General features: G+C 30.7%; 6 protein-coding genes across 14 annotated transcripts; 3 read left to right on the plus strand and 3 right to left on the minus strand.

The window, feature by feature from the left end:
• The first annotated feature begins 4,364 nt into the window (after window positions 1-4,364).
• LOC110625085 (protein GDAP2 homolog) lies at window positions 4,365-17,037 on the plus strand. 6 transcript variants are annotated; one of them, XM_043954334.1, is made up of 16 exons: window positions 4,366-4,524; window positions 4,625-5,112; window positions 5,211-5,539; window positions 8,215-8,292; window positions 8,612-8,667; window positions 9,238-9,357; window positions 9,471-9,541; window positions 10,868-10,961; window positions 11,140-11,343; window positions 14,335-14,586; window positions 14,951-15,059; window positions 15,312-15,379; window positions 16,261-16,330; window positions 16,407-16,481; window positions 16,569-16,660; window positions 16,753-17,037. In XM_043954334.1, the coding sequence occupies exons 3-16, from the start codon at window positions 5,219-5,221 to the stop codon at window positions 16,826-16,828; spliced, it is 1,686 nt and encodes a 561-aa protein (XP_043810269.1). In that variant the 5' UTR covers window positions 4,366-4,524; window positions 4,625-5,112; window positions 5,211-5,218; the 3' UTR covers window positions 16,829-17,037. The 6 variants fall into 6 exon arrangements, 5 of the variants coding, with proteins under 5 accessions (XP_021626329.1, XP_043810269.1, XP_021626305.1 ...); XM_021770613.2 differs by having other exon boundaries at window positions 4,625-4,799; XR_006350061.1 differs by having other exon boundaries at window positions 4,625-5,539; window positions 16,212-16,330; window positions 16,753-16,803.
• A 1,029-nt stretch (window positions 17,038-18,066) lies between these two features.
• On the minus strand, window positions 18,067-19,528 carry LOC110614922. The gene is made up of 2 exons (XM_021756615.2): window positions 18,895-19,528; window positions 18,067-18,724 (listed from the first exon to the last, which is right to left on the minus strand). The coding sequence occupies exons 1-2, from the start codon at window positions 19,123-19,125 to the stop codon at window positions 18,329-18,331; spliced, it is 627 nt and encodes a 208-aa protein (XP_021612307.1). The 5' UTR covers window positions 19,126-19,528; the 3' UTR covers window positions 18,067-18,328.
• Window positions 19,529-22,747: 3,219 nt separating this feature from the next.
• LOC110601308 (clp protease adapter protein ClpF, chloroplastic) lies at window positions 22,748-26,862 on the plus strand. 4 transcript variants are annotated; one of them, XM_021738411.2, is made up of 10 exons: window positions 22,748-22,892; window positions 23,297-23,689; window positions 23,807-23,866; window positions 24,103-24,197; window positions 24,392-24,564; window positions 25,252-25,364; window positions 25,939-25,984; window positions 26,142-26,182; window positions 26,269-26,451; window positions 26,556-26,862. In XM_021738411.2, the coding sequence occupies exons 2-9, from the start codon at window positions 23,354-23,356 to the stop codon at window positions 26,410-26,412; spliced, it is 1,008 nt and encodes a 335-aa protein (XP_021594103.1). In that variant the 5' UTR covers window positions 22,748-22,892; window positions 23,297-23,353; the 3' UTR covers window positions 26,413-26,451; window positions 26,556-26,862. The 4 variants fall into 4 exon arrangements, with proteins under 4 accessions (XP_021594103.1, XP_021594132.1, XP_021594095.1 ...); XM_021738403.2 differs by having other exon boundaries at window positions 22,795-22,954; XM_021738419.2 differs by having other exon boundaries at window positions 22,795-22,954; window positions 26,564-26,862.
• A 559-nt stretch (window positions 26,863-27,421) lies between these two features.
• On the plus strand, window positions 27,422-30,088 carry LOC110625115 (putative pentatricopeptide repeat-containing protein At1g69350, mitochondrial). Its single transcript, XM_021770659.2, has one exon. It carries the CDS (start codon window positions 27,682-27,684, stop codon window positions 30,082-30,084), a length of 2,403 nt encoding a protein of 800 aa, XP_021626351.1. The 5' UTR covers window positions 27,422-27,681; the 3' UTR covers window positions 30,085-30,088.
• Window positions 29,839-32,781, minus strand: LOC110625124 (pentatricopeptide repeat-containing protein At2g03380, mitochondrial). Its single transcript, XM_021770669.2, has one exon. It carries the CDS (start codon window positions 32,739-32,741, stop codon window positions 30,609-30,611), a length of 2,133 nt encoding a protein of 710 aa, XP_021626361.1. The 5' UTR covers window positions 32,742-32,781; the 3' UTR covers window positions 29,839-30,608.
• A 3,479-nt stretch (window positions 32,782-36,260) lies between these two features.
• LOC110625108 lies at window positions 36,261-43,919 on the minus strand. Its single transcript, XM_021770647.2, has 4 exons — window positions 43,412-43,919; window positions 40,089-40,321; window positions 39,084-39,900; window positions 36,261-38,683 (listed from the first exon to the last, which is right to left on the minus strand). Exons 2-4 carry the CDS (start codon window positions 40,317-40,319, stop codon window positions 36,486-36,488), a joined length of 3,246 nt encoding a protein of 1,081 aa, XP_021626339.1. The 5' UTR covers window positions 40,320-40,321; window positions 43,412-43,919; the 3' UTR covers window positions 36,261-36,485.
• Between the last annotated feature and the right edge of the window lie 28,006 nt (window positions 43,920-71,925).

The raw sequence follows: 71,925 nt of genomic DNA on the forward strand, positions 1-71,925 counted from the left end.
GAGCGTCAATCTCCATGAACACGCCCAGCACCTGTCAAGAAAAAGCAGCAAACAAAGATTAAGAAGAGAATAAAAATAAAAATACGCCCAAGAAAAGCAAGATGACTCACCATGAGGAGCATCTCTCTTAGGCTATCTCTCAGGTCCTCTTGAGACTGCGAACGGAAGGCCACCTGCTGTTTGGTAGAGCAGGCCAGATTTCTGGCGAGAGCAAGGAAGCGCCTGTCAAAAAGTTGGAGACCCCCCAAAACATCTTCTCGCATAGCATCTCGGCCATAGAAGCCGTCGTGGATGCGAGAGTCACCTGGACAGCGTTGAGGAGCTTGTTGTTGGGAGCCGAGTTCAGCTGCTCCACAATTTGCTTTCCTTTGTCTGTGGAGCAAGGAAGAGCAGTCTATGGAGACCCTGCCACGCGTGCCTTCTTGACAGCCCGGCCCTCAGGGGAGGCCTCAGAAGTTTGGGCTCGCTTGGCAGCAACCCCACCGATTACGACGGCAGCAGCAGCCTGACGGGATTGAATTGCCAGAGGAGCGACCTCAATCCCCCTTTGAGCCACTCTCAGTGGAATCATTGATGGTGATGGGCTCCTAGGAGGCTGGATTGGAGGTGGACTTAGGCTTCGAAGCTGCTAGAGACTTGGAGGAGCCCGGAGCTTTTCCCTGAGTAGAGGCCCTGGAGGCTGCAGACCGAGAGCCTTTAGCCATAGGCACCAAAGCCCGGGAAGAAGCAGGAGCAGTAGTCTGACCTGCCATAGTGGGAGAGACTGCATGAAAAACTTCAGCCTCACATCCGCAACTGACTGGCCGGCCTTGAAGGCCTCTAGAGTGGCCTTCATGCTCTCCCTGGACATGGTGAAGTTCTTGGGGGGGTCTGATCTTGTCCATCGGCACGGAAGAAGCTGAAAAAATAAAAACAATCCAAGTTAAGGCCAAACACAATGAAAGGAAAAAAGAAAAAAAAAGGGGGAGGGGGAGGAAGAAAAAAAGATAGGGAAACAGTCATTAATGAGTACCAGCTTCCTGGCAGTCCCGGAGACTAGACACAAATATGCACTTCTCGACATCATACTTCCTTTGAACAGAGGTCAATCGAAGAAGGCAGATTTGGTCCACCAGGAGCAGCCGAGAAAGGTCGTTACAGTCCTGGGGAACCTCCCTCCATGAGAGATCAACATCCCAGTCGATCCTAGAGCTCTTCTTTAACTCTACCACCACAAAGGCCTCAGCCCAGCCCTTTATTGAGTCTTTATACCCCATGAAGATGGATAACCCTCCCTAGGGAGCAAAGTAGTAAAACCCGTGATTTGCCCGAACCAAACGAAAAAGGTAGAAAATAGAATGACAGAAGAGGCAAAACCCCAACACAGACTTATTAATTTGAAGAAACACATGAAGAGGATAGAATTCAGAGACAACATGTGAAGGGTCACTCTGAAGTGACGAAAAACCTCGATAAAGAAGGGGGAGAAGGGAAAGGTTAACCCAAATTCGTGTTGCTTGACGTAGAAGATCAAACTGTGACCTTGCTGGGGGTCTATCATACCTGTCGGCAGAGGAACAAGAAGAACAATTCTCTCATTGCGAAAAGGAGCCATAATCCTATAGATGGAGGTGTCTATGTAGTCGAAGAGAAGAAATTAGAAAGAGTGGAAGAGGTGACCGTGGACCTTAGACCTACAACATCGGGGATTCTAACAGTGGCAATCAGGAAAGTGAAGACATACCTTAGGAAAAATTTTGGAGAGAGGGGAAGGACAGATTAGAGGAAGTAAAGCAAGAAGAAGATTCTAGAGAGAAAATGAAAGCACGAATTTGAAATGGGTAAAGTCAGAGAAGAGAAGTTTTGATAGAAGCCTCCTTAGGGTCGCGCGATTATAATTGAGACCTAGGGATTTAATCCCTTATTAATCATGGAATAACTAATGAGGAGGTAAAGGGGCACTTGATGACCGTTGGGCCACTGGCACCCAAGCTGAGGTCTAGCCCTGGAAGAAGAATTAGGTCTAAAACCCATCAGAGCCCACTACATAAACTGACCAATCAGCACACCACCCAACCCGCGGTTGAAGCAAGCTGGGCTCACCGAGGGCTCGAGCTCATCAGAGAGAAACCCAGCTTATCTGATGTGACAGTGAGTAGGAGAGCAAGCCCAGCTATACCACGGCCCTATCAGCACGGGCACCAGAGGAGAATTAAATAGCCGCCTGACGAGGATGGGCAAGCATGTACACCCGCACGTACAGCTCTGTGTGACAACGACAGGTGGCACTGTAGCAGGATGTCGGTTATACATCACTAGAGGACAAAGAAAAAAGAAATAAAAAAGGGAAGCACTACCCATCCATGCTAAGTTTTCTCATACACACAAAAACCCCATCTCTTTCTAGATCTCAAATCATCACTACTCATGAAAAAAAAAATCTAGATAGCGTAGTTTTCGATTCTTTCCTCTCTTTAATAGGATGAGACTTTACGAAAAATTACTGTTAGAGAAACAATTTAGTAGATCTCCATTACACGTATAATTGCGAGATTTCTTATCTACCAGTCAGTGCTAGTCAGATTTTCAGGAGATTTGATAACCAACCTTACAGTATGAAACAGAGATCAAGGCACACATTTTTACATAACTACTATTGAGTTTTAAAAAATTCATTACACTCACATTTTTCTTTAATTTACTGATTCGAGTGTCATAATGGTTGGCATAAATGTCAACCACCTCACATTCTTTTTTTTTAAATTGACTAATTATAATACAATTTCATTTCAGTCTCATCAGGGTTATCTCTTATTATTATTTCTCATATGACTTTTCCTCTTTTATATTTTTATAAAATGTTACTTATAATTATCTTTTAATTTTATAGTCTATCTTACTTATTATTTCAACTCGTAAATTGTATAATAAATTAATTCTTATAATTTTTATATTAAACAATGTTATATATCTGTCCCGTAAAAATTAATTTTACATCTGAAATTAGAAAGAGATAGTTTTACTATTACATTTATTTATTTATTTATTTTTCCAAGTAAGCATATTTTATAAGTTCCAAGTTCAATGGTAAAAAGAATTAATGATTATAAAATTAAATTGTTAAAATGACAAAAACATGATTCAACTTTACAATATATATAATTAAATTAAAAACTATAAAAAATAAAAATAAAGATTTAAAATCTAAAAAATCCAAATTCAAGATAATAAAAAAAATAATTGTTCATCCATCTTCATTTTAAATTCAAAATTTGAAAATCATATTTTTTTCATATTATATTAGATATTTTATACATTTTTTTCAAAAAAAATCAGATTTTTTCATGCTAATTAAAGAAATAATAATTCTAAATATTATATAACTGATAACATATTTCTTAAAACAAACATGCGTCAGCAGTTTGTAAACATAGTTATGAATTATATTTCTTTCACGAGAAAATTCTTTAGAATTGCAATATTATCCACTCTTTTCTACTATTAATCTTTTATTTGAAAAAAAATATATAAAAATTTAATTTAATTAATTTTTTTTATCGATTCTTTTGATTGGAATGAAAAAAAATTAAATTTTTTAATTAAAAAATTTTCATTTTAGAAAAATAATATCTTATGTAATTTTTCAAGTTATACAAATATTTATTGTTATATATTTATAAGTAAAAGAATTTTATCTTAATTAATTAAAATATTTATGTAGTTTTAAAATTATATTAAAAAATATTTTTATTTTTATTTTATTAATTAAAAAAAATATCCGTTAATTTCTATTAAATTTGTTTTAAATAATTAAAATGTTAATATAATTTTAGAATTATATTAAAATGTATTATATTCTTATTGTGTTAATTAAGAATAATATTTTTTTTAATTTTTATTTTTTTGATAAGTCAGACAGAAAATAATGATAACTTTTAATAATAAAATATTATTTTTATAATTTTTAAAATTATTTATTATTTTTATGTATTTTTAAAATATTTTTATTTTAATTAAAATACTAATTTTAAATTAAAAAAATATAATATAAAGTTAAAACTTATTTCATCCTTAAATAAAAGTACGTGAACTGAATTAATAAAAAAAATTAAATTGAAGTTAATCGATCCTTGAATAGAAATTAATGAATATTTTTTAATTAATAAAATAAAAATATTTTAATATTTTAATATAATTTTAAAATTAAGAGATATTCTAATTTATTAGGACAAAGTACAGAGATAAAGTATTTTAGCTAATTAGAGCAAATTATTCAAAAGAAAAAAAGTGGTCTAAAATGGAAATAATAGAAAAAAGGAGGGCGGTTTTTGATATTTTGATTGGATCGGACCCAAAATGGCCAACGAACATTTTTAACGGGAAATGCATTTTCTTTTCTTGCCAAAAAGAAAAGATGGCTATGAGCTTGGCAAATTGCAAACTCCTCGACCTCGAGCCAGCGATGAAAATTCTCATAACCCAATTAATTAAATAAAAAATATATAAAACCCCATTTTCAGTTACTATACTTTGACAAATTTTCAGGTATGTTCTTCTATTCTCAGATTTATTTGGTTCTTCGAATTTCATTATTCGCCCGCTCAATTCCACCTCCTTCATTCTTCTTGCGAAATTTCATTTTCAGGGTTTGAAGGGGTTTTCTCTTGCCTGCTTGTTTGATGAGAAATGCTGAGACGAAGAAAATAAAATGAGGATTTTGATTTACCGTGTTTTTTGTTTGCTCTTATTTAGCATAGTTGATATTGGAATATAATTAGAATTGAGGATTTCTGGGTGTTATTGCTATGTCAGTATAATTGGTAATGAGAATTTTGTTCGTTTTGAAATTTTTAATGCTAATTCTTTTCAATAGCTTGGATGATTGAAAGTCGAGTGATGCTTGCTTATGCGAATTTTAATTTATTAGAAAGAAAAGGAATTGTGGGCTTGTTGAGTAATTGGTGGTGAGTATGTGAGCAGGACACTTGTTTTGGCCTTTTTTTTTTCTTTTGGAATTGTGATCGTATATGTGTAAATGATGACTTTGGGTTTGATTCATCTTTTTATTCCTTTATCAGGGGAATTATTTGATTAATGTCCTTTTTTAAAAGAACAAAAACTTTCCACATTCAAGTGGGTGGTGATTGATGATTTGGATTTAAAGTGATTGAACCTAAGGAGTGTTGGCTTAAGCTATCTTAAGAATTAGAAACTCATATTGTTATTGGCAGTTGCAAATATGTACTGGAGTGGGGCTACAACTTCGACAACTGGGGGTGGATCACCCACTGATACTGGGAATTTTGTTGTGACCTTGGATCAAGTTCCACGGTGGACAGATGCAGAGAATAGATTGTCACTTGGTTATGATAATGATGACCCTTCATTTTCCAATTCATATTTCTGTGATCCTTTAACGTCTATTAATGAGGAAGAAAATAGTGGCAATGGGGTGGTGTCAAGGTTTCCAGTTGATCATGAAATCAACTCAACAATATATTTATGGAGGGGAAATCCATGGAATCTTGAGGTGGATGCTGTTGTGAATTCTACAAATGAGGTGAGTTTAAAGCACTTACCTTTTATCAGATTGCTAAATGAGATGCTCAATTTGGAAAGGAATAATGTTTTATTTACTCTTATGCACCCATGTGAAGTGTGGTCATATATCATGTGTAAAGTAAAGTTTGATAAAAAGAACTGTTGCCACTTCTGCAGCTGGAGATATACAATGTAATGATTGAGCATTTCTTGGTGTACTGTGATACAATTATTTGTGCAGTTTCCACGAGAATATCTAAATTTAGAACCTGAAGTTTTAACGTTTTTCTTTTTAATGCTATGCTATACCTCAGTGGGCTTATACATCTAATTTTGAGGTATGTGAACTTTGTAGTTTGGTTCACAACCCATGCTTAAAATTCAACTATTGCTTCATTTTGAAATGATGGATGCGCCTGATTATTTTTATTTGTGATCATTATTTTCCTGCTGCTTGGAGTGGGGCTTTTGAAGTTTAATCGTGGTTTTTGCAAGCATTTAGAAAAGCATTTCACTCTCATCTCAAAGGGAGTACAAGCCATTCATCATGTTGGTGTGACCATCCCTAATACATTCATTCTAGCATGAAGATTCCCAAGTAAAGGGGATTCTAACCAAAAGGTGGGGTTTGAAAAACTTATTGACCAAAGGTAGTGGTTTTTAGCCGGTTGTTATAGGTTATAGAAAGTAAATATCTTAATATAGGAAGTAAATATTGATAGATGGGTCAGTTACTTAATTAAGGATTGTACAATCAGGCTTGATTTTCCTTCCTGTTTAGGTACCGTCTCTCATGCATAAATAGGTTGTAATCTCTATCGTGAAATACAACAAAATATTATTCTTTTACATAGTACCGTCTCTCGTGTTTATTTGGGTTATTCATAAAAGTTAACATTTGGAGACTTAGAACTTTGTTCATTTGGTTTACCAATAATAACATTTGGGTTACCAATAAAGGGTAACATTTGGAGACTTAAGACTCTGTTCATTTGGGTTACTCACAAAGGGTAACATTTAGAGACTTAGGCTTCTATTCCTTTGGATTACCCATAAAGGATAATATTTGGAGATTTAGGGTGATGTTCGTTCATGAGAACTGTTCACGGGTACTTATCATGAGTTTTGTTCTTCTTCTGATCTTTTGTTTATTTTAATTGTTTTGGGTTAGTTGTTATGGCTGAAATTAATTATATATGTAACAAGTTGGGCATAATTAACATTTATGCTCCAACTTGAGGGGGAGTGTTATAGGTTATAGGAAGTAAATATGTTAATATAGAAAATAAATATTGATAGATGGGTCAGTTACTTAATTTTAGAGATTGTATAATTAGGTTTGATTTTCATTCCTGTTTAGATACCGTCTCTCATATATAAATAGGTTGTAATCTCTATTGTGAAATATAACAAAATATTATTACAATCGCGTCTAGCTATTTTTTTAATTAAAAAAATGCTGGTCACAACTCTAAGTAGCGACTATGTATTTTATTTCTTTATTTTTTAAAATATTTAAAGTCAGCCTGGACGCTACTGCTTCCCTCCTAGGCCATGCTGCTGGACGTTACTTTAATTTTTTTTTTTTTTTTGGCTGCTGGACACCGCTTTTAAGTAGCGTCCACCAACACAATGTTTTTGTCTAAAAAACTAAGTAAAATATTAATAACATTAATAATTAATATATTAAATATTAACATATTAATAATGTTACTAATTGAGCCACAAACTCTTGAAATAGTGTTCTATGAATAGTTTAGTAAGACGTTTAGTGCCATTATTTTATCTTCTATAGCTAAAGGTATATACAAATGGATAGGTAATCCTAGCAAAATTTAAAGGATAAATTTTAACACAATTAAAAATAAAAATAATTAAATCAAATAAATAAATAATATAAAATAATTGCAATTCAGTGGTGACCATTTTTATCAATAAAGTATTGTATTTTTGACTCTAGATATTTATCAATAAATTATTATTTTGTTTTCTCTTTATATTTTATTAATAAATTATTATAAAAATATAGTATGAACCGTTATTTTCATATTTTAGCTTTCAGATGTGATCATGACTATAGCTGATTTTTGGTTTTCAAACGTGATTTAAGTAAAGTATTTTAATGTAAAAATATTATATTTTTATTTTAATCATGTTTTATTTTTATAAATAGACTTTGAAATTATATATGTATTAATAATTAAAGCAAAACTAAAATGTAATAAAATAAAATTTAAGTGTAACAAATTAAAGTAAAAAAGAAAAAATATTATTTTTTTATTTTAAATATTTTATTACATTTGAAAAGAAAAAATAATTAAAAAAAAAAAAACAAACAGCTTGGATGCGTCGGTCTAGTGCAATGTTAAACATATTTGACAATCGCGTCTCATTTTTTTTAGAAAAATAGCCGGACATGATTTATATTTGCATTTGGCTAAAAAAACTACCTTTTGGTAAATAAGTTTCCACTCAACACTAAAAGGTGAATAGGTTTTTCAAACCCCACATTTTGGTTAAAGGCCCCATGTGAATAGCATGCTGAAGCCAATAGAAGTTTGAAGTCAGACCTTTTCCCCAACAGAGAATTTTCATTTGTGGAAGTTGATTTGCTTTCTTGGGAATGCTATGACTAATAAGGACTGGCAAGTCATTTATATGATCTGTGATATGCTTTTAAATTGGTGGCTCCAGAATATGGATGAAGCACAGAGCAGTCCTGGTCTGCATGCAGCAGCTGGAACTGGTCTTGCGGAAGAATGTGCGACACTGGTATGCTATTGCTTATTTGTTGGCTGTCATTTCATTTTCTTCCATTTGACATCCAAGGCTGGTGAGGCATAGTCTTTAGGCATTGGTTACAGGCACTTTTTCCAATTCACTCATCATTTTTATATGATCTTTATACACATCAGAGATGACAGGCAATAATGTTTTTAGTAGATAACCTTGATGTGCATGTTTTAAGATGAAGCAAGATATGCCTGATGCTTTTTTGTTGGTAAAGGGGGCTTGTTGAGTTGTTAGGTATTTTATGGAGGCAAAAGTTTCAAGAATGGGATTGATTTGATTTACAATTGCTTTCTGACAGGGTGGTTGTCGGACAGGGATGGCTAAAGTTACCAATGCATATGACCTCCCTGCTAGGTGTGTATATCATCACATATTTATATGTTGGGAATGAAGCAGCACTATATATTGTAACTTCTCCAATCTGCTTGATATTGTAGAGACATTGGGGATGCATCTTATCTTTTATTCTAAAAGTCATGTATTTTTTTATAATGATTTGGCATACTTTTTTTTGTCTTTTTTGGTTACAAACTCTTTTAGTTGGACTAGAGTAGTGGTATCATTTTATTAACATATTTGTGTTATTCACTGAATTGGAATAATTAAGTATATTGGAATGATAGTCCAAGCATTTGAATGAATGCCCAACTGATACTTGATTATTAAGATAATGATGATTTGATGGAATTTGCATGCTACAGATTCATGCTATAGTTAATGACTTGGCAGTCTATCATATAGTCCAAATGTGTATATATTTCACATTCAATCTACATTTTTTCACCAATTTACTTTACTTTTTGCTTCCTGATATTTTACTGTGTTATTTGGTGTAATTTGTTTTGGAGTATTCATTACATTGGAAGAAGTCTTTTCTCTTTCCCCATAAAAGCTAATTTTCCCTTATTATTGTGTTTGTGTCAGGAGAGTTATACATACAGTTGGTCCTAAGTATGCAGTGAAATATCATACTGCAGCGGAGAATGCTTTGAGTCACTGCTACCGTTCTTGCCTCGAGCTTCTTATTGAAAATGGGCTTCAGAGGTTGCTTGGTAGCAGATGCTACATTGTCTCTTTCATTTACTTTGTTTATTGTGCTTTTCCTTTATTGTCGTTGAACATGGAGCTAAGTTCTTCTTGACATACAAAACTTGCAGCATTGCTATGGGCTGTATATATACAGAGGCTAAAGGCTATCCACGCGAATCAGCTGCACATGTGGCTATAAGTGAGATTGTTTTTTCCCTACCCACATATTACAGTTCTTTGTTTAATTGTCCTGTCTAGTTTTGTTAAAATTGTTCTATTCTTTAATTTAATTGTATGATTCAAGTTGATTCCTTGCCCTAGCAATTCAAATTTGTAGGCTGAATAAAAATTATATGTGAATTGAGTGTCAGTCTGTTGAATCAATTAATTCTATCGATTCTTTCCTCATCAAGGAAACTGATTGCTCATTGGACTCAACTGGTTCAAAACTATTTAACATGTTTCTTTCAAGTTCTACTGTGACCTGAGCTTGATTATTAAGACTCCACGAAATGATCTGTGCTGAAATTTTACTATTATTTTTTTAGAAGACTTTTCAAGGTATTGAAAACTAAGGCTTAATGAAACATAGATTTCAAAATTCAAACGTAAAAAAAAAAAGAGTTTACATAGGTTTTTAATCTTTTTTGCATATGGTGATATGATATGAAATATAAATATTGAAAGTTTTATGATATTAATATGAGATGCAGTGTACCTTTCAATCGTTTCTTTAATTTAAATTATTTATGCATTTTATATTTTAGAGTTGGTCATGATGTGTCATGGCCCACATTTATTGTTTCAAAGGAAAATACATTTCCATTTTGCCACAGCTCACTAATATTTGTCAAGTTTCAAGCATTTTATTTTTTTACATGGATATGTATTGTTTTTAATTCATATTGAGAATTATACCAAACCTTATGATTTGATTTCCAAGCTTTGATTTGCAAAATGAGGATTTCAATCATTTAGGTTTTCATTTGACAACTATGACCCTGAAATTTTAGTTTATGCTGCCATATGCCAAAGAAAATGTGTTAGATAGAAATCCTAACTTTGATATTTGCAGAAGAAATAGAGCAGAACACAGAGAAGAGAGAAGATAGAAAGAAACAGAGAGAGGGAAGAAACTGGTATTATTGATTCATTTCTTCAATGCCTCTCACAGGAGCTATTCAGCTCTATTTATTCTCATCTTCCAGCAGCCAGTTAAACAGTTACTACTGCTGAAACTACTCAACTGCTCCTAACCACTTGTCCCTCCATTTCTAAAGCTCACACACTTCACTACTTATTCCTTATTCTCTTCCTATAATATGTGAAAAATATTTTCCCCATTTCTTGAAAAGTTAATTGCCCATCCATTTTTTAGTACAAGAGATGCAAATATTTTTCGATGAAATTAGATATAATGTGCACAAAGTAATGCATCTGTTCACACCATCTATGATCAAAAGCCTGCTTGTCATCGAGTCATTCTCAGCTGTCTGGTTGATCTTTTATTTTCTTTTTTTTTCAGGGACCGTACGGCGTCTTCTTGAGAAGCATAAAGATAAAATATCTGCTGTTGTCTTTTGTACAACCACAACAATTGATACTGAAATATATAAGAGGTATTCCTATACTGGTGTTCTTTTTTATTGCCTTCTGGATACAGATGTATTGTATATTTAAATAAATAAATATGATGCCTTAGTTTGACATGGGCTTTTGTTATTCTCCCTAAGTGGCTATACTTTTGTTAGGATCATTCACATTTAGTCATTATTCCATTTAATATTTACAATGCAGATTGCTTCCACTTTACTTTCCTCGAGACAAACATGAAGAGGAGGTGGCAATTTTAAAGCTTCCAGCCGATGTTGGGGATGAGAATGGTGAGACAATAATAGATGAACGTAAAATCAGAATTAAGCCTTTACCCAAGAAAATTGTTCCCAAACCTCCCCAAGTAGAAGTTGACCCTCCTGTCAGTGATGTTGGCTTGGTACAAAGGTTAGTTACATGAGATGATGCAAAATCAAACATTATTGACTACATTCCATTGCGTACTTTTTTGGTCATTGTTATAAACTTTTCAGAGAAGTTTGCTGCATTTTATTTCTTGTCCCTTTCTAAATTTTTGGACAATGTATTAAATTGTATAAGATTATATATAAGCTAGTACTTAGAATATATAATCTTGTCATTTACTGGTGTAAGAGATGTATTGTATTTCTTTCTATGAGTAGTTCCTTGGGGATTGTTTTATTTACCTGTAGTTTGTATTCATAATATCTTGATCTCCTTTGTCAATATGAATGTCGGGTTTGGATGATTAGATTTGCAAGATGAGAAGAACACCAGGTGGTTGGTTGTGGACATTGGACAACCTCTCCGATATTTAAGTCAGTAGATAGTTTATAGAAAATTTGAGAAAAAAGGTCAAGATAGTACAACGAGAAATACACTTAGAGACGTCCTTATATAACCTCAGTCAGCTAAGTCCTTCTAGGATTAGAATTTCTTGTGGAATCCATCTCAATCATGGATTGTCAGCTAAATCCTTTATTGGTAATGACATGCAGTCCATATAGGATATGATATTTTTTCCTAGCAAGTAATTGTATTGATATAAGATTTTTTGTTCTTCGAGGTCTTACCCTAGCAATCGATATGCTTATTGTCTATGGTCCGAACCAGATCCTTGTTTGAGATTCAAATTGGATTCATGTTTGGGGTCCGAACCAAATCTACGTTTAGGGTTTGGACAAGATCCTGCTCTGAGTATGTAGGGGATCTAGTTAGAGAAACTTTGCCTAGATCAGGTGAGAATTGGTTGTGAAGTTCGAGTATAATGTTGTACTTCAACCCAATAGAGCAAATAGCTGCACTTTTAAGGCCGGATATTGTTTAGGAATCTAGTACAACATTGTACAATTTTAATTCCCTAGATTAAGAAACTATACCTAAACCTCACAACCAATCCTCACACCCGGTCTGAGCAAAGTTTCCTTACCAGATCTCCTACATATTTGAAGTTTATCTTAGATAAGGATCTTATCCAAACCCCAAATGGAGATCCAGTTTGAACACTTGACATGAATCTAGTCTGAACCTTAGACAAGGATCCCGTTTGAATCTCATACAAGAATCCAATCCGGACCGTAGACAACAAAGATATTAGGTCACTAATGTAGGACTGCAAGGAATAAAGAATCTTATATCAATGCAACTATTTATCAGGAAAAGACATCACATCCTACATGGATTGCATGTTTGTACCAACGAAGGACTCTTAGTCTATCTCTATTAAGAAATTTAGGACTGAGATGGATTCTATAAGGATTCCTAGTTCCAGAAAACTTTAGCTAACTGAGATTATATAAAGGCACCTCCAAGTATGTCTCTCATTCTATTATCTTTATCTTTATTCTTGTAGCTCCATAAAGTATAAACTATCTACTGGCCTAGGCATCGGAGAGATTGTTCACAACCAACTATCCTGTATTCTTTCTCATCTTTCAGATCCAAACCTGACTTCCATACCTGCAAAGGAGATCAGGACAGCATTATGTATGTATGTGACAGAGTATGAGGCAAACTGTGCACCTTGGGCACTTTGTAATTGGACTTACAACTTCAGTTTATTTACCATTACCACAAATTTTTTGTCCTTTGAATGAAAGAATCCTTTTTATTCTGTTGTTGTTACTTGTGATATATGTCCTCGAATTCTTATAGAATTGGTTTTCTGAGAAGTTGACACAAGAAACAACCTGAAACACTGTCGAAAGATGAGGTTGAACTGAAGATTGCTGCCCTTACCTTTCCTTGTGATACATGATGCTTTTTTACCTCCTGATGTTTATGTGTGCTTTCTGACTAGAATTTTTGAAAAATTTTGCATCTTGAAGCCAGAAGCAGAGCAAATTTTTTACTTTTTTCGGTTTGGCTTTTGGTCATTTAACTATAAAACAGTAGTAGCTGTGGCGTTCTCAAAAAAAAAAAAAAATGATGTCTAGATTTGGAGGGTGAAATAGTGTCTCATTCAGAGACAAGAAAAATGTTTAGGTTTACTCCCTCCAATTCTTGGATTTTGTTGAGTGAATGAATGGAAGGACTTTTGAAGGAGAATAGTAGTCTCTTTTAACTTTAGAACATATATGGCTAAATATGTTGATTTTTTGGTGTGAGCACCAATGTATATACATGCTATTTTGACATACCTTTTTTTCCATTTTTATTTTTTTTGTATTAATAAATATCAGCTTGCCTAAGGGTTTGCACTTTGCAATGCTTCCGTGCTTTTAAAGATATTATTTTTGCTTGCTAGAAAGAGGTGACTGCGTCAATTAAGAATGAAGTATTGACAAATCCTACCTCTGCATTACCTATGTTATCATCTTATGGAATGTTGTTTTTGTGCTAATTTCTATCAATTTAAGTATCAATATTTCAATTTTGAACCTTTTTCTTTGTTCATATATTCATCTTATGGTTCATAATGGCATTAAAATTCTACTGCCCCATATTCATCTGAAGGTAATCCTTACAGAAACTCAGCATACTTGGATTCATATTTGGATCCAGCTTTCATGTCAGAAGGTATAAAGCTAAAAACGTTGATATTTTGGTGTGAACACCAATATACATACATGCTATTTTGACATACCTTTTTCTTTTCTTTTTCTTTTTTGTATTAATAAATATCAGCTTGCCTAAGGATTTGCAATACTTCCGTGATTTTTAAAGGTCTTATTTTTGCTTACTAGAAAGAGGTTGAATGGGTCAATTTTGTTTTACAAGAATGAAGTACTGACAAATGTTGCCTGGCACCCATGTTATCATCTTATGGCATGTTGTTTTTGTGTTATTTTCTATTAATTTAAGTATCAAATTTTTTCTATGTTTGAACTTTCTCCTTTTTCATATATTCAACTAATGGTTCATAATGGCATTAAAATTCTCTGGCCCATATTCATCTGAAGGCTATTATCCTTACAGAAACTCGTCATACTTGGATTCATATTTGGATCCAGCTTTCATGTCATTAATTAAGGATCCAGATCAGAGGCGCAAGGAGCAATGGGAAAAAACTGCTCAAGCCCAGAGTGGATGGAACTTTGCTAAAATGCTTGGATTTGGTGATCTTGGTGGTCCTCCACTGTCTATTGCTGAAGAATACTCTCTTCACTCCAGATCCCTTGCTAAAGCAAATTCTCTTAATCTTTCTGAACTTGCAGAGATGAAAATTGTGTAAGCATATGCATCTTTGCTTGTTTGTATGGTTGCTTAGATTTTGAAATATTTTATTAATTGTGAAATTTAACTAATTGAGAAATTCTGGTTTTTGTTTTCCTTTTTTTCCTTAATTGATAATTTAATTTTCCCTGGGGACTATTGGTATACATTAATTGACAGCTGTGAATTGCAACTTTAAGTCAGCTCCTCTCTATGAGATTTTGACCTGCTCAATTACTACTTTTGGCCTTATAACCTTTCTGTAAATTTCACATTTCTTTTCTAATGCAAAAGTTATTTGTTTCATGTATTGTTGGGCTGTTCTTGTATAGTATATAGCTATGTTAGCCCATTAGGCCTTCTTTTTTTCATATTTCAGTTATCGTGGTGGGGTAGACAGTGAGGGACGTCCTGTAATGGTTGTTGTGGGAGCACATTTTTTGCTGCGATGTCTTGATCTGGATCGATTTGTTCTTCATGTTGTGAAGGTAATTAGATTACCCATGCTTCATTCTCCCCTTTTAATTAGCTTATGCTGATAGAATACTGGATTATGCAGCAGTTAGTTGATTTATTGGATAGAGGTCCTTGTGCAAATTAATTTTGGAAAACGCTCCCTTCTTTTGGTCTTCTGATATTATTCTTTTTATCTTTGGATAATCCATTTGATGTTCGATGTCTTTTATCAATAATCGGTTGCCAGTTTGTGCTAATATCATGTCTCATTTACTAAATATCAGGAATTTGAGCCCATAATACAGAAGCCTTACACCATTGTATATTTCCATTCTGCAGCATCTTTACAGCTGTAAGTATTGTTGTAAGGTTCACTTGGAAATTTTCTTGAAATTTTATCTTTCTTAATGGATAATTTTCATCTCACTTATTGTTTGTAATTCTTAGTTTCTTACATGATGAAACCAGTATATGAATGTGAAATCTGGTATGTTGGATAAAATTTTTGTTGTTCAAAAATGAGAAATGGGGGGGGGGGAATTGATTTGCTAATATAATAGCAATACAGTGTGTTCTTCATATTTTCAACCACCTTATTCTTCTTAGTCGTCAGTTTCTTTAATTTTGCTGTCCTGTTGGATTTGCAATCAAGTTCAGTTTGTAAGTCCTGGCCTTGTGGGAATTGTAATTTGTATGTCAATCAGATGTCCATATATGTGCATGCTTTTCAAGTATGTCGTGGACTAGAACATTACTATTTTTTATGTTCCTTGTATTTTAAGTAACATAGAAGTATTGTTACTGCCAGCTAGTAGTCTGATAGTTGGGTACTTGCCATGTAGTGGATAAAGGCAATGGTCCATACTCTCTCTTGAACCAAAGATGGATGTATGGATTTGTTATGTATAAGAGAAGAAGATTTAGAAATAAGTCTTGATTGTAATACAGTTGGAGAGGAAGGAATAACAGAAATAACAGAGTAGCAGTTATTCTGTTAGAAGCAGTTACTAAGCTCACTGACTAGAGTAGAGAGACTGATCTGTAACTCATTCAATGGTCAATCAAGAAATACAACTCTCTCTCTCTCTCTCTCTCTCTCTCTCGTTTTCTAATGCCTACTTCTCTTTCTGAATTCTGTCTATTCTCTCTATTCCCTTCCATTTCTTTCTCTCTGTTCATAACAGGTTTGTGAAACTAGGCAGGCTTATTATATACTGTTTCTATGATCAACAGTCAACCAAACTTGGGATGGATGAGAAGATTGCAACAAATACTTGGTCGGAAACACCAGCGGAACCTGCATGTATGCAACAACACTATCTATCTTTGTAATATTTCTCTGTATTTGTAGTTTTGAAATCTTCAACTGCTCTGTGCAGGCAATATATGTTCTCCATCCTTCTTTTCATCTGAGGGCCACAATTTTTGCTCTGCAATTATTTGTTGATGGTGTGGTATGTATAATTTCATTTTGTATAATAAAATGGATAAAACATACAACTGTTTTTACATGACTGAAATTTTTTAAATTTTTCTTTAAGACATGGAAAAAAGTAGTATATGCTGATAAGCTTCTACAGCTGTTCCGACATGTTCCTCGGGAGCAACTGAGCATTCCAGACTTTGTTTTCCAGTTAAGTTTTCTGCTTCTTTTGCTATTAGATGAGTGATAACAATGGAAGTGAAAAAAAAAAATCTAATATTCTGTAAATGTAAATAATGCAGGCATGATTTAGAAGTAAATGGTGGAAAGGGTCTTATTGTGGATCCCAGAACAAAATATGTGTATCATCGACCATAGGGATCACATATTACAGTTAGTTCTATTCGGATGACAATCCAAAGTCCACTTCTTGTGGTTAAGTAGGTGTGTGTGCTGCATTTGGCCTTAGTCTTGTACAAATTGTATCTGAATTTTTTTAATTTTTTATTTAATTTATTGCATTTGTTGAATTGCTGTTAAATGTGTACATTGTTCTTTTTAAAAAATAATTTTGAGTTCTTGAGCCCTGATGTTTGTTTATGGAGATGGAAATAATATGGGTTCTTGTGTAATCCAAGGATGAATCTTGTTATCTCAATTCTTCAAGGTTTTTGATCTTTTACCAAAAAAAACTTTATATGGACGCAAGCATCTCTGGGATATATTTCATTATAATTTAAATCATGCAAGAATGAACTGTAAGTTATGTCTAAAAATATCTTCCATTTGTTTATTAATTAATAATTATAAATTAACAAATTTGAATTGAAATACAACTTAGAAATTGTTGTATTGAATATTGAAAAATCAAAATTAATGAATTAAGGATAACAAAAAAAACATGCTCATCCTATGAGCTAAGATACCAAATTTTTTAAAAGAAAGCCAGTTATGAAGAGCAACTATGCTCTCATTGCTTGACGATTCTTCAACTGTATTAAAATTGAATTAAGAAATCCTGAGTTTAACTTCTTCGATCCCCCCAGCCCTTAACTTGCTTTTCCTAAAAACAGTAACCATCAGTAGTTTTTTTCCAGAAAAATATAAATTTTATGATAAGGTAAAAAAAAGAAAAAAAACCATATGAATCACATGTTCAGTAATATCTTCCCCTTCTTTCTCTAGGTATAGTTTTTCCTTCCTTTCATAATTTCATTAGAAAATTTCAGTGTGGTTGTCATTGACGAGTTCTGGTCATTTGGCCACCACTCTCTCACCCCAATAGTTAGTTTTTTAACTTTAGTTTCTTATATAATACCTTAATGTTTTTGAGGCTTTAGTTTTAATTTACAATTTTAAGTGGAAAATTTGTATGTTGAGTTTGGTTCTTTTGCAACCGAATATGGTAATATTGCACGTTTGTTTGTTGGTCTTTGTTGAATCTCTTTCAACTTGCAACGACGAGATGATGTTCACTCTTCAATTGAATGTCACACTGGATCGACTCCTGCAGATCCTAAGCTTTCTATCCTCACCCACAAAAGGGTGCCACTTTAGTTTATCGTTGTGAGGACAACTACTCTTGGGATCGCACAGCTCGACACTTGGTATTGTCACCTGACCCTTAGAAAGTACAACTGTTGTAGGGACTCTAGCCATCATCCTTTCCTATCATAGTCTGGAGATGAAATGTATGAGGCCTTCTTGTTAGGAATGGTTACAAAAGCATCTTCTAGTCGATGCAAGAGAGTCATGGTCTCATCCCTCGTCTACTCGTGGGCCAGTGAGCTTTGGACCAATTTCTATGGTAAGGTTAAACTTTATTTCTCATTCTCTATGTATGGTAGATTAATGTATAAAATTCATCTCTTTCTTTTTTCAAATAGATATTATATTAAGAGTTAAAAGAAAGAACATCTTTACACAACAACTTAGCCAACTGATTAGGAGGGTTAGAAAATTTCTACTTCTAGCTCTCTTAGCAACCCAGTCTGCACACTTGTTTGCATCTCTGGGTGTAAAGATTATAGAAACACATGGAACAACTTCAAGGAGAGATATAACATCCAGGCTAAAAGCATGAAGATCCCAAGGACAGTACAGATGGATTGGAAAAAATGTATGCAATCTGCTTTGAATCTGATTTAATAACCATGCGGGAAAGGTTTCTACGGCAACAAAACACAACGCTTGACGAAGAGACCAACCTCCAGCAACTATCGGTGATAAGCACAAGCCCACAAAAGCACAACCATTCAAAAGAGAGCCCACCACCTTCCAAAAGAAGGAGAGTTATACTCCCTGAAAACTTAACCCCAAGGCTGAAATAAACTAAGAGGCTCTAGCATGTGCACAGAAAAAAGCATATGTTCAATAGATTCAATTTCATTATCATATAAAGGGCAATGATCAGTGAGAGAGCATTTCCTTTTGAATAGATTTACCTTGGTGGCCAAAGAATTATTAGCTGCTCTCCAAAGAAAATTACGGACTTTAGGAGGCACTTCAAGCTTCCAAGTGCTTTTCCATACTACATCTGAATGTGTCACAAATTGAGAGGGATTTCTTGATGATTTCTCCCTTAGTTGGTCTTGTTTCAGCAGATAATAAGTTGATTTCACAGAGAATATACCAGAAGAGTTGAAATGCCAAACTAGCTCAGCTTCTTTCTGCATCTGTCCTAAAGGAATTTTGAGGATTTAAGCACATTCAAAAGGACTGAAATATGCGTACAAAAGAGGTTGAATCCATTGATTGGTGTTGGCATTGATAATATCCGAGATATAGACAATAGGGCTGTCTGGTGGTCTCTAGCTTGATAATTTAAAAGCTGACATAGTTGGAATCCAAGGATCCTCCCACACATTCAAGAAAGAGGGACCTGTTATATTCCATCTTAATCCCATATCTAACACTTTTTGTCCTTTCATTAAACAATTCCAATCCCAAGAAGCCCTTCTGTGAACTAGTGCATTGAGAAAATCTGAATATGGATAGTATATACCCTTATGGATTCTCACCCATAGAGTCTTTGGATTGATGATCGCTCTCCAAGCTTGTTTGGATAAAAGGGCTAAAATAAACAGATGTAAATCTTTAAAACCAATACCTCTATCCTTTTTATTTTTTGTTAAATTGTTCCAACTCAGCCAATGTATATTACTTGGGTCAATAGAATGACTCCATCAAAATTTGGATGTCCATTTTCTTAACTCAGATAAGATTCCTGCTGGTAGCTTGGATGTCCAGCCTTGCAACTTAGATATCAGCCTTTCTCTCAGGAATGCTAGAGATTGGATTTTTTTATCTTCCCCAGGAAATGGGTAATCCCAAATATTTGTTTAAAGAGCCCAAGTTTGGGATTCTAACCACTGTCGAGATGGCCACTTGAAGAAAGGGGGATGTATTTTTGCTGAAAGTAATATCAGACTTATGTAGATTGATGCATTACCCAGATAGCAGACCGTAGTTGTCTAAGATAGCCATGATGTTTGTTGCTTCCTCAATGGTTGCTTTTCTAAAAATTAGAGTATCATCAGCAAACAACAAGTGTGTTAAGGTGGAACAATGGCGAGTGATTTTATACCCTTGAATGTTCCCCGAGTGCAAAGTCTGATATAACATTCTAGATAGGCAATCAGACAATAAAAGGAATAGATAGGGAGAGAGTCTCCTTTCCTTAGACCTCTGCTGGGAAGAAAAGATGTCGTATTGTTACCATTTATGATCACAGAGTAATTGACAGCTGAAATACATTGCTCAATCCATTTAACCCAGATTGCATCAAAACCTATTTTTCTCATGGTATTAATTAAAAAATTCCATTCTTTCTGAATGTCCAACTTCATAGCCCAAGCCCCTTCTTTCTTTTGAGAATTCTTCCTAAGAGCATGGAAAGCTTCATGAGCTATAGAGATGTTGTCTTGAATACATCTTTGGGGCACAAATGTAAATTACATAAGGGAAACAATATTGGTTAACCAAGGCTTGAGTCTGTTTGCTAGGGTCTTTGAGATTATCTTATATGCGAAATTGCATAGACTAATAGGTCTAAAATCTGAAAAAGAGGATGGATTACTCTTTTTTGGTATTAAAACGATGTTAGTGTCATTTATGCATTTAGGCAAAACTCCAGAAAAGAAAAAAAATCCTAAATCATATTAATAATATCTTGCTTGATTATAGACCAGTATTTGTGATAGAACATACCTTGATAGCCATCAAGACCCAGTGCCTTAAAGGCTCCTATTTGAAATACAGCTTGGTGAATTTCCTCCTCTGATACAGAAGAGCAGAGAGCTTCATTCATTTCTGGTGTTACTGTTACTGGAATAGAAAGCAAATGATCGAGTGTTTTTGTCTCCATAGGTTGGTTAGCCACATACCCTTGATTTCTGGAACCAAAGGATTTCTTCTTGTTGATAATAGAAATTAAGCTCCTTCTTTAAAGCCAGAGGTTTCCCTTCAGAGAGCCGAAAAAAGGCAGAGTTTTTTGAGCCAATTCCAGAGTTTTTCAGATTTGTTTGATCCGCACAACTGAGTTTCTAACTGATCTTTTGTGCCACATCGATAGTTCTTGCTACAGAATATAAGCTTCTCATGCATAGAAGCAGAGGAAAGGTTGTTGGAGTGCTATCCTTGCTTAATAACTGCTTTGTACTTTCTATGCTCAGGCCACCTCAACTAAAAAATGAAAGGTCGATGTTGTCTAAGATGTCTGTAATGTGCAGAAAGAAAGAGTGGTCTATGGTCAGAATCTTTAAAAGGTCCATGTTGGAGAAAAGAATTAGGGTGCTATCCTCCATTCGACATTGCTGATAGCTTGTCTATGCGCTCCATAATTCTAGCTTGACCTCTGTGTATTCGACCAGGTGAATTTATTTCCTACGAACACGAGTTCAGACAAAGAAAGATCAAAGAGAAACTCACCACACTCAGCTGCTATTCTTCTATTAATTGGTTTCTAACCCCATTTGTCCTCCCATTTGTTGCATATGTTTAAGTCACCCATGATCAACCATGGACATCCCGGAATATCTATCTTCCTAACTTTTCTAACAAAATCAATTTTGTTTTGTTCGACAGGTTTCCATAAATAAAAGAGGCATGCCAATCCCACTGATCTTTCACCAAACAATCAATCAATCTTCTAGATGTACTCAAAATCTGGACATTTACTTCTTCTTTCCACCATAAGGCTAAACCTCCTGATAAACCTTCAGGATCGACATAAGCAGACTTAGAGAAGCAAAACTTTAACCTCCAACGTTCTAAAAAACATCTTTCTTTTCAGTTTTCTATAGAAAAATCATCGATGGCTTTAAAAAAAATGCTTCCTTAGAGCGTCAGGTGTGAGATTCACCCGAACTGTATATAATAACTAGTACGAAACTATTAAATAATTTGAATTAATCATTTTGAGTACGGAAAGTTGATCCAAAAGTTATTTGAGTCAATTCCGGTCATACTGTTTCAATTGATATCAGAATCACCCTAAATCAGACAAATTATGCAGAGCTAGTGGACCTGCACAAAGAAAGAGCTATCCATGTGAAACGGTAATAGCAAGGTACCAATGAACCATAATACCTAAATAATCGATTCAATTGCGACGAGAACATCACAAATTTAACAGGAGAGAGTGTAAAATTCATCTACTTGCTTGGATGCGGGAAACATCCGCTCGAAATACTAGCGAACTATAATATTGTCCGGTCCTGATTTAACAATTGTATTTGATTCAATTTGTATTTGATTCAATTATGACGAGCATGTCGCAAATTTAGCGGGGAATGTGTTGCTTGGATGCGGGATTTGTCTCACATCGCCGAATACGATAAATTAGAATTGTACATAATAACTGGCACGAACTATTTTATAGGAACTGTCTGAAATACCGACACTAAAAAAGGCTTCTTTGAATTTCTTAAACGCTTTTGAATGAAAAGGATAAATTTTTTTAGATTTATTTAGGTCACAAAAAGGGTTCTGAACTTTCAACAGGGTATAAAAGTCATGTCCATTGTAACCTAATTTCTATAATGCATATCTCTTTATATTAAAATTATAAGCGTAATTTTATTTAAAGGGACATAAATTTTATATATATATATATATATAAATTATCAATAATTGAAAAATATGCTATCAAAAAGTAGATATATTTAATATAAACTTAGTTGATTTTAGTGTAAAATTGTTGATATTAAACAGAAATAAATTACATTGAAATTTATAAAATTAATTAAAATTACTTGATATAATTATCTTGCCGAGGAATCACACGGTTGCCATGTGTCAGCATTCTGCGGCACAAAACACTACTCGATGAAATTGCATACGGTATCGTTTCATACTGAGAATTTTTCTCGAGAACACCAAGCATACCCTGCCATCCACAGCTCACTCCAAATCCATTTGCTTCCTGCAACTTACTTCGCCTGTGAGAGCTCTCTTCTGTATCTTTTACTTTCATAATCTAGACAAAGAGTGTCCAATTTGAAGGTTTGATCATACTATTGTTCGATTTTTTTTGTTTAATTTCGTTATTTTCTGTTTGTTTGCTGAGAAACTGTAGGAAATTGATTGGATTATTAGAGTATTATATATAGCTAGAACGTCTCTTCCAGTTCAGTTCTTTGTACTTCAAGAAATTAACTGAAAAGAGAGCATGAGAGAGAAAGAAATCCCTAAAGAACATTGAATAGAAAGAAAAATCTAGTGACGTTTAAATCTGGTGGATAGGCATATTTGGACAGAATTTCGTTGGTATTCGCTTTTTTTCTAATTTGAGATGCCTGTACCGAGCTGAGTTGCTGATTGATTTGTTGTCCAAAATTTGTACAGAAAGGCCACCGGTTGTTTAATGCTGTAAAGGGGAGTTTATTGCATCAGCAGGCACAAATGGTGCAAAGTCTGTCATTAAGCACTATAACAGTATCTAGGAACTGTGGGGTTTATGGTTCCATACCATCATGGAGGAGGCATTTCAATTTAACAAGGAAAACCAGTAGAGCCTTTGGGAATGATAAGCAAATCCATCTGCATCAATTTGTTCCAAGTTTATTCGTCACAGGTAACCACAATGTATTAAGAGGGAGAAATTTAAAGGTTGAAGCAGGATGGCTTTTCAACAAAGGGGGTAACCAGGAGTCAGATGCAAGCTGTGAGCGCAGTGAAAATGCTAATGAGGATATCTTGATTTTCTTTTTTCAGCTTGACTTAGCAACCCGAGTTCAGGTCTGATAGGCTGTTTGATTTTGGTAACGTTTACATAAAGTAAAGCAGTTAGCTGTTTGCTCCTTTTTGTCGTAATACTCACAAATTTTTTGTTGGTTGGTTTCTGTGAAATTGCAGTATGCCCTGAACATGGAGCAATATGACATTGCACAACAACTTAGGAACAAGCTTACTGAGGTTAGGTCTCATTTCCGGAACTAGTTAATATGCTTTTTTTTTTTTTTTTGGCTTTTAACTGTTAGTAATTTTCATAAAAACATTTCAAAATTTATTGAGTTATGTTTTGTAACATTGTCATATTGTGTATGTTTGCCTGCTACCAATGAATGTCCTCATTCATGTGAACAAGCTTCATCATGAATAGAATTATCAAATGAATTGGCAGCATGCTGAATGAGTTCTCTTCTTGGAAGGTGGAAGAAGAGGTTATTCGACAACAGGAAGCAAAAAGAGGATCTTCCTCAAAGAGTGAAGCTCAGGATAAGGCTATCAGTATCATTCGACTGCGGTGAGGCCCACACTATGCTATTATTTTATCTACTTGGGATTAAATCCAAAAATTATGGCAAAAAGTTGCTGAGCTCTCAATTTTAGATTTTCCTATGATCTATTTTTTTGAATTTCCTTTACCATTTTACTGTGCCATAATTCACTCAAATGCTTGTAAACTGCTTGTGCTTTTTTTTTTTTTTTTCCCTCCAGTGCAGACCTGCAGAATGCTATTGAGAATGAGAATTATGCTGCAGCAGCTCAATTACGGGATCAAATTTCCAAATTGGAGGCAGAGTCTTTAGCTGCATCAGCAAAAGCTCTTGCATTCGAAAGTGCACAGTATGCATTTCGCTTAGGACAAAAACTGACGCACAAGAAATTTGGTATATCGACTTGGCTTCCACTGCATCAGTTAATGCTTTATTTGTTTGCAGTTTCACTTCCTACTTGAGGTCTGATTTTGCACAATAAAGTCCACAAAAGTCCATCAAATTTGAGAATAGAATGTTAACCACTTGAATTCAACTTTCCTACGGATTCTGTAGACAGTTGAAGATAAGAAAAATCATATTGCAATTGTAGAATTGGGAATTTGCTTATCCATTTGTGACAAAGCAACCAATATGCTCCATTCTTTCCATAAGCCCATGGAAGTGTAGAGCTTGCACTCATAACTCATACATCTCTACTTTAGCTTTCTCTTTATGTTAATTATTCTTAGTAAGTTAATAATTCATGTACAGAAACTTCATACATTCCAGTTATATGTTCTTGTCTGTCGGTTGACACTCTTTCCTCTTAGAAGAATGCCAATGCCTCCAGCTGCATTATTTCCATTTATTCTTTATTGACATTGTTGCATTATCTTAGCATGAAGATAACATGGCTTACTTTTTTCATAAACTTAAAAACCAGCATAGTACATGGAGAATACTATATGCATGGAAGTTCTTAGATGTTTGTAGGTACCTAAACTAACTCATATCAGGGATGTCTATTTTCATTTCTGGGCCTCTTTTCTCAACTTCCCTTATTGTTTTGATTAAGTGAAGTCTATATTGTGATTACAGGCTATCGAGCCGTGGTTTGTGGAATGGATCCAACATGCTCTGAGTCAAGTTCATGGATGGAAACTGCACAGGTAGAAAAGTTGTCTCAGGGTTCTAATCAGCCATTTTATCAGGTTTGATTTGATATTATCTTTATTCCCTTATCTCCTTGTGTGTACTCATCTTTTCCTGTTCAAGACTTGCAAGACAATGCCATTTTCAGCTGTCTTTAGTGGGTGAAACTTTTGGAAGTGCAAGGGGCTTGCTTTCTTCCTTCCCTCTATCTTCTTTTCAAGTCTACCCCATCTTCTCTTTCAATTAAATGAACTTAAATATTTGATATGGAGGCCTGCTTGGTCTATGTACTGGTTTAACATGAGTCAAATTGGTTTCAAATGCTTAATTGCTGATATTCAGTGATATTGAAAATGCATGTTGTTTTAATTTACAAGAAAATTGATGCTTAGTGTTGAAAAAGAATCACAATAAATGCTAGAAGAACTTAAGTTTCCAAGGATGCAGCTGTTTTCCAATCATGAGATGGTTTTTTACCTTTTGGCTACTATAGGTGAATACCTTAACAGGTGATCACCATCAGGAAAAAGATATGGTTAACAATCTGGGTTCACATTATCTACATATTTCAATGCACGTTGCCCTCAAGCAGTAGAATGGAGATTGATGATAAAATTCCTTATTTTTCCCCAGGTATTGGTTGATGTACACGCAGATCCTAATCTATTGGTGGCTTATGGTAATCAACCTTTTCTGCATTTTATCACTTCGTTTCTGTGCATCTCTATGGGTTTTTTTTTCCTTTTCAGAATTTGGAACTGAATAGACAATTGTCCTGTGTCAAATAATTTCCATTTGCTTGGATGGAACTGAAAGACAATTGTTCTTTCTTGCAGTTGCTGAGGAAAATTTAGTAGCCCCTGAAAAACCAGATACGGTGAGATAAATTCTTGATTAAAAAGCATGAAACCGACTCAAAGTTCTTGGCTTGATTTTGTATATTTTGTACTTGACCACCTGCAGGGCAGGTTTGATCATCCCTACGTGTCATTCTTATTCTATGGGGCAGATACAGCAGGAGACTTTATCCCAATTAAGCAGCTTCGTGAAAAGTACAACAGGCCTCGTCATGAAGTGCCAACTGATTCACCAGATGAGGACAGCTAAGGCATCCTTTAAACAATAAATTGTTGGTTCCTTGCCCATGTAAGCTTCCTATTACTTTGGGAAAAAAAATTTTATTTGTGGTACTTAGTAACTTGTCGAGGTTTTGCATGAATAGTTCATTCTAGTGATTTTCAAATTTTCAGTTTTGCAGGAGATTCGACCGAGCAATGTGGCAGAATTGCTAGAATACTTTGTATATGATGTACATCAAATATGAATCCCTTTTCTCTATCCTTCTCAACATCTCTTTCTTAAAGTTCTAATTCCATTGAAGGTTTTATTGGGCAATACTAGATAATTCTAATGGTTAGCTACATTTGGGAAGTAATGTTTCGTGATCGACCATCTAATTGCGGTCGATAGCGTTTTGACTCAGGTCAGAACTTAAATACTACTTTAAAAGCAGTTGACGAACAGAGCTAAATATTGAGAAACAACTTGGAGAGATCAGTTCACGTTTTTTTCTTTTTTCCTTATATTTATGCCTTTAAGCACAGAACTGAACTTCAGTAAGCGATACTTGGGTGTAATTTGGACGTTCATTAGTTTGGCATCAATGCGGCTGCAACTGGACTTTGCCACTGTGAAGTCCGATTTAACTCAAATGGTAACTGAACTAGCTTTCTCGGATTTGAACCATAATCAAAACTGTTTCCTCAATTTTTTTGATAAATCCAATCAAAACTGGATTGGTCTAATTTAAAATGATTTTCTTTTAGAAATATTTGAAATTCTTTTTTAGTTTTTGAATTCGTTCAATTTCAATGGAGTTGAAGATTAGGTTTGATTTGTCTTGTGGGAAGATAACTTGTATATGAAAATGTTTTCTAAAGAAATTATTTTTCAAGAATAATTTATCTTATACTGTCTAATTGCAACATAAAAAATAAAAGGCTAATAACATTATGTATAAAAAGTCTAGTGAGATTAGTAGAACTATAAAAAATTTTTAAAAAAATTAACTTTTTTCTTCTTGAAAAGTAATTTTTCCTTTGATTTGATTTTTTTTTTCCTGCTAACCAATTTTTCCCCACCTTCATCCCCTAATAAAAAAATTATAAAAATTTAAAAATTATGGAAAACTTCATATTATAAAATTTTTTCTTTTAATAAGAAACTTAACTTTACCTCCCTTGTAGCCAATGAGCCTGGTTTCAGCCTGAGCCCTGGATGTATTTATGAGCAATCTATTCTGCTTGCCTTGGACTTCAATCGCGCATATACGCTTCCTGACATGAACAACATCCCGAAATTGAGAAAGGAAGAAAAATGGCACTGTATATGCCCTTGTTCAGAACCTACGCAAATGTAAGACAACTAACACAACTCCATGCACATCTCTTTGTCACCGGCCTCCACCATGACCCCCAAGCGTCTACGAAGCTCATTGAGTCCTATGCTCAAATGGGTTCCCTTCATTCCTCTAGACTTGCCTTTCAAACCTTCCATAACCCCGATTCTTTCATGTGGGGCGTGCTCATTAAGTGTCATATATGGTCCCATTTCTTTGGGGAGGCCATTTCATTGTATAATGAGATGCTGTACAATGAAATCCGGATGAACGAATTCATATTTTCTTCAGTTTTAAGAGCTTGTGCTGGTTTTGGTGACCTGAGAATTGGAGAAAAGGTTCATGGGAAAGTAATCAAATGTGGATTTGATATTGATGCTATTGTTGAGACTTCACTTCTGGGTATGTATGGAGATTTAGGTTGTACAGGTGATGCCCGGAAGGTGTTTGACAATATGTCGGTGAGAGATTTGGTTTCGTGGAGTTCAATTATTTCGTCTTATGTTGATAATGGGGAGGCAAATGAAGGGTTGGAGATGTTTCGCTTACTAATATTGAAAGGTTTTGAATTGGATTCAGTGACAATGCTTAGCGTTGCCGAGGCTTGTGGTGAACTGGGTTTTTTGAGGCTAGCCAGATCATTACATGGTTATACAGTGAGGAGGAGAATTGGAAGTCCTGGTCCGTTGGATGGCTCTCTTGTTGTAATGTATAGCAAGTGCGGTGATCTTGCTAGTGCTGAGAGAATCTTTGTATGTATGTTTAACCAAAGTGTTGCTTCATGGACAGCTATGATTTCCTGCTATAATCGAGGTGGTCGGTTTAAAGAAGCACTAGAAGTTTTTGCTGATATGTTAGAATCTAAAGTAGAGCCAAATGCAGTTACCATAATGGCTGTTCTAGGTTCTTGTGCTGGGCTTAGCCTGTTTAAAGAAGGGAAGTCGATTCATTGTTATGTTGCTAAGCATATGGACCTTGATGATGATTCTTTAGGGCCAGCATTAATAGAATTATATGCTAAATGTGGTCAATTTAGGCACTGTGAGAATGTTCTTCAAACTACTGGGAAGAGAAATATTGTATCATGGAATATGCTCATATCAGTTTATGCTTCACATGGTTTGTTCTTGGAGGCATTAGCACTAATTGTGCAGATGCAGATACAAGGACTAATACCAGACTCTTTTACCTTGTCAAGCTCTATCTCAGCCTGTGCAAATGTGGGTTTTCTGCAGCTTGGGCATCAGTTACATGGTTATGCCATTAAAAGACACATTCTGGATGAGTTTGTCCTAAATTCACTCATCGATATGTACTCAAAATGTGGTCTCATGGATTTAGCATACTTGTTATTTTATAGTATCCAATTCAGAAGTGTTGTAGCTTGGAATACTATGATTTGTGGATTTTGTCAGAATGGTTATTCATCCGAGGCGATTAATCTCTTTGATCAAATGTATCTCAACTGTCTTGACATGAATGAAGTGACCTTCTTAGCTGCAATTCAGGCTTGCTCCCAGATGGGACATCTTGAAAAGGGAAAATGGCTTCACCATAGACTCATTACCTATGGTATAAAGAAGGATCTTTATATTGATACTGCTCTAATAGACATGTATGCAAAGTGTGGAGACCTTCGGACAGCCAGAGGTGTTTTCAATAGCATGTCAGAAAGGAATGTAGTGTCATGGAGTGTCATGATTGCTGGATATGGAATGCATGGTAATGCTGATGCTTCAATCTCACTCTTCACTCAAATGGTTCAGTTGGGAATAAAACCAAATAACATTACCTTCATGAACATTCTATCAGCTTGCAGTCATGCAGGGTACGTAGAAGAAGGGAAATTTTATTTTAACTTGATGAAGGATTATGGAGTCCAGCCTAGCTCAGAACACTTTGCTTGTTTGGTGGACCTTCTAAGTCGTGTTGGTAATCTCAGTGAAGCCTACAGAATGATCAAATCAATGCCATTCCCTGCAGACGCTAGCATTTGGGGTGCTTTGGTTAATGGCTGTCGAATTCACCAGAGCATAGATATGATCCGAAGAATTGAAAGAGATCTGTTAGACACGAAGACAGATGATACTGGATATTACACCTTATTGTCTAATATTTATGCAGAAGAAGGAAACTGGAAAGAATCTAGGAAGGTGAGATCAGTAATGAAACGTATAGGCCTGAAGAAGGTCCCAGGATACAGTACAATTGAACTTGAAAAGAAAGTCTATAGATTTGGAGCAGGAGATGTATCACATTGGCAAGTAAAAGAAATTTACAGCTTTTTGGAAAATTTTCAAAGTTTGGCTCTGGAACAAGCATGTAACTTATCCAGTTGGAGTAATAATGAAATCCAGGCAGAATGCATTACAAATTTATAACCTAGTCTTATTTGTCTTCTCTTCAATTTTTTGTGATTCAGCAGTAGGTAATTCAAAATTGATTGCAGAGCCTGTACTCACTGCTCGCACTTCATGAACTTCGCCAGACATAACCTGGCTACACTTTGAACCTCGTGAGCTTGTCAAGGAGTGATCCCAAAGATGGGAAGCCTCCTTGCTTCTCCTTGGCCATGTTTCAAGAACCAAAGAACTTTAGGGTAATATCAGCAATAGAATATCATCAGAGAACAAAGATCTTTTGATGAACTGCCATGTCCTATTATCATCTCTTCAATTGAACATACTTTGCTCTCAGAGAAACTCAACATCTGCTTGTATTATGCATGCCATGGCTGCAGATCAGTTGATCCATTGATGAGAATCTTACACCCCAATACTTGGGGCCGGATCATGTAATCAAACATTTTGCAAAACTGAACAGAACTGACAATAAATACGTCCTGTTTTGGCAACCTTGACCCTGCTGATCCCATAATGTGTGTTTTTGTATGAAAAACTGTGGTCTATGAAAAAGAAGCAACTCTAGGCAATGAGAAATCATTATCAATATCCATCTCCATCAGGCTACACCCTGGGGATTTGATTAAACCTTTTTGCTTCATCAACTCTCTTACCTCCTTGACCTGATTCCATCTTCCATCAGAAGCATATAAATTGCACATAAGCACGTAATAACAAGCTTTATCAGGATGTAACTCTTGCATTCTCCTAATTGCCATCTCTCCAAGATCAAACCTTGAAAGCAACCCACAACCATGTAGAAACGCTCCAAACAAACTAACTTCCGGTTGAACTGGCATTTTCTCAATGAATTCCCAAGCTTCTTCAAGCCTGCCAGAACGAGCCAATAGATCAACCATGCATGCATAATGCTTCATGGAAGGCACAAAGTTATATTCTTGGCACATCGAATTGAATAGATTCCATCCCTCCCCAACCATCCCGGTATGACTACATGCAGATAAAATGGTTGTGAAGATCACTTCATTTGGTTTCAATTCCTGCCTCAACATATCATGGAAAAGTGCAAGGGACCCATCACCATCCCCTTGAATTCCATAACCACCAATCATGGCACTCCATGTAACAATGTTTTTCTCTCCCATACCATCAAAAATTGTACGAGCAGATATAGCATCGCCACATTTGGCATAAAAGGTCAAAAGTGCAGTGCCAACATAAACATTAGAAGATAATAGACCCCCCTTTATAGAGTAAGCATGGAGAGAAGAACCGACTCGAAGAGCACCAAGGAAAGCACACGCTGAGAAAACGCTTACCAATGTGACTGCATCAGGCAAGAGAGAGTTCATTCTCATTTGACAAAACAATTCAAGGGCTTCATATGCAGATCCATTCTGATTATACCCAGAAATAATAGAATTCCAAGCAATAACATCCTTGTCTGAAACTGTCTCAAATATGTAACGGGCATCTCTATTCATGTGGCATTTTGCATACATGTCAACCAGAGCATTCACAACAGTAGATTCCTCTAACCCAAGTTTAATACCAAGACCATGAACTGACCTTCCAAAATTCAAATTGCCCAACTGTGCGCATGCTGATAGTACACTTGCAATGGTAACATAATTGGGCAAGATATCAACCCATTTCTTATCCGTAAACAACTTCAAAGCCTCACTAGAGAAGCCACTCTGGGTATAGCCAACAATCATAGCTGTCCAGGAGACGAGATCAATACTAGATAGCTCATCAAATACAGACCTAGCATCTCTAATGACTCCACACTTGACATACATGTCTAGAAGGGCCGTCACTATGTAAGAATTAAGTTCCACACCATTCTTCATTGCATATCCATGAACCCACTTCCCCTGATGCAAAGCCCCTAATTTTGTGCATGCGGTGATTAAGCTGCCTATGGTAAATCGGTTAGCCTCAATCAACCCTTCTCTCATTCTGTTGAATAAAATCAAGCCTTCAACTGGGCAATCGTTCTGCACATACCCTACAATCATTGAAGTCCAAGAAACCACATTTTTATCAGGACTTTCATCAAAGACACCACGAGAACACTCAATCTCTCCACACTTTGCATACATATCTACAAGACCAGTCAGCACGAAACTATCAGGACTAACTGCTTTGATAATTTGACAGTGTATTTTCCTCCCTTCATGAATATTTCGCAATTCACTGCACGCCTTCAACACAATCGAGAAAACAACATTATCATGCTCTCTCAGACATATCCTCATACGGGTATGAAGCCCAATGATCTCCCAATACAAATCGTTCAAAAAATACCATCTTAGCATCACTTTCCAAGAATAAAGGTCTGGGTCAGGTATTCTATCAAACAACCGGCGCGCATCATCAACGCACCCAAATGAACCATACAAGCTAACTAATTTGGTACTGCATAAAAGATCACCAGCAAGACCATCAACAATGAGCAACCCATGAATTTTCTTGAGAGAATAGATGTTTTTGCAGAGAGCTAGAAGATAAAAACATGGGTTGGAGAAGATGTACTGAACTGAGGACAAATCATACTCAAGCTGAGGATTTTCTAAAGGTAGCTGATGGGTCATGTAGGAGAGATTTCTCCAATGGAAGTAAAAGGGTTTTCTGCAGATGTGTGTATGCAATTGGGAGATTAGCCTTACCATCTTCTTCTTCTTCTTCTCATTTGAGTTGGGATATTTCTTTCCCTGCCTTTTTCTTTTCTTTTCTCTTTTTCCTCTTCAAGTAAAAAGGATATCAAATAAATTAAATTCTTCTTCTATCATTTAAGCCCCTAAAAAAATTATTTTAAATGAATTCAATTTTTTAATTTTTTTTTACATGAAAAAGGAAAGTAGGATAGTAGAATTTAATACCTCTTAAATTTATTTAAATACACTTATCATCAGACTAATTAAAAAATATTTAGATTCTTTTAAATAAAATAATTAAATTTTTTACGACAAATTATACTTTGTATCTTAAATTTTATTTTTTAAACAATAAAATCAAAATTTCAAAACTGGTTACAATTTTATTTAATAAATTAAATTGAATTTAATAATTTTACAATATAATTTATTTAATTAATAAAATAATATTTTGAAATAAATATTTTTATTTTATCTACATAACAATGTGCTATTGTCAATTATATTATTCTCTCTTTCTCAATAATTAAAAAATGGTAGAAATTAAGTATAAATTAAATTTAATGATCTTAATTTTTAATTGACACATATTAGAAAAATAAAATGATATTTTTAAATTAATTTTAACTATATTTAAAATTTCTTTGAATGTAAATTATTGAGTATTAACAAGATAGATATTTTGTTGATACAAAAATATTGAAAATCATGTACATAAAATTTAAAAGTTAAAAAAGGTTTAAATAATATTAAAATTAAATTAAAAATACTATTTTGTTATTTTATTTTTTGTTAATAAAATTTAAAATATATGAAAATTTATTAAAAAATTAATTCATATTTTTTAATTATTAAAAGGAAAATTAACTTAATTAACAAAATATCACAAATTTCATAATGACAAATAGAAATATGATTAAAATAAAAATATTTATTCTAAAAATTATTTTATTAATGAAATTAAAGTTTAAGCATCATATTATAATTTATCAATAATTTTTTAAAATTCAAATTAGTATAACTATATTAAAGTTTGGTTTTATTATTCGAAAAATGAAACTTAGAATATAAATATAATTTTTCGTAAACTTTTAAACTATTTTATTTAATATCCAATAATTATTATAAAGTATATCAAACATTTTTTATTTACTAAATTAATACGTTTTCACATTCTACCCTAATATTTAATAAAATTTAAAAACATATTATTTGATTCCTATAATATTATCTTCATCTTGAAAAATTATTTTATTTTTAAAAAATATTTCAATTTAATTTCTTAATTTCATTTTATTACCACGAACGTTAAAGAGAATCAGAAAAAACGATTAAGGATAAAAACGCAAACGGGCGAAAAGTAAGTTTTTGATTCGTTTGTGAGTGATTTTTTTTATTTTCTGAATTTATATATATAATTAGTCTGATGAATTTATAAAATATGAGACGTAAATAAATCAAATCATTCGTGAATTATTTGATATTCAGTTCTATAAAAGTTCAACCGAACTCGATTTGATTTTTAAACGAGTCAAATTCAAGTTTAATTTTTAGACTTATTTGGTAAACGAATCAAATTTGAATTCTATAGTATTCAGCTCGTTTTTGAGTTTATAAACAGTCTCGTTAAGTAAGCTGAAATTATTATTATAAGAAAAATAAACTCAAATCCTACGTATATTTTCATGAGTCAAATCTAAATTTTTTAAAATTTAGTTCTATATAGTTTAGTTATACTCTTAAACTTGCATATATTTGGATTATTAAGATTTAAAAACTCCTCCTTATAATTTTACGAGCTAATTTGTAAATTTATTTATTTAATTAGAATTATTTTAATTTTAAACTAAAATTCATTATATATGTAAATAAATTAAACTATTCGTAAATTATTCGAGACTAAATTCGATAAAAACTTGATTCGTCTAAACTCATTTGCTAAACGAGTCAAACTTGATATTTTTAATACTCGGCTCAAATTTAAAATAAATAAAATTCGAATTTAGCTCGAACTCAAAAAATTTTTAACGAATCAAATTTAAACTCTTTAAAATTTGGTTCGACTTGATTTATTTACATCAACGAAAAAATTTTATTATATCATTTTAAAAGTTAAAGGGATTTTTTAATAACAAAATTAAAATTAAAATCGAAGGTCAACTATAATAAATCTTCCTGCCCTTACTAGTTAAGGGCTAAACCAGAAAATTTTTATTAAATAGTGAAACTAATTATAAATTTAAAATTTTTTAAATTTAAAAAATTTTATATGAAATCATAAATGATTTTTTAAAAATTCATTTAATTTTGTTTTTATAAAATTATTCATGACAAATGAGTTTTTACATAATTTTTTTTTACAAAATTATCAATGTTTTTTAAAAAAAATATTAATTTTATAAATAATTTCAAATCAACTTTATTTTTAAATTGAATTTTAATTTATATTATTTAAATGATAAATCCAATAAATTAAGTTTTTAATAAACAGACAATAATAATAAATAATACTTAAAAAATAAAGTAATAGTTTAGAACAAGAAAAGGTAGAATCCATAAATAAACAATAAGAGAAAGGTTTTAGCTTTTTGGATGATGATGAAGATGAAGATGACATAACTCTTTTTTTTTTTAAAGAATTAAAAAAAAAAAAAAGAAAAAGAAAGAGGAGTTTGGAGAGAAATGATTGGTAGAAAGAGTATCTAAGAACCCCACAATTCACAGCTCAGTCTCAGTCTCAGTCTGAGTCTCAGTCTCAGTCTCTGTCTGTGTCTGTGTCTCAGACACAGACACCCATATCTCATTTGCCTCATTCCATTACAAAACTTAGATATCCTCTTTCTCACTTTCTTCCCCACGCTCCCTTTCCTGCGCGTGCATCTTCCTCTACATCATGCATTCAAGACCATTACAAGAATGAATCATTTACCCTTTATTTTTACATATTATAATTTTTTTTTTAATTATAGTATCAGTTTATATAGATTAAATACCAAATATTCATAATAAAAAGATTAGAGTAATGAGATGCTGGATGGAGAGTCTGCTTAAGGTTAAGCACTAGGAGCTGAATAATAGTTTGGTTCGGTTTAAAATTAAAAAAATCAAAATTTTAATATTTGTAAAAATCAAATCCAACTGATTATAGTTAGAAATTAAATCGAATCGAATCAATTTAATTTAATTTGGTTTGATCGATTTGAATTTTTAATAAATTTTTTTATTTTTTACGTTTTATTTTTATTATTTAAAAATTTAATTGAATCTAATTTCTCTATAGTATTGAAAATAATATATTATTATCACTAATCGGTTTAATTCAATTTTTTTATTTTTTTTCTGATTAAAATCGAACCAAATTGAAATAATCGAAATTTTTAATGTTAAAAATTAAATTGAACCGAAATAAATAAAAAAATCAAACTGAATTTTTAAATTAATTCGATTCGATTAATTTTTTCAGTTTGAATCAAATGCTCGTCACAAGGTAGTGATGTAAGATGCTGGATGCACAACCAAAGAAATGCTAGTATATATCCAAGAAGAAATCATGCAACATTATTTATGAATAATAATACAAAGTTGTTAACCACCCAAACACAGATAATCAAGGCAAGGGGGACCCAGATTATGGGCTATGAAATGTACAAAGAATCCCCAATGGCTCACAACAACCTCAGTTTCCACATCCATAGAAATGAATCTCTGCAGTTCCCTTCATAATATTGTTGATTCGTAAACCAAAGCCTTTTCCAATGATTATGTCAAAGCAAGAGCAGAAGGATTACCTGAAGGGCATCTTTGCCGGCGGGGACGTCTAGGGGTCTTCCCCCACCCTGCTAGGCTTCTATCCTCTAGTCCCACTTCAACATTATTAAGCTGCTGTATTAGGGGAGTACAAGGTGGACTTGGTATTACAGCAGGAGGGGAATTAACCGGTGCACGCCGCCTCCCCCTTCCACACCCGCTTCTAGTCGTGGTCCTTCTCGTTAACCCAGAATGCCATAGATGTCCAGTTGCTTTCATTAGCCCTCCGAATGTCTGAAGATCTTCTGTCACCTCGTGCCTTGACAACGAAGCAAGGCCTGGAAGAATGTCCCTTTGAAAGTCCCTCCGTTGTCTTCCTCTTCTTGCGTGGCCTTTTCGAGTTCTAGTTAACAATAAAGTTTTTCCTGTTTCTTCCAGTTTCAGGTTTTCGGGAACCAATGGCTTGGGCATGTAATCTTCTTCCTTGGTCTCTATCAAATTCAAGGTCATAGACTCAAAGTAATCTTCCAAAGATGACCCCTCATTATCCCGACCTACCTCCTCAGCTCCCAAAACAGCAAGTTTGCTTTCTAGATCCTCTCCAAAAGCGGAAACTACATCCACAAACCAATGAAGAGGATCCGTCATAGAAGTTTCTGATCGAGTGCAAGTGACATCATCTTGATTGCTGCAATGGCTCGTTAAAGAGATGGAAACTATTGCCTCTGCTGCTATTCTGACAAATTCATCTGGAGGACTTTCAGTTTTCTGCTGTGATAGTTGTGAAGGTGCTTCATGAGCCTTTTCTAGACATCCTTCTCCAGGAATGATATCTTCTTCAGTCTCTGGAACTGCAGGGGTTTCCAAATCTATTCCTGAAATAGTCCTCACGTTAGATTCCACAAAAGAAGGCATCAAAGCTGATTCATCCTCAGTTATACATGAGTTCAAGTCAATCTCATGTCTGGTATTGGCAACTTGTGTCTCGGTGTCTTTCTCTATACGCACTTCTGCTGCAGCCTGTTGAACACAGTCAAGAATGGCTGGATCACAAGGTAAGTTAATATCGAATACCCTAGTTTTCTTGCTATTTTCTACTTCTTCAGATGGCTGAGGAAGGGAAACAGAAGGTGAGGTAAGAGTACAAGATTCAAGCTTTGAAAGATGTGGCTTTTCAAAGATGGGAACACCGAGAATTTTTCTGCAGCTTGTGGAGTCGCTTGTTTCAATCCTACCTGCTTCAGCAACATTGGAACAAGTAGCTGATTTTAAATTCTGAACGACTGTCCAATTAGGAACCTTTCCAACTTCACTCTTATCTGACAACTGATTCAGAGAAGATTGCAAGTCACTCAATCCCCCAGTATTCAAATCCACCCCTGCACTATTAGCCTCAGCTTTAATATTAGGCTTAGTTCGTAGCCAAGGCAAAGCCACGCAATGATCCTCATGATTTCTTTCTAAATCAATGACTTGAAAGCCTCGCTGAGAAGCCATCTTGGTTGAGGAGCTGTTTGAAAGCACTACATTCAAGTTCACATCTTTTGCAGGCTTTGAATCCATGCAATTTGAGCTCTTGTAGAGCTTTGCTGAACCGTGATTGATGAACTGTCCGTGTTCTGCATTACTGGCACCACTACATTTCAAATAATCACAGTTGCCTGAAGGAAGGCGGACCAGTAGCTCCTTGGACCCTGATGACGACCCATGGTAACTTCCATTTTGGTCAGGCATTTCACTTCTGACTCTCAGGTTAGATGCAGAACCGCTGTTATAATTCCACCAGTCTCCAAAAGCACCATGACTTTGGGTTGATGACTGAGAAATACTACTCAATGTTGCATAAGGATGTATTTGAACTGACATTGACTTCTGACTTAAGCTGCTGCCTAGCTTTTCCCAAGAAGAAACGGGCCAAGACCACAAGTTGCTCGTATCAGAAGATGGATCAATTGCATGGTGACTGGGTATATGGGAAGCAACAACTGAAGCTGGATGGTTGTTGTTAGAGACCTCTTTAATTCTTAAAGAGAGTTCTGAACCTCGACCCGTTCTTTCCCTCAACTGATCTACCTGGCTTTCAACAGTATGAAAAAGATTTGTAGGTTCAGTAGTTTTGTTTAACAGAACCTGTATTGGCTGAGAAGATGCAGGCAACTTTTCTGGCTGAAGAGCTTGAGAAACAGACTTCAGGTTGTATTTATTGTTCCCTGCAACAAGAGCATCATATGAGAACATCAGAACCAAATGGAAAAGTCCTAGAGACATTCTCAAAATGCTTTAAGTGTAAAAATCAGCGAATCGACTTATTTCGAAGAGCAAATCTGCAACATGTTTTCTCTGCCAACAATACGCATACTCGGATTTAAATATTAGCAGATTTTTCCCTTTGTTTTACTGTAACCTAATTTCTACACTTTTTCCTGCTCCATTTTATTTTTTTCATACGAGTTATGCAAAGTTCAAATGATAATGAGAAATTGAAAACCTCACTTCCTAAATAGATGTCTGCGAAGAGATTTAATATCTTAACTAAATGACTAAATTTTGGATAATGAACAATTTGAATGAAAACAAAAAACTAAATGTTAACCTCATCACAAATTTTACCTGAGTCAAGCATATGGGGAAACCACAGTTTTCCATTCCCATTATTCTGTAGATGCAGATTACTAGCAGTCCAATTATTGCTCCCATGATGAGAGTTCAGCAAAATTTCTTTGGGGAAACCAATAAACTCTGATTTTGGTTTAGCAGCCAATTCATGCCCTTGAATGTCACAATGGGAGGAAGTAAAGCCTAGACCACCATTTGCCGATTGATTTGCATCCTCAATGTGAATAGGCTCATTCAAGTCAGCCAAGTTATTTTTGCTTTTTAAACATGATTCAGATCGCAACTCATCTCCTTGGCAATTATTCTTCCCACCAGTGCCAACAAGCACGTTTGTTATGCTCCCAGGTAAAACCTTATGATTCCTATTTGGCAGATAACTAGAAACACCACATGCATTTTCATCTCTCACTTGTTCTCCTTCTTCAGTATCTATGTACTCATCAGCTGGAAGTTGAAGATCAAACATCTTTCTTCTCACCTTTGTTGGCCTGGACTCCAGTATCTCTACATCTTTCGAAGTAACTCCATTTTGAGATATCAAGGGACTAGCTTGTGCACTGCTTCCTTTCATAGAACTCAGTGGAGAATGCATGTCTTCAATGCCCGAGGTAGATGGTCCAGCACAAACAGAGTTTCCCAATGGGAAGCCAGGGATATGCCATTTCCGAGCATCTTCAGATGTAATTTGAGATGCTAAAGGGATTGATGACAATGATATTTCATCAGGCATTCGATTTTTATATATTTCTTTCCTTTTAAATTCATCCATTAAGTCCCTCTGTATTCTATAGAGGCGGTGAAGTTCACACAGCTACACAGAAAGAAAAAGGAAAAAAAATATTGTCATCTAGCAAACACATAGAAAGATGCAGACATTCATAAGTTCGTTTTTACGACCCATACAAGGAGAAGGTTATCTCAATTCAGATCACATGATGAGCTTCTCAAAGGCTACATCAAATTTCACAGATTAGAAAAGGAACTCGAAATCAAATGCACCTGTGTCTTAAATATGGCCTCATGCTCCAGCATTGTCTGCTTTACCACGTCCTTGTCATATCCTGGGTATATATCCGCGACAGCCCTCGGCAGGAATCCGTTGTAGTACCCGTTTGCGAATGCTCTATCTCCATAGTATAGAGGCCAGCTGCAACTGTTAGAATCCTCATTAAGATCCCTCATTGAGAAAAATCCTGAGAAATAGCTTTCACACTGTACTTTTGTTCCCATTCCTGGCAATCAAAGAAGTAAAATGACAAGCATGAAATACAGAAAACTCTCAAGTAAAATAATTAATTAGAAGCATGAAAAGAAAAATATGGTAGATAAAAAAATAATATGGTTTCATTGACCAAGTATAGCCTTTGACAATCATGGTATATAAACTACCAGACAACAAAAAATTCAAGATCATAGTCCTCCAACGATCCCACAGATAAGCGAGACCATCAATTATGTTCTTGCTTTTTTCATGAATACAGGTGTGTTGAGTCCAGATTATATTAAATCATAACAGCTGATCCGAAACACAAATAGGGATCTGGACAAAGAAAGCACATATCTAAAGCTACAACGAGAGGATGAATTTAGGTCTCAAAATGATGAGCAATGAGAAAGTCGAAGGAAGCCAAGTTTGTTTTCCGAAAGCAGCAAAAATTCCAGTTATCAACCAAACTTAGATTGAAGATAAGTAACGCATGTGAGCTAAAAGAATGCATGTAGAACCCTTAAAATTCATTTCCTATTAATGATGAACATTTGCCTTGAAAAGAAAAACACATGCACACAATGCATGCAATATTTGAGTGCGTCAATTTCTTGAAGTGCCATGTTCAGACAAATATAAAGTTGTATCAACACAAGAAATATACAATAAACTCGAAAGATGATCAAATGAAAGGCCAAGAAAATGCTGATACATTTCATTTCCCATGTCTATTACAGAAAAGCCTCTTCTCTTATTTTTGTTTTCCTTTTTTAATTTTTTTTTTGCATAAGTTCAAAAAGAATCTATTTTCTGGTGCACAGGATTTGAGAATATGAAACCATGCATGAAATAAAATAAATAAATTCTGCATATAACAAGATGCCTCAAGAAAAAAATAATAATTTCCTCCATGATCACCTGAATCCCTCCTGTTTCAAAGCTCAGTATTACCATAAAAAAAGCGAAGGGTAAAAAGGTGGCTTAATTCACTGAGCATTAGAGTAAATTATTTTTGTGATAATGAGGAATTTTACACAGTAAGAAAAATCATGAACATGAGATAATCAATCTAGCTGCAAAAACTATCTGTGGGAGCGATATGGCACTATTTGCAAGATGATCTGCTCATCAGCAATGCCTCAGCTCAAACCTTTTTTTTTTTCGCTTCATTATAAGGACCATATGTTTCGTATACCACCAATATTGAAACCCCAATATTCCTAGGTTTACATGTGCACAGCATTTCATAGTACCCGTGTACCATGACCTCACGTACTTGAGACATAAAATCAAAGACAGCAACTGAAGTGAATGTACCACCAAATTATCTAAATGCCTATTTCACTATCCACTAACATAACAACTACCAGTTCCTCCTAACTTGAAAGTAGTGATGCTAAGCAACGTGAAGCTGAAATAAAAGATCAATTGTGTGGCCAAATTTATTAAATATTGAGTAGAAACCACAAATTTAAAAGAAATGGATAGACACTGAAATTACATTTCATCACTCGCAATCTCTTTATAAAGAATCCAAAGACTGACTATATATACATATATATGTATATAGAAAATCATAAACACCCACTCACCGCATTGAAGAAAATGAAAGTAAGAGTATACATGTAAGGAAAGTGAAAACCAAACAAGAACAGCAATACCTAACAGCACTAAATTTTAGTAGAGTGCCAAATATTGAATGGTTGCCCATTACTGCTTAATTTAATTGTATGCTGAAAATTGCATGGAGGAGCATAAATTCACAGCTATTTTCAGGATTCCTTTGAGTTCAATATCTGATTCAAATGGTTTCCCCATAGGCCCCACATGTCACACACATAGTCATAATTATAATACTATGTAAATAGGATCTCCACAATATCTAAAAATTCTTCCCCAGATAGTATTTGTTTGATTCACCTTCCAACATCAAATTCAGCAGTTTCAACTTAAACATGGTTGATTAGTAATCCTATTTCAGATATCAATTCGTCATCCATTAAACAAGACCTTGCTTGCAGAATAGGTATGTTGATGATGGAAGAGCCATCAAACAGTGCTAATCTGAAAAGAAGATATCCCGTTTGTACTGTAAAGGCTTCTTAATTTCAATATAATTCACAATTTACCGCTTTCATGTTCTTTATTTCAGGTGAGTGAATAGCAACATGAGGAACCCTTGCACGATAGCATGAGATAAAGAATTTCAACGTGCAGATAGCAAGAGAATGCCTTGCTAATAACTAGCAAACTAAATCACATACTTGGGAAAAACACAGGTTATAAACATACCTTCTAGCCAAGCCAATTTTCCGATGATATGAATGACCGCCTCATCTGCCTAAAAGTTACAATGTGTTGGATTGAAGAGAAACCTTAACCCAAGGAACCATTGACCCACATTGATAGAATCTCCTAAGAATTCTACTCTCCAATCAGTGTCTATTCATAATTCTAAGCGAAAACTATTGCAACACTCGAAGAGCAACGAACATTTTGCTAACAACTAAAGAAACTAGGACTTAATAACAAAATGTAAACCAGAAATCATCATTTTACTTCCATACTCTTAGACATCTAAATAAGTCCTAAAAAGATGCTGAACCTCAAGAAGAGGGCATAAGATTGGATTTTGCAGATAAACCCCACAAACTGGAAATCTAAGAAACTATATGATCAAAAAAGGAAATAAAAGTATATTCCCTTCTAGTTAGTATAACTGATAAAAAGGAAGAAAGGCAAAATTAATCACCAAACTTTATATAACAGATCCCTTCCAACTAAAATCTGAACTAACATATCAGCAACAGAACCTATCATACTAGATTCTGAGCTCACCCATCAATCCAAATTACCCAAATTAGTCCTTGTGTCTATGAATAGCAGAAGGAAAGAAACGCAAATCAGAAAACAAATTTCAGTGAACTGTATATTCAATAAATTTTGTAAGAAATGTATAACAAAATCAGACAAATAATAAACCTAACAATTTAAGGAACTAGAGAAGAATTCGAACCCACTAAATAAATCAGCCAGTAAAGAACAATCCAATTAACCAAATCATTAAAAAAATATATAAATCAAATTACCCATTAAGTAAATAAATAAATATTACCTCAGACCCACATCCTTTTATCTCTTCCCCTGAAGAATCCTCCAAATAGATTCAATTATCAGCAGTCGCCTCCACATCATAGGAAGAAAAAAAAAATTCAAAGGAGTCCTAAAAGACTGGCACTATAAAAAACCCATACAGAAAAAATAAAGCTGGAAAGAGAAGAAATAATGAAGTGGGTGTTATTGGAACTCCATTAAAGAAGCTTAGATCGTCTCCAGAATTGAACAAAAGAAGGAGATTTCGATCTGCTGGGCCACTCTCTCTCTCTCTCTCTCTCTCTCAACAACAAAAAGGAGAGAGAAAAAAGAAAAGTAAGAATATGGTTTTATTTTAGAGAGAGAAATATAGTCTTTTTATTTATGCTAGAGAGAGATAGAGAGATCCCAGATAAGAAAATCTTACAAAAACAAACGACCTTCTAAGAACAGTGACATGAAATTTGTCAACATCCGGTCTCTTTTTATTCTCTGCTTTTTCTCTTCTTCATTTCTCTGTTCTCTCTCTTACATTGCCTCTTCTTCTCTTTTTTTTTTTCTTTTTTTTTTTTTCCACTTAAACAGCTATATATTACTTTCTTTGATCCATTTTCTTTCTGGGTTGTTAAGGAAAATTTAATTAAACTTAATGGGCATTTCTAGATTCTCTTCACCTTCCTTTCTTTCAGCCCAGAAATTAATTAATAGAAATAAAAATAAAAATATTGTCTTTATTGAAAATTAATTATTCATAGCCTACCAACAAGCACAACAAACTTGACAGAAACAACCTTACAAGCTTAGGTTTAGTTGTTTTTAATTAATTAATCCCAAAATCAAAGTGATTAATTAACAATTAAATATTTCTAATTTAGAAAGCAAGCATTGGCTAATTACATAGAGGCAGCAGACAAAGAGTGGGTCCCATGATACTGTGAGAAGGATGAGGTTTCTTGAGGTTTTGGGTCTTGTAATAAATGCCCATATGGGTACTCTTTATTTACGAGATTAGGGTTCTTGCTGATCCTTTTTCTGCCCTGTTTTTTAATTGGCTGATCCTCTGCTTCACAGCAGAGAAAAGATTTTTTTTTTTAGGAAAAAAAAAAAGCACACATTTAAAGCTTACCACGTGGCTTCTCTTTGCAGCAACATTAAAATATCTGAATTAGCAGAATGTTTAGTGAATATTTAAAAAAAAAAAAATCCTATAATTTTTATTTATTTTATTTTTTTAAATATATTAAAATATAATATTTTTTATTAATTTTTTAATTATGTTTATTTTAATATTAAATTTTATTAAATATTAAGAATTATTTTAAGAGAGTTTTAAAAATAAAATGAAATTAAATAGAATTATAATAATATATTTATATGTTTCTATAGTTTAAAAAAATTATTAATAATTTTGAGATAATAAAAAAATATAAATAAAAATTATAAAATAAAAAATAATATTTTATTATAAATTAATTTAATAAAATATATTTATTAAATTCGAATCAGGTTTAATCCACCCAAAATCTAGTTCAAGGAAAAGGATTGACTGTAACTCATATAAGAAATATATTAGCTCTTTTCACGATTGAAATGAAATTCAATAATATTTTAAAAAATATTTTATTTAAACTATTTAAATTTTAGATGTTTTTAGTTTAAAACTCCAATTCCCATCTCTTTATCTTTAGTTTTTCAAAAAAAAAATTGCAGAGGAAATTGAAATTCCATCCTGGAAACGGAGAAAAGGGGAGGAAAGAAACACAAAAGGGTAAAAGAGAAGAAGAGAAATCATCTGTTTTTGTCTTTATAAACAGAAGAATATTGCTTTTTGCCAACAAAGTTGCAAGTCAAGAATAAAAAGCTTTTTCACTAATTAATGGATATATTAAATAGCTTAATTGCTGTAGTAGGATCCTTAAAAAGAAGTGTTATATACTCACAAAAAAAAAAAAATCAAAGCTTTTTCTAAACTTTTTATTATAATTCTTTTTTGAAAAATAGCAAATTATATTAATTTTATATTAATAAACATAATAATTTGGATACCTAACATATTAAAAATTTTTTGTGGGATATTCATATATAAATATAATGAAATTTTGTAAATATTGATGCCAGGTCGACCGATTTAACTCATAAACCGGGTGACATAGCACAAAGTTTAATCCGTAATTCTATCCATAGAAAAAAAAATTCAGATATCATAGTTTTTTATTTTTCATCAAAATTTATTCACTCTTTTAACAAATTTAAATTTTATAAAAAATTACTATTAAAAAATACAATTTAATAAATTCTCATTATATCTATAATTGTGAAATCAATTGAATTTTTTAAAAATTTATAATTTTAATATTACATTTTCATATAATTTCCATCATACAATTTTTTTCATTTATTCTCTTTTTAATCGTTCTAAAATTCTTGTCTATTTTCCTTTTTTACGTTAATATATAAATTGACTATTATAATTATATTTAAATTTATATTATTTTCAAAAAATCTCTTAGAACATATTTTAGTATTTAATAAAATTTAATATATTTAAAATGGGTATAACTAAAAAATCAATAAAATATTTTTTTAAATGTGTGAAAAATAAGATAGATAAAAATTATGAGACGGGGAGAAAACTAATATTTGCGATTTTAATGTTATAATTTCATATTCAAATTTTGTAATATTCTCTAAAATCTAATGTTTTCTCTGAGAAATTGAACCCTGATTGAGAAGAAAGATGAATTCTTACATTTATCAACTAAATTATTTCTATTAGGTAAACATAATTTTTTTTTTTAAATGAATGCATAAAATCACTTACTCATTTTCATTTGAAAAAAAAAATAAATTTTATTTTAAGCATTTATTTGACGTCATAAATGTAAAATGTTTAATTTATTTATCTGTAATTTTTAGATTTTTAAATTCATATAAATAGAATAAAAGAGCAATTGAGCACATTGCTTAGTGGTTAAAGTAAAACAATTTAATTATACTTTATGAAAGGGTAACTATTGAATCCCTTAAAGTATATAGAATTCAATACTCATTAAATTATATTTTTATAGAAATTATATATTAAACGTTAATGTAAAAAAAGGTAATTAATATTTTTATAAAAATTATATATTAAATATAAATGTAAAAAAGATTAAAATACAGGTTGATTTTTTATATAAAAATTTGAAATGAAATGATAAAGTCAGTCCAAAAATTAAAAAAAAAAAGAGTTTTTTTTTTCTTAAATGGAGATGAGAATTAAAAGAGTAAAATCTGAAATTTCTCAAATTTAGTCATATACATTTACTATCAAATTAACTATACAAGTGAAAAAAAAAAAAAATTATCTACAATAGAGTGGATGGTGGCTAGAGTGAGCAGTATTCGGTTTAAACCGAAAAAATTGATCGAATCGAATTAATTTCAAATTCGATTCGGTTTGATTTTTAATTTTAAAAATTTCGGTTATTTCGATTCGGTTCGATTTTAATAAAAAAAAATCGAAAAAATCAAACCGAATCGATTAGTGATAATAATATGTTATTTTTAATAATACAGAGAAATTAAATTATATTAAGATTAAAATATTTTAATTAAATTTTAAAATATTAAAAATAAAGTGTAAAAAATAAAAAATTATTAAAATTTAAAACTGATTAAATCGAACCGAATCGAACTGAATCAAATTAGTTTGGTTTGATTTTTATAAATATTAAATTTTTAATTTTTAATTTATTAAATTCGGTTTAATTTTGAATCGAACCGACCGAATGCTCACTTCTACTGGTGGCCATGGCTTGTATATAACAATTCGAATACCTCACCGCTAACGGTACTACAGATTCAGAAATTCGAATATCAGACCGCTAATGTCACTACGGATTCAGACTTTGGACTTTAACGTCCGGTACCCGAATCGTTATATTGTGAGTTTAAGAGTAGTGACCTTGGTGTAGGCCTACAGGCAAGTCATGTCTGCCAAAAATGGAGTGCAAAATGGGACCCATTGTCGATGGAAAATTATTATATGCAATCTAACAACTCTATTTTTGTCCATATTAATTAAAATTTAGGTAAAATTATTATTTGATCCTTATACTATAGTAAAATCTATTAGTTAAAATTTTTTATTTTAAAAAATATATTTAAATATTTTTAAATTTTAAAAATTTATTTATTAATTTTAATTATTAAATATTATAAAAAAATAAAATATTTTTAATATAAATAATTAATTAATAAATATTTTTATAAAATTAATATATCAACTAATGAGTGTTTTTATATTAAAAGAATTAAATAATAAAACTATTAATAATTAAAATTAACGAAATAACTAGTTAATAAATTTTTATAAATTTTAAATATATTTTAGTATATTTTTTAAAATTAAAACATTGGCTAATAAATTTTTTCCGGATTAAATTGTAATTTTTTTATAAAATTTAACTATGTATTCAATTTTAAATATATTAATTAATTCATTAATTGAGACTAAGGGGAGCATTATTCGATCCAAACTGAAAAAATTGATTAAATTGAATTAATTTAAAATTTTAATTAAATTTTTTATTTATTTCATTTCAGTTGGTTTTTTAATTTTAAAATTTTTTATTATTTTAATTCGGTTCGAATTTATTCAAAAAGAATAAAAAAATAAAGTGATAGCATGTTAAAATATTTTAATTAAATTTTAAAATATTAAAAATAAAATATAAAATAATAAAAAATTTAATCAATCAAATCAATTCGATTTAATTTGATTTGATTTTTGCTCAAAATCAATTCGATTTGATTTTTAATTTATTCGATTTAATTTTAAACCGAACTGACCGAATACTCATCCCTAATTCAGACCTACTTTCAAAAATTTAATAGAAAAAATATTAATCTCTTGGTCCTATTATTTTTATTTATGTTTTTCTTTTTAGTTATCTACTTTTATTTTTTACACTATAATAATATATAAATTTTTTATTATAATTTTTTATTTTATTTATAAAAAATCTCATAAAATATTTTTTATTATTTAATAAAATTTAATATTTTTAAGATAAATATAATTAAAAAATTAATAAAAATATTATTTTTTAAAAAACAAATAAAAATTAGGAGACGAAAAAATAAAATAATTACATTTATTTGAAATTCAATGTTTGAGACTTAAAGTTAGGTGTACTTTTAAACACCGGCAGATGCAAAAATTTGATTGAAAAAGAGTCTAATTTAAATAATAAAAATAATTATTTGATAATTTGTATTAAAAAGATATATTTACAAATATTTTAATAAAATTATTTAGAACATATTTTGTATAATAAAAAATAAAAAATAATTATTTTAATTTAATTCTAATATATTGTTAACTTTTTGCAAGAAATTTTCTTTTATAGCAGAAAAAACTGATTTTATTTTATTATCACAGAAAAAACTGATTTTATTATTTTATTTTATAATCTTTATTTATCTTTTTTGTCCTATAATTATTATCCACTTATTTTTTTATATTATAATCCTATTTAATTTTATTTTATTTTTAAAATATCTCTTAATATTTAATAAAATTAAATATGTTTAAAAGATATAAATAAAAAATTAATAAAAAAGTTATATTTTTTAATATGTATAAAAAAATAAATAAAAAATAAAGTGAATAAAAATTATGGGACGAAAAAGTAATCGTAATAAAGTGGATAATAATATTGAGAGAATTAAAAAAGATAAAAAAAATTAAGAAGTTATTTATGATTAAATTATTAAATATAATAAATATATAAAATTTATATTCCTTTAAACATATTTATAAAAGTAAATGTTTTATTATATCATTATTAATTTTTATCCCCTATTTTTTATTGTTTAAGAGGTGTTTGAATTTTGTTATTTATCTTATTTTTGTTACAAATCTATTTAAGAAATAGGTTAGATTATCTAATTTAAGAAAAATAAATTTTAATTTATATGTAATTATTAGATTATTTAAAATTAGAAAAAAGATTTAATGGTAAAAAGAAAATGTGTAGATTATTTAAATTTAACAAAAATAAAATTTAATTTCAAAAAAATATGTCTATAACCTATTTAATTTTGTTTTATTTTTAAAAAATCTTTTAAAATCTCTTCTTGGTTAATAAAATTTAATGTATTTAAAATGTATATTGATGACCGCTGGATTTTTCCAAACCCTTACGAGGCCGGGTCTATAGTAGCAGCCCACAATCAGGAGGCTCCTAAGCCCCCGAATAAGTCAGACTCAACCCGTCCATCATCCTGATCGGACTCCTATTTAAGTCACTTACTCAGACCGGTCCAGCCCATTTATCAGTCTTAAAGCCAGCTCTTTACTAGGTTCTGGTCCTTTTCCCTCAAACCCGTCTTGTTTGATACAGGGAAGGACATGGGGTCACCCCTACGTACGGACCTATACCGGGGGTAGGTGGTCCTATAGCGGAGAGGCCATTTCGCGTGAAGGGAAAGAAAGAGGATAAAAGGAAGGAGATGCTCTCCTCTAGGGCTAAGTTTTTTTTTTTTTTTAAGTTCACAAAAGTCTTATAAAACCATATTTTTTAGATTTCAGATTACCATATATAATTAGAAAATTAATTAAAAAAATATATTTTTTAATATATATAAAAAATTAAAATAGACAAAAATTATAATAATTAAATTATAAAATATTTTGATAGTCAAATGCAAATTACTAAATATAAATTAATAATTTTCAAAACACTCAACGCTTATTCTAGTGATAAAGTGTATCTGAGTAAATCTGAGTGGTCGCAGTTCTACTTTTTCAATCTTTAATTTTTATTTTAAAAAAAATTAATGACTTTTAAAGATGATTACCGCTATTGAGTAATTATTAAATTAAATAAATTTTTAATTTTTAATTACTTTATTTATTTACACTTAGATTTGAGATGTAACAAAATTTTAATTTATGTATGAAAGAAATAAAAGAAAATGAATAGTTTTTCTTCCTATATTAGAATGTATATACCCATTTAATTAATAGATCACACATTATCAAAATAATGGTAATTTTATTATGTACGGTGTGGATCCCTTATAAAATGTGGATTTTTTTTATTTTTATTAGTTAGATATGTAAATTAATTTTTGAAAAGTATTTTTCTTTATGGAAAATATTTTCAATAAAATATTTATTTTTTATTATTTAATTTAATTTTAAAAATATAAAACCTATATAAAATGGTTTTTCTTTTAAAATAAGTTATTTTTAAAAAGTGATTTAATTTTTATATTACTATAATAAAAAAATAAATAATAATTTTAGAATAATTAAAAAAAAAGATAAACAAAAATTATAGAATGAAAGGAGTATTTTATTTTAGAGTTCACTCATTTATTTTTACCTAATATTTATTTATAAAAAATTACTATTTAATTTTTATAATTTTGAGAAATTCATTAATTAGTCATTTAATTTTAAAAAATACATTAAAACATCTCTAATATTTAAAAAGTCTACTAGTTAGTATCTCCGTTAATTTAACCGTTAAATATTTTACTATTTACTCTATATAGTTTTAGAAAACTTATTAGTTGACCTTTGAATTTTTAAAAAGTTTATTAATTAATCCCTCTGTATTAGGTGTATTTTAGATTTTTTTTGCAATACTTAATAATTAAAACTAATAAAATGACTAATTAGTAGATTTTTAAAAATTTTAATGACGTTTTAATATAATTATTAAAATCAAGAGACCAATTAATGAATTTATTCATATTATAAGGACTGAATAATAAATTTTTTATTTATCTAATTTTTATTAACTTATTGTATGACGTAGAATTAGTTTTGAAATACAACTATTGCACTATATAATTTTCCAAATAAAGAGAGATAACGTATTTAGGGCCAGCAGTATTCGGTTTAAACCGAAAAAATCAATCGAATCGAATCGATTTGAAAATTTAATTCGGTTTTTAATTTCAGAAATTTCAGTTATTTCGGATCGGTTCAGTTTTAATCAGAAAAAATCGAAAAAATCAAATCGAACCGATTAGTGATAATAATATGTTTTTTCAATAATATAGAGAAATTAAATCATATTAAGATTAAAATATTTTAATTAAATTTTAAAATATTAAAAATAAAGTGTAAAAAATAAAAAAAATTATTAAAAATCGAAACCGATCAAACCGAACTGAATCGAACCGAATCAGACCGGTTCGGTTCGATTTGATTTCTGACCAAAATCAGTTTGGTTCGATTTTTATAAACACTAAAATTTCAGTTTTCAATTTATTCAATTTGGTTCGATTTTGAACCGAACCGACCAAATACTCACCCCTAAACTTATCCTGTTGTCTCCAAATTTTTAGTGTTTTGCCATAAATAAGGAGAAAAATCCAAATGTGATAAGAAAAAGTAGAAAAGGCGTGTTTGGGTAACTAAAAAGGTAGCTTTGGACATTTTTATTAACTCATTAGGTCAAAATTATCCTAATTGCATTTGTAATTGAAGGTTAAATAATGTCAATAATATTCTATTAAATTTCTATGAGTTGATCAATACGTATCGAGATGAATGATTTAATATTTTTTTCTTTTAAATAAAGTCGAAAATTTAATTTCTATAAATAAAATAAATATTTATTGAAAATACTTTATTTATTATCCGATCGCATAGAATATAAATTTAGAATAACTATGGTTATAAAAAAAAAATTTCACAACTTTATTGCCATTGATGGAAGTAGTTATGGGGTTGACTTTCATGCCATTGATAGAAGTCGTTATGGGTTGACTTTCATTTTCTCCTAACCCAACTTTTCCTGTCATTGCTTTAAAAAATATATACATAGTATTTTAAATTAAATTGCATTTAATTTTGAGGATTTAGTAATTTATTAAAATAAAACTAATATAAAAAATACTTTTTTTTTTCATTAGAGATTTTGAATCTAGTTTTCAGAAGGATAATATTAGAATTTTTTTTTTCATTGTAAAAAAAAAGACTGATTACTAAAAATTTTTAGATAGATTCAATTTATTAATTTATTTTAGATTAAGTCAATTATAAATAAATATATAATTTAATTTCTATAAATTAATATAAATTATATATATATTTTTTGATTGACTTGGTCTATAAAATGAACTAAGTTTATCAAAAAATCTTTGTATAAAATATATATTAAATTATTTATAAATTAATTAAATAATAAATGGCTATCTTGTTAAATATGAAATTAAAATAAAATTCAAGAATTTCAAAACTTTTCATTAATTTTTTTTATTGTAACTATTATTATATGATTTTTATTTTTATAAAAATAAAAAGTTTAAGCTAAAAGTGGTTAATTTTTTTATTTTAAATTTCAAATAATTTTAATTATCTGACATTATTTTTCTTTCAAGACTAAATTAATTTCATTCATATATATTAAGGTAATATTATACAATTAATACACAAAAAATTATACACATATTAATAATATATATGAATAATGATAAATAGCTGTATTTATATTTTGAAAAAAAATATTTTTAACATTTTAAAATATTTATTATTAATGTTTTATTAATATTAATGATTAAATATTTTATTATTCAATTTTTATTATTTATAAATTTCATTAATTAATTTTTTAAATTTATAAAAATTACTAATTAATCCATACTCATTGAAAGTATTTTAAACATTTTTATTATATTTAATGATTAAAATTAATAAAAAAATTAATTAATAGATTTTTAAAATTTTTAATAATATTTTAATATATTTTTTATAAAAAAAAACTAACTAATAAATTTACTCACAACTTAAAAATTAAATAATAAATTTTTTTATTCATTAAATTAATTTTTTTTAAAATGAAAATCAGAGATTGAAATAATAAAATTTAAAATCTCTCAAATTTACTCCAATACGTTAAAATTAAATCAGATGCGTAACACATTTTCCTACATTTTATTTTTATCACAATCTTTAATAATTTCATCCCTTTATTTCAAGATACTCTTTAATTCGGTAATGGTCACCCATCATGCTTTTAATTTTTTTTATATTATATATATAAATTATAGTAATTTTTAATTCATGATTTATTTAATAGATTTAATATTATAATTATTTTAAAATATTAAATAAAATATATAAATAATAAATAATTACTCCTTTCATTTCACCTATTTTAAAATTTTTGAAAAATAATTTTATTTCATTCAATCTGAATTTTTTTAAATTATAAGAGCAATTAATAATGTAAAGTTGGAGAGAGATATTTTAGTGTATTGATAAAATTTTGTGAACTAGAAAAGTGGGTCCCAAAATTCTATAATTGTCATTGTCATAGAAAATGTGTGAAGCTTTATGAAGTTGCAAGTAGTGGAAAGATTTAGCTAACTAATTGTTATGGGACCCACTTTGTTTTTATCATCACCCATTTCTCTCACCATTACTTGCTTCTGACAGCCAGTTTCATTTAAATTTAAAAAATTAATTGAAAAAATTAATTAAATTGAATTAATTTAAAATTTTAATTTAATTTTTTATTTATTTTAATTTAATTTAATTTTTAATTTTAAAAATTTTAATTATTTCCATTTATTTTAATAAAAAAATAAAAAATATTATATTATTTATAATAATATAAAGAAATTAGATCGTATTAAAATTAAAATATTTTAATTAAATTTTAAAATATTAAAAATAAAATATAAAAAATAATAAAATTTATTAAAAATTCAAATCCATCAAACTGAATTGAATCGAATCGAATTAGATTAATTCGATTTGATTTTTTATCAAAATTGATTCGGTTCGATTTTTATAAATGTTAAAATTTTAATTTTTAATTTATTCCGTTTGATTTAATTTTAAATCAAACCGACTGATAATATTTGAGATCCAAAAAATAGGGTTTACAAAGCGTTCTGTAAGCTTAGTATAAGAGGAGGGTATTCCTCTCCTTTTATTCATTTTCTCTGCCAGTCAGTGACGTGTAATGATCTTGCTTTCATTGGGCCACCTGTCTCTGCCATACTGATACGGACGTACGAGAGTATCAGATCTCTGTCCCATGCATAACAGCTATTTAATTCTCCTCTGGCACGCATGCAGGGGACCCTCCAAGTGGATGGGCTGACCACATTCCTTCTTCCAGGCTGGGCTAGAAGAGGATATTAAGGGTGAGCCTAGAGGGGGTCTGATTATTGGACCGAAAAGGCTGGGCCGACCTGGTTGAGAAATCTAAGTGGAGCGTAGTCCTGCGGCTGAGTGGGTTGGACCTGACTCATGCGGGAGACTTAGAGACCTTCAGATCGTGGGCTGTCATCATGGGCCTAATCTTAGACCGAGGTAGTGAAATCCAGCGGTCATCAATTGCCTCTTTACCTTCTCATCATCGACCAAATACTCACCCTACTTATTTCACTTCCTTTTTTTAAAATTTCATGGCTTGGGGTTTTGAATCATTTCATTTTTCAACTTTAATAAATTGATTCAATTTCTTCATATCCATAGTTTGAAAAATTTTACAAGCATTTTCAATTTTTTAGCAAATGTTTTTTGATTTTGTTAATTTTAAAATTTGATTTCAATCTTTTTTTTTAAATGGAAATTAATTAGAGGAGTAGAACCTGAAATCTCTCATATCTCTTGAATATATGTGATATAAAAAATTAAAAAATATTCTAATCTTAAATTGAAAAAAAAATTATTTTATTATGAAAATTGATTTTAAACAATTATAAATGTAGGCCCATCATATTTGAGTAGTTACTATCATATGATGGAGAAGATTTCCAAATTGATGCTCTATCTTTGGTCCAACTTTAGCATTCATTTTAGGCTATTGGGTCAAAATAATGTCTATTTTCATATTAGCATAAGGAACAAAGACAAAGCCTCTAGATTCCACGAAAACTAAAATAATTGAAATTTTAAAAATAAAAGCTGAACCAAAATAATAAAAAAATAAATTAAAAAAATAAAATAAAATTTCTGAATTAATTTAATTTAGTTAATTTTTTGTAATTTAAATCGAATACCGTTTATCTTTAATTTTTTTTATTTAATTTTATTCAATATTTTAATAATAATTCATAAATAAATTTTAACTTTTTCTTACTAATACTTTTAGTATGTACATGAAAATAGAGTTGGAAAACTCTTTCCACCACACAAATGTAAACGTACTTTTCTTTTTTATTTGTCATATAGTATATGTTATTTTTGTTTTTAAAATATTAATTTATTTATTAGTTGCTTAATATATCTCTAGTATATTAAAAAATTCTATGTTAATTATTTTAATAATAATTTAGTAATATTTAATTTTTAATGAAATAACATAATTAAATGATAAATAAATAAATAAAATTTCTTATTTTAATTGATGTAGTTGGAAAATAGAGCTGTTCTGATTGATCCATTTTATAAGAAAGAGAAAATGAGGTGGTTCACGCCTACGACAGGTACTATAACGCTCAAGTCAGTAAATTGAAGAGAAGGGCGAGAGAATTGTAATACTTAGAACTCAAGAATAGTTATATAAGAGAATATCATACTTTTGTCTATGTGATCATTGGCTTTTATACTATAAGACGAAAGAGCTAAGTATAGTATTTACTAGGAATCAGGCAATGATATGGTCGGCTCATTGATAAGGGATCTCGCCGGCTAATTGGTCGTGGATCCTGTGATTACAGGCATAAAAAGGGGTCTACTGAATTATGACTGCTAACGGTAACTTTCTATGAAAATCCAATCTCTCCAAGAGAGGTTAAGTCTTTGACGAAGAGCCGAACTGAGGTTGACCTAAAGCGTCCGGATCTTCTTTTCCTTCGATGGGACCGAACATCATCTGATCAGACTCTTGCCACGTGGTCTTGTCTTTGAGTGCCAACACATGCCTTCTTTGGACAATTATTGTGTAATATCAGAAGTCCCTCTGTTGGCCTTCGATTTTTTAGATTCCAAGGTGATAAGTATTTTCATGATCTGGAGCACGCGACTTATTTAGATTGGTCTTTCATACTCGCATTACTTTGCCTGCTCTTGCCCATAAATGATCATTATCTTGTAGCTATAATAAATGGAACTTAACACTCGATCATGACTTGAGAATTTTATTAATTAAGACTGACACCTGGTCGTGAAATGTGTCACGGTCTTGAAGTGTGAATTATACCGATTGTCTTGATGTAATAACCCCTTAGCGAGTTTTCGGGCTTTCTCTTGCCCTAACTAGCCCCGGCGAGCTCCCGAGCACTTTTTAACCCTGCTAAGTTTCCGACCATTCTCTAGCCCTATCGAGCTTCTGGACATTCTCTAGTCCTGACTATCTTCCGAGCATTTTCTCGCTCTGTCGTGCTCTTAGGCATTCTCTAGCACTGACTAGCTTCCGAGCATTTTCTCGCCCCTACCAACCTGACTAGCTTCTGATCATTTTGTAGCTCTAATGAGCTTCTAGGCGTTATCTAGCTCTCACTATCTTTTGAGCATTTTCCCACCCTGTCATACTTATGGGCATTCTCTAGCACTGACTAGCTTCAAAGCATTTTCTCCCTCCGACCAGCCCTGATGAGCTTTCAATCATTTTGTAGCTCTAACAAGGTTCCGAGCATTCTCTAGCCCTATCTATCTTTCAAATATTTTATCGCCCTATCGAGCTTCCGGGCATTTTGTAGCCCTAACGAGCTTCCGGGTATTCTCTAGCCGGGTTTTTTGGCATTTTTCACCCTAATGGGCTTCCGTTCATTTTTCAGCACTGGCGAGCTTTCGTGCATTCTCTAGCCTTTGCGAGATTCACTCGCTTACTTAGCAGCCCGTCATGCCTTCGTCAATCGTTAAAAAGTCTCGCCGCCTACAATGGGCCTTCTTCCTTCTCAAAAAGTTTTAAATTTTCGGGAGTGATTGTGAGAGCAATGACAAATGCCTTGGAGACTTTTTGTGAAATGAGGCTAGCACCCGGTTGGTCAGCCAGCGTATATCCGGCTTATGGTCTTGTCATAAAATACTTTAGAACCCTTTTTGAAACGGGGCTATCACCCGGTTGATTGGTCCAGTGTATACTCGCCTTGTAGCCTAGCATAAATGCCTTAATTATTGGGTCTAACGCCCGATCTTCTGGCCTGGTCGATTCCTGCCTTGTGGTCTGGTATGAATGCCTTGATTAGTGGGTCCAACACCCGATCTTTGGCCTGGCGGGTTTCTGCCTTTTGGCACTGAAATTTTTATTTTTGTTTCTACGGTCCAATGTCCAAATTATGGCCTAACTGAAGTTGCCTTGTGGTCTAACATGAGATACCTTGTTATGCAGGACTGACGCTCAGATGGCCTTGTGGCCTTTTAATAGGAGTAACACCCGGTCGACCTGGTAGAATTCGCCTTGTAATCTTTGTTCTTGTCTCCACGCTTTTATCCATCCAACGTTTTTTATTTTTCTATCAAAAAAATTTTTGAAAAATGCATACTAGTTTTATAACACTTTCATAAATCACAAATATTTTTTTAAGGATAAAATAAAATACTCGATCGTTTAACTTGACAAATTTCAAAACTCAGAGTTTTACTCAGGAGCTAATCATCTGTGACATTCTCCTTATTGCCATTCCTATTACCACTCGGTCCTCTTGCAATTGCATGAATAACCCCCACAGATTAGTTGTCAGGGGGTAGTTTTAGGAGTTGTTACCTCAGGCTCGAGCCTATTATCTTTTGTACTCTTTCTGATGAACTTTCAAAGTATGTCATTTCTTATTAACCTCTCGATCTTGTCTTTCAGCTGCTGACACTCCTACATTGTATGTCCGTGGTCTTCATGAAAATGACAATACTTGATCTTATATCGCCTTCCAACTTTCTTAGGGTTAAGTTTAAGCGGCCATCTAACTTTCTTGTCATTTTTCCTTATCCACACTAAAATATATGTCCATGATTTATTCAGTGGAGTGTAATTCTTATACTTACCTCGATCATTCCTTACTCGAAAGACTGGATAACTTTTGTGTTCTCCCCCATATCCTTACTTCTCCGGCTTTTGGTCTTGTTTTTTGCTCATCCTTTTATATTTTTCTTGTCCTTCCTAGTACCTTTGAGCAACCCGTACCGGCTTTCAATCGACGCCCTTCGCAGCGTCGTTTGATGACTTCCCTTCCTTGAACTTGTCTTTGGATCGCGTCTGGATTACCCTTGTCCAAATCCTTGAGGTATCAACGAAGGCTTCCTCCCTTTCCCTATGAACCATGAGTGACGCCTCCTCTCGAACTTTATATTGCTCGAAAGTAACCTATAACCTTCTGACATACTAGAGCATTTGTTCGATGCTCAGATTATTAAGACCTTCTTTATTGACCATAGAGGGTGTGTTTTGTCTACTGCCAGGAATGAAAAATGATGACATCCACATTGGCAGCAACCTTAGCAGCAACTTGTGAAATGCTAGCCACTTCGAGAGATAAAAGAGAGGGATTTTTTTTAAGAGAAAAGGAATAAGAGATCGATTTTAATCCAGATGAATAAAGAGAATTCAATGAATTTTTCGGTAACGAAACTAAATAATGCGGTCGAAAAATAGAGGTGTATTGTGATTGGTCAATCCTGCAAGAAAGAGAAAGTGAGGTGGTTGGCGTCTATGACAGTCATTTTGACGCTTAAGTTAGTAAGTTGAAGAGAAGGGCGAGACAATTGTAATTCTTATAACTCAAGAATAGTCGTGTGATCGTTGCCTTTTATACTGTAAGAAGATGAAGTTAAGTCTTGTATTTCTTGAAAATTCGATAATGATATGACTAGCTCATTGATAGGGGATATCGCCAACTAATTGGTCGTGGATCCTGTGATTACAAGCGTAAAAGGAGTCTGCTGGATTGTAGTTACTAACGGTAACTTCTTGTGAAGATCCGACCTCTTCAGGGGAGAGCGAGTCTTTAACGAAGAGTCGAACTGAGACTAACTTGAAGCGTCCAAGTCTTCTTTTCTCTCGATGAGTCTAAGTATCATATGATCATACACTTATCATGTGATCTTATTTTTGAATGTTGGCACATAATTTTTTTTAACAGGATTATTATATAATATTATTAATTATATTTTTAATTTAAATGAAAATAAAATACATGTCGATTTATGTAAAACAAATAAGTATTACTTATCATAATATCAAAGAAAAGAAAATAGATAGCATACAATCTTTCACTTCACTACATTTTTTTTTTTTAAATTTGTAAATGGACCACTAGTTCTTGTACTAATGTTCGAGAATGGTCCTGCTTTTTCTCTTTTGTTTGGGCCGTGGGCATGTGATCAAGCTTTTCTTCTTCTTTTTTCCCCCCTTTTTTTCCCAAATGTTATTAATTTAAGCATTACTAAATGAAAAGTCAAAACACTTGTAATGATTTACGTTTATATTTTAAATGTTATTATTTATTAATAAATATTATAAAATATTTTAAAATATTTTTTATATAAAATAACTAATTAATAAATATTTTTATAAAATTAAATGACTTATTAATGAATTTCTTTCATATTATAAATATTAAATAATAAAATGTATAATATTTAAAAATTATTTAATAATTATTCATATTATAATAAAATTTTATAAATATTATATATATATTTTAAATTATTTATCATTTAAAATTAATTTTTTAAATTTGTTTTAATAATTTAAATATTTATTTCGACAAACTAGCAAATTTCCCTTTGCATCCGTTTGAGGATGAAGACAAGGCTGTTAATACGGGTATACAAGGAGGATAAAATGGGAAATTCAAGCTTTATACTTAAAAGTGGATCGCTAGATTGTCCGTACATATTTTTTTTTATAATTAAAAAATATTTAAAAAGCCTTGCGGTTCAAATTCCCTTGTCGATCCGAGTCCACGAATCTTGGGCTTCCAAACTCTAAAAACAACAATCTCATACCCTCGAATTTCTCAATAATAACAGAAATGCCCCAACCCCAAAATCTCTCTGACGAAAATACCCCTGCACTGGGCCCTACACAGCACATCGGAAAATGTGAGGAGAGCATCATGTTGCATTCTTCCCCCGGCTTTTTCGAGAAGGACACTGTGCCCTTCCACCTCAGCAATTACCAAATTTGTCCTTTTAAGGTAAATTTAGAGGATATTATTTGGTGTAGGTGACCTCACCCTTGCTATGCTGGTCCTTCCGATGGTCCCACTAGATGCGTCAAAGTGACAGGAATTGACTGAATGATTGATCTTGGAGTAAAAGTTGAATGGTCATGTCCCTCATCTAAAAGATTTTATTCTCTTTTATTTATTTATTTATTTTTATTATTTTGCTTTTATTCTATTTGCTAGGTTTATGCCAATTTGTTCTGTCCAAATTGAAAGCCTAATTTGAGCAAATAGAGAAACACCCTCTCCCCTTCTAGCTCATGATGATTGTGATTGTGCTATTCTATTTTTGCCCATAATTGTTATCATTTTTTCATTTTTTTTAATTAAAAAAAATTCATAAGTTTATCTTAATTTAATTCGACTTATAAAAAAAATTGTTACTGAATTCAAAATGACTTTTGAAATGCCGAGATTTAGTAAATCTAGATTAATCAACATCACACGTGAGGAAGTGAAAGGAAGAAAAAGAAGCCGTGAGAAAGTGAGAAGAGACTATTAGATGAGAAACTTTTGATTTTTTATTGAATTTTATTTGTATTTTGTATCTTCTTAGTCTTTTTGCTTGTGTTTCAATGACTCTCAGATAGTTTCGGCCTTCATCTGTATCTCAAACAGCGGTCGAGTTAGTAATTCGATAAAATTTGATTTCTGTTTTCTCGATATTTCTATTTTTAAAAGCGGAATTTTTCAATGGACTAAATTCGAATTTGTAATTGGATTTGAATTTTTTTAACTTATCTTTTAAATGATTTAGCCTAATGAACCTTGTTAAATGTGAATTTCTTTACATCGCTAAAAAAAAAAGATTTGAACAACATCCCAGTCAAAATAGAGATTTACTTTTCTCAATGCCGCTTGAGGATTTAACTTGATTTATGACTATACAACATCATAGACTTTACCATCAAGACACCACATCCTTTGAAAAATAATAATAAAGCACTCACAGTCTTAATCCGCCCGTAAATACATCTGAGTAACAATTTTTAATTTTATTTAAAAAATAAATAAAACACAAATTTTTTTTTTTAAATAATAGTTTAGATGAATTATTTATTTATTTCTTACAGATATATAAAAAAATTGAAAAAAATATTTAAAATATTTTATTACAAATCGAATTCGGTGGTTCAAATAAAAAATACAAACTCGGTGGCTCATATAATCTAACAACTTTAATTAAAAGATGAGTTATTAAAATTAGTTTAATTAAAAAAATTAATAATAAATTTAATCTCAAAATTAATTTTAGAGTTGATATGGAAATGCAAAAATTATTAGTAGTAAAAGTCCTTATATAAACACATTTTTATATAAAATCAATTTAATATTATCTATACTCTATTTATATTTAATAAAAAATTATCAATGTATTTAATTTAAAATTAAAAAATCGATCAGGTTGAATTAATGGATAATCAATTTTTTTTAATTAGTCCTCTATCGATAGTGTTTAATTTTAAAATTTTCGATTCAGTTCGAATTAAAAAATTAATAAAATTAAAACGAATCGACTAATTTTAATAATATACTATTTTGATAATATAAATAAATTAAAATTATAATAAATTTAAAATATTTTAATTTAATTTTAAAATATTAAAAATAAAGTAAAAAAATAAAAAATATATTAAAAATTTAATCAATTAAATCAAATTAAATTGAAAGACTAATTTAATTTAAATTAATTTATTATTTAAAATTAATTTAGTTTTTATAAATATTAAAATTTTAAATTTTAATTTATTTAATTCAATTTAATTTTAAATTTAACGGATAGGATGGTGAAATTTTCAATATTCTCTCACCATTTCTGTATTTCCACAATGATTGAAGCATTAGGTAGGCCAGGCCCTATACTCAAGCTGGGCCTACTGGCTTAAAGCCTTTCCTCCCCTTTCAAGTCTCCGAAAATAATAATAATAATAATAATAATAATAATAATAATAATAATAATAATAATAATAATAATAAAATTATGGTAAATAATAATAATAATAATAATAATAATAATAATAAAGGTTGGTTAGAAAATATGGAAAATATATAATTTTAGATTACTATAATTTTATTAATTGAGGTTTTAAAAAATATTTTATTAAATTATATATTATTTTTAGAATTTAAATATATATTATTTTTAGAATTTAAAAATAATATTATTTTTCATATATATCTTTATTAATTTTAAGTTATTTCATAATAAAATATAAAAAGCATAACTATTTAAAAGGTATTTTAAGAAAATATTATAAATTTTTTTAAATAAAAATTATTAATTAATTTTATTGTATAAATTTTAAACCACAATTATTATGGGACGGCCGTCATAGATTTTGGATTAGCATGCAATCAACGTTCTAATGATGTTGACGTCAGCGTGGATGATATATTTAGGTACAACAAAACCTGGTACCTGCTAGACAGTTACAAGTCAACTGATACGCTGGGACCACATAAAAAAACACCGTCGTCTGTGGGACCCACTCAATCTTCTACCACTTGCGCGGATCAGGTGTGGCCATCCCCATGTCAATCGCTCCACGTGGGCCCATCTTTCTCTCCACTTTATAATCGTGGGCTGCTATGCCGGCCCTTTAGGTTTTAAACAGCTTGTTTTATTTAATATATTAGTTAAAAATTATTAAAAACTATTTTTTTAAAATCTAATATATCTCAACGACTATAACCAATTATATAGTTTTTAAAAAATAATTTTAATAATTTAAGACTGCATTTATTTCATAAAAAATATATATATATATATATATATATTTTTATATTTTTAATATTTAAAATACTCAAAAAACTACACTCATAAATTTAGACCAATAATAAATATATCTGAGTAAATCCGACAGATCTTAAATTCTATTCTCATCGATTTATTAATAAATTGATTTAATTTATTTATTTATTGTATTTGGATAATTGGGTTAGAATTTGATTTTAGTTTGAATTATTTTTTTATTTAATTTTTCATTTTAGATCTTTAATTAATATTTTTTTAATTTTATGGGCTTTGAAAATACAATATATATTTGCATTGGCAAAGAAAAAAAGAAAAATGATTTTAGGATTTTTTATTATTATTATTTTAAATTTCTGATAAGAACAATAAAAATAAATTATTTTTAAAAGAATAACCTTACTTTAGTTTTTGAATGTGCATGGTCCACTGGTTGTTATCTAGTCTCATGCACATTGCCATTACAGTCAACAACCTTGACTCGAAATCGAGTTGAACATAATCATGTCGACGCGTTTTGAGTAATGTCGGAGCCAACTTAATCATTATGGTATTTGTTATTTCAGATATTTTTAAGATTTATTCTCATTATTTATTTAATTTCATTAAACTTAAAGCCAGAATAATCTACTACGGCCGATCTCATAAATCCTATTATTGATCTCTCTCTACACTATCAACGGCCCAACTCTCTTATTTCTATGGATACTTCAGGCCCACCATGAGAAATCCAACACTTCTATAATATCCAGTGCGGGAGGCTACACTTGAAACTGTTTCCATTATTTGAATTAAAATTTTATATTTTTAATTAAGAATCAAATAAAATATGTTTAATGTTTTTTATTAACTCTTATTTTTTTTAAAAATAAATCTATTCATTTTATTAATAAAATTTTATCAAATAAATAGGATATCATCTCATACAAAAAAACGATTATATGTAATAAATTCTCTAGTCAAAATATGAGAGTTAGAATAACATTACGACAAATTCGTCTAACAGTCTAACAAAGATTTATAATCATTCAAAATCAAATCTTTGTATAAGATAATTTGATAAAAATATTCTTCAAATGCCTGTCTAAATCCTGTATAAAATAATTTGGTAAAATTATTTATCTTTTTTCTCATTTCTCGAGCATAAATTATTAAAATTTCTCGAACAAAATCACGAAAAAAAACTTCTACGATATAAAATTCGAATAAAATTTTAACACTCACGTGATCATTGATTTTGAAAATCTCAATTAATCCTATTTAAATACTAAATAAGTTATAATCTAATATAATATAGTTTTTAATAATAAACTATTAGAGCATCTCGACTGATTTTGAAAAGTTGTGTGTGCATATACTTTTGAGGGCGTAGTTGAACAAAGGCACAAGCGTATGGGCACAAAAAAAAAAAAAATTAATTGGATAATATGCTTTCCATCATTTTCTATGAATTTGATTAATGCATGCTAAATCTTTGAAAAAATGAATATATATAAATTTAATAAGATAAGATTATAAAGATCTCAAGTTTATATAAAAATTAATTCAATAATAATTTTAAAAAATTACATTTAAAATTATTAAAATAAAATATGTGTCAATTTATCGAGAGATTTTAATAAATATTTACTCTCTTTATAAAATAAAATTTTCATTTCGACTTAAAAACGATATTAAATTATTCACTCATTGATAAAATTTTATTTTAGTATTTTCTAATGACATATAAAAATTATTGTTATTTGTTAATAACGTAATATTAAGATAGATTATTTTGATATAAATTAAATACAATATATTTTTTATATATTTTTTTAAAAAATAATAATATATAATGATATAAAATTTATAAAAAAAATTAAATTTTTAGATGTATGGAAAAATTTAGTTTGGATGGAACGTGTTTCGCTCCTTTATGTTATTTTTTTTATTTTTTAATGACGTATAACTATTATCTTATTATAATACTATTTGTTGCCGTCACATAGAAGTGTAAGTACAAGTGTATTTGACCGTACATCCTCGTTAAGCGGCCATTTAATTTTTTTTTAGCGTTCGTGCTGATAGAATTGGGGCATAGCGGACTTTTTCTCCTATTTATCATGTTAGATGAGTTGAGTCCTCTCTGATGAGTTTGGATTCCTATTGAGTCCGGCGTGTTTTAACTGCAAATTAAAGATATATTGATGGACTAACTTATACAGTGAGTTCTGATAAATTTTGGAACTAATTTTCGTTTCAGAATTAATAATTAGAGAAAGTTGAGTATGTTGACCTAATTTGTGAAACTTAATGCATAGTTAGAGGATGAAGTTGAAAAAAAGACAGGAGGATGGAGATAAGATGGAATTCATCCTTTTCTAGGAATCATTTTATTTAATCAATGCATGTCTTTCTCAACCTTTTCGGCTTTCTTTTGTTTTGTGTTTTTTTTTGAAAAAGTCATAAAAATTTTTTTTTTTTAAATATAAATTATTTTTTTATAATAATTGAATAAACTATTTATTATCGGTGCCTATAATAATTCTTTAAGATAATTGGGATACAATCATTTTTCTTCTACCAATTGTCTTTGTTTTCAATTTGATTTAAATTTATTATAATTTTGATAAAATTTATTAACCAATTATTTAATTTAAAATGAATTTCTTAAAGTCAAATTTTAAATTAATTTGATATAATTTTAATTTTAAATTAGTCAAATAAATTTAGGTAGAAACAGGCTGTTAGTAGGGCATAATTGTAAGCTTAATTTTAGGGATTTTATTTGAGATCCTAATATTCCCTGCAGATTAGCAGCTTTGTGGGCGCTGATTGTGACCATAAGTTCTTTTTAATATTTTAAAAAATTTATTAATTGATATTTTAGGTAATCTTAATTATTAAATATTTTAAAAAATTTTAAAATATTTTTTATACGAACAGATTAATTAATAAATTTTATAAAAATATGAGAGATCAATTAATAAATTTTTTAAAATTATAAAAAATAAATAATAAAATATTTAACGAAAAATTTATTAATAGAAAATTTAAAATATTTGAATATATTTGAATATATTTTTTAAAATTAATAAATTAATTAATAAATTTTTTTATAACAAACTAAATAGTATTTTTTTTTTATTAATTATCACTACAAATTTGCAACGGTTTGGTAAGAGTTGAAATTATTAGAAAAAAATATAAAAAATTTACTATCGTAATTTATCAATTTTTTATTTCGAGATTTATAATTTATTTATTTATTTTTATATTAAAATAATATTTTATAATATAAATTTTACTATAATAAAAGAATTAAAAATTATTACTATTTAATAATTTGTGAATTATTATTCTATCACACAATTAAATTACAAATTTTAAAATACCTCAAAGTAGAGAAAATGAAATTATAGATTTTATATATATATATAATTTTCATTATTATTACTATTAAAATGATTTTTTATAAAAAAATCTAATAGAAATATAAATAAAAAAATAACTTATTTCTATTATTGCATTGATAAAATAAATAATATTAATAAATTTTCTGTATAAAAATTTGGTAATGGTAATAAAGTTCTTTTAAAAATTCAGAAAATATTTTTATTTTGAAAATAAAAAATTTATTTTCTTTGTGATTTAATTTTTTTATTAAAAAAATATTTACCATTAATGAATTTTTATGAGAATAAAAATATTAAAAAATTAAAAAAATATTTTTTTTAAAACATATTTTTTATGAAATAAATGAAACTTTAAGAAAAATATAATTCTTTTTATAAAAAATATATTTTTTATTAATTAATTTTTCTAAATATAAAATGCTATAAAATATAAAAAATATTTTTCATAAAACAAATAAAGCCTCAATTAAAAATAAAATTTTAAATTATAATTACTAATTTATGAATGAATTACTTTAAGATTCTTAAAATATTTTAGTTAATTACAAAAAAATACATATAAAAATATATATTAATCCTTAATATTATAATTATTTACAAATGTGTCTTTGTTAATTACAATTCGATCCTCATCTTTCCCTTCTTGTAACTCTAATCGATCCAATTAAGTCCTGATCTAGCTTGATGTTAGTCTGATTTGAACATGGTTTATTCAAAAAAATTCGATTTGAATAAAGTTAAGTTTGAATTGAATCGATCCCAAATCACAATTAAATCGGTTTTAACCTAATCAAATATCAAATTACATTGATATTTTCTCGAATTGATTTAAATTAAAACTAATTTAATTGGTTTCAAATCAAACCAATAAATCAATTGAACCAAATCGAACATATGAGGATAAATGTATAACTAACAAACATATAAGATTTATTAGGTAATATATTTAATTATTAATTTATAAAATACGGATAATTTTGTGATTAATTGACATTTTGAGGATATTAAAGTAATTAATCTTTAAAAGAATTACTACTTAATCTCTATATTATGAAAAAATTCATTAGTTAATCTCATAATTTTAAAAAATATATTAAAACGCCTCTGATATTTTAAAAAATCTATTAATTAATTTCTCTCTAAATTTTTTCGTTAAATATTTTACTATTTAGCCCCTATAATTTAAAAAAATTATTAGTTGATCGCTTAGATTTTTTAAAAAATTACTAATTCATTTCTCCATATTAAGAACACTTTAAATTTTTTTATAATACTTAATAATTAAAATTATTGAAAAAACTAACTGGCAGAATTTTTAAAATAGTAGAAACATTTTAATATATTTTTCAAAATCAAAAAATTAATTAATAAAATTTTTCATATCATAAAAACAAAATAATAATTTTTTCCTAATATTTTATCTTTGCTGATTATAACTTTAAAGTTAATGTTAATTTAATGGAATCCTTACTCACTAAGTTAAGATATTATTTTTTTCAATAAAATAAAATTTTAGAGACAAAATTATTTTTATAATAATAGGGATAGAATTGTAATTATAATATTATTAAAAGAAAATAAAAATTCAATAAGGTAAATTAAAAAAAAAAGAATAAATAATAGGTCTTGTTAAATTTTAAAATGTTTATTTTATTTAATATTATTATTTTTATAATTATTTTAATATATTTTTAAAATGATTCCATATCAATAAGGTCAAAATCAAAGTATAGTACACTCGTGTAAGCTTCCTCCTGGCAAAGATGTTTATGTATTTGTCTTTTAACAAGAATGTCAACTTATGAAAATAAACCAGTTTTTATATATTTTTAAATATTAATTAAAAATAGAAAATGAGAAAGCGAGACGATTCTCATCTCATATCATATCATTTCATCTCATCTTATCTTATGTTGGTTCTCATGTAGCGTGTGGATATATATTTATTTAATAAAAATTAAATATTATATTTTAATAAAAAAATCAATTAAAGTTGAAATTATATAAATATAGATAAATATTTTTATATATAAGCATGAGAAGCTCTTCTTATTGATATTTCATGTTCATTACATATTGGGAGTTTTTCTTTTCTTTTCTTTTTCCAATTGAAAGAGGGAAAAAAACTTATACTTAAAATCATATTCCACCAACAAAAAAATACTACACGGCTAAATTTGAATCGAATAAATTAAAAATTAAAATTTTTGTATTTATGAAAATCAAACCAAATCAATTTTGATTAGAAATTAAATCGAATTGAACCGATATGCTTCAGTTCGATTTGATCAATTTGAATTTTTAATAATTTTTTCTGTTGTTTATATATTTTTTTAGTATTTTAAAATTTAATTGGAATATTTTAATTTTAATATGATCTAATATCTCTGTATTATTGGAAATATATACTATTATCACTAATCAATTCGGTTCGATTTTTTTAATTTTTTTTATCAAAATCAAATCGAACCGAAATAACCGAAATTTTTAAAATAAAAAACTAAATCAAATCGAAATGAATAAAAAACCAAACTGAATTTTTAAATTAATTCAGTTCGGTCAATTTTTTCGGTTTAAATCGAATACTGTTCACCCCTAATCAAACCCATAAATCTCACTAGAGACTTCTCTGATAAATCTCTTATTAGTTCATAGTTTTTTAATAGAGTTTTCTTAGATTAAGTACTCCTTAAAATCAGACCCATGAATCTTTAAATCTAAATATGAGAACTTAACATATTTTTTTATTGGTATAAGACTGATTAAATTCCATCAAAAATTTTAATCAATAACATTTGACTATGATAAAATAATAGAAACGAGAGGTTAAAAATCGAAAAGTCTTATTAAAATTTTTGAAAGATCGAAAAGTGTCTCAAATAGCCGAGAAAAGGTTATTTATAATAAGAAAAAAAAAATTCTAATATGCAAAATTATAAAATTATTCAAAAAAATAATTAAAATGCACTATTAACCCCTAAACAGTAGAGTTGTCGTCTTGAATTTTATGACAAGCATTCGACCCTCATCACACTTTTGAAAGTCATGTGTTTCGAAATTCTCTGTCCAAAAAGCTATCTTGGGTCTCTATCGGACGTCGACAGCAAAAGTTAGGTTCGGTCCAAGTTTGCCGTAAAATCCAAAGCTAATTGCTCCGTATCACTCCTTTCTACTTGTAAAGAACTCAATCACGAGTTATCATCAGCAGGGTACTAGTGAAATAGATCTGTCACGTTAAACGTCTTGAAAATTTTCATCTTATTTGGGAGGTCAAGAACATAGGTATTGTCATTAATCTTCTGAATGATCTGGAATGGACCAATCTTGTTGGGGTTAAACTTTTTCTGTTCTCCACCACATTCTTTGTGTAAATACACCATAAATTGATCACCGATATTAAAGGACTTGAAACGCCTATGTTTATCAACTGTAGCTTTATACTTGTCATTGGCTTCTATAAGACATTGTTGTACCTGTTTGAAAACATCCACATGCTGCTTCGCCAAGTTGCTTGCTGCAATACTGTTGTGAGAACCTGTAGGAAGGGTAATAAGATCAACTGTATGCGCTGAAATTTTCCTATACACAACTGCAAAGGGTGACATCTCTGTAGAGCTGTGGACAACACTGTTGTAAGTAAATTCTGCTTGAGCAAGAGCAAGATTCCAAGCAGTTTTCTTACTATTGCAGATGCAGCGCAGAAGATTGCTAAGAGTGCGGTTCACCGTTTCAGTTTGACCATCAGTTTGGGGATGGGTAGCACTGCTGTATCGAAGTTCAATTTCAAAATGTTTCCATAAAATCACCCAGAAGTGAACTATAAACTTCACATCTCTGTTAGAAGTAATGGTCTTAGGAATGTAAGAGAATAACCTCCTGGAAAAACAGTTTTGCAACATGAGAAGCATCATTAGTTTTCTTACAAGGAATGAAATATGCCATTTTGGACAACCTGTCAACAACAACAAAAATGGAATCAGATCCACGTTGAGTATGTGGAAGACCAAGAATAAAATCCATAGACAAGTCCTCCCAAGGATATTATGGAATAGGTAGTGGAGTGTATAAGCCTGTATTCTGCGAATGATTCTTTTGAATTTGACAAACTGGGCACTTCTGGACCATCCGACCTGTATCCCTTTTCAATTGTGGCTAGTAAAAACGCTCCTCCAACCTAGCAATAGTCTTATCACACCCTAAATGACCACTCAAACATCCTCCATGGACCTCTCGAATCAGTTTTTCCCTTAGAGAAGATCGAGAAATGCATAACATGTTCTCCTTAAAAAGAAAGCCATCATGTATTAAGAACCCATCAGCAGGCTGATGAGCCTGGACTTTAGCCCATATATTAGCAAAATCATCATCTGTAGTCAGAAATTCAAAACCCACAACCTCCTGATTAACTGTAATCAACAGAGTAGCCTTCCTACTCAAAGCGTCTGCCACCTTATTATTATAGCCAGCCTTATGTTTTATGACATAATGAAAGGCTAAAAAATAAGCTGCCCATCGAGCATGCATCTCATTCATATATTTTTGAGTTTTAAAGTGAATCAAAGATTGATGATCCGTATGAATAATAAACTCCCGCCCCATCAGGTACTGCTCCCAAATTTTAAAAGGTCGAAATACTGCATATAACTCATGTTCATAAGTAGACCACTTCTTCCTTGTTTCATTCAATTTCTCACTAAAGAAGGCAATAGGCCTTTTGGACTGTGACAACACTCCGCCAATCCCAACTCCACAAGCATCACATTTAATCTCAAACAGTTTATCAAAATTTGGTAGAGCAAGAATAGGGGCAGAAGTAAGCTTATCTTTAATCTCTTCAAAACTCTTGTTGGCAGTGTCAGTCCAAGCAAATTTTTGAACTCTCTCTTTCTTCAAATAATCTGTAATAGATGCAACGATGTTGTTGAAATTTTTGAGATATTAATTAGTAGACTTTTTAAAATATTAAAAACGTTTTAATGCATTTTTTAGAATCGATAGATCAATCAATGAATTTCTTCATACTAGAAGGATAAAATAGTAATTTTTCTATTAATAATTAGCTTGCAAATTGCTTCTTCTACTCGACACTTTGCGTGAAAAATCTTCCTCCTTTGCTTCTCATCCTCCTGTTTAGTCGAATATAAGATTTTTTTCACCACATAGGTGACCTCTCTATCTTCAGAACTAGCAATAGATCCATCATCATCATCTACTTTCTCCTCAAATTCAGCCACCTGCTCAACCATATTAACCTGTCGGTGA

This window comes from Manihot esculenta, chromosome 1 (genome assembly GCF_001659605.2).
Source record: "Manihot esculenta cultivar AM560-2 chromosome 1, M.esculenta_v8, whole genome shotgun sequence".
NCBI classification, from domain to species: domain Eukaryota; kingdom Viridiplantae; phylum Streptophyta; class Magnoliopsida; order Malpighiales; family Euphorbiaceae; genus Manihot; species Manihot esculenta.

What these genes read in the sequence shown, in the direction of transcription:
- LOC110625115 (XM_021770659.2), top strand. Translation starts at nt 27,682, where the DNA reads ATGGCACTGTATATGCCCTTGTTCAGAACCTACGCAAATGTAAGACAA.
- LOC110625124 (XM_021770669.2), bottom strand. Translation starts at nt 32,741, where the DNA reads ATGGTAAGGCTAATCTCCCAATTGCATACACACATCTGCAGAAAACCC.
- LOC110601308 (XM_021738411.2), top strand. Translation starts at nt 23,354, where the DNA reads ATGGTGCAAAGTCTGTCATTAAGCACTATAACAGTATCTAGGAACTGT. An exon ending in ATCAGTATCATTCGACTGCG is followed by an intron (nt 24,198 to 24,391) that starts GTGAGGCCCACA and finishes TTTTCCCTCCAG; the next exon opens with TGCAGACCTGCAGAATGCTA. An exon ending in ACTGACGCACAAGAAATTTG is followed by an intron (nt 24,565 to 25,251) that starts GTATATCGACTT and finishes TTGTGATTACAG; the next exon opens with GCTATCGAGCCGTGGTTTGT.
- LOC110625108 (XM_021770647.2), bottom strand. Translation starts at nt 40,319, where the DNA reads ATGGGAACAAAAGTACAGTGTGAAAGCTATTTCTCAGGATTTTTCTCA. An exon ending in AGGCCATATTTAAGACACAG is followed by an intron (nt 39,901 to 40,088) that starts GTGCATTTGATT and finishes CTTTCTGTGTAG; the next exon opens with CTGTGTGAACTTCACCGCCT. An exon ending in TCCCCATATGCTTGACTCAG is followed by an intron (nt 38,684 to 39,083) that starts GTAAAATTTGTG and finishes CTCTTGTTGCAG; the next exon opens with GGAACAATAAATACAACCTG.
- LOC110614922 (XM_021756615.2), bottom strand. Translation starts at nt 19,125, where the DNA reads ATGCAGAAAGAAGCTGAGCTAGTTTGGCATTTCAACTCTTCTGGTATA. An exon ending in ATAATTCTTTGGCCACCAAG is followed by an intron (nt 18,725 to 18,894) that starts GTAAATCTATTC and finishes TTCTTTTGGAAG; the next exon opens with GTGGTGGGCTCTCTTTTGAA.
- LOC110625085 (XM_043954334.1), top strand. Translation starts at nt 5,219, where the DNA reads ATGTACTGGAGTGGGGCTACAACTTCGACAACTGGGGGTGGATCACCC. An exon ending in GCATATGACCTCCCTGCTAG is followed by an intron (nt 8,668 to 9,237) that starts GTGTGTATATCA and finishes TGTTTGTGTCAG; the next exon opens with GAGAGTTATACATACAGTTG. An exon ending in TTGTTCTTCATGTTGTGAAG is followed by an intron (nt 15,060 to 15,311) that starts GTAATTAGATTA and finishes ACTAAATATCAG; the next exon opens with GAATTTGAGCCCATAATACA.